The sequence below is a fragment of the Lissotriton vulgaris genome, chromosome 10 (assembly GCF_964263255.1).
Source record: "Lissotriton vulgaris chromosome 10, aLisVul1.2, whole genome shotgun sequence".
In the NCBI taxonomy this organism is placed as follows: domain Eukaryota; kingdom Metazoa; phylum Chordata; class Amphibia; order Caudata; family Salamandridae; genus Lissotriton; species Lissotriton vulgaris.
Genome location: NC_141698.1, coordinates 1,095,770,109 through 1,095,842,197, shown reverse-complemented (window position 1 = coordinate 1,095,842,197; position 72,089 = coordinate 1,095,770,109). Strand labels below are relative to the sequence as shown.

At 50.2% G+C, this 72,089-nt stretch overlaps 1 protein-coding gene across 1 annotated transcript; it reads right to left on the bottom strand.

The window, feature by feature from the left end:
• Positions 1–34,600: 34,600 nt before the first annotated feature.
• On the bottom strand, positions 34,601–64,057 carry LOC147689374 (uncharacterized). The gene is made up of 2 exons (XM_086940077.1): positions 63,496–64,057; positions 34,601–37,767 (listed from the first exon to the last, which is right to left on the bottom strand). Exon 2 carries the CDS (start codon positions 37,581–37,583, stop codon positions 36,216–36,218), a length of 1,368 nt encoding a protein of 455 aa, XP_086796203.1. The 5' UTR covers positions 37,584–37,767; positions 63,496–64,057; the 3' UTR covers positions 34,601–36,215.
• Positions 64,058–72,089: the final 8,032 nt, after the last annotated feature.

Sequence of the window (72,089 nt, the reverse complement as noted above, 5' to 3'; positions counted from 1 at the left end):
AGAAGGTCTCATTCGGGTTTTAGCAGGGCGGCCCCATACCTCTCAATGTCAGTAGGAGCAGTTCACATCAACAGCTACCAGCTCTCTTCATGCGCAGCACCAAGTGTCTACGTTCATTCCGTGTAACTCTATCTTAAACCCGCGTAGAGCCCAAAATGTTGGCATCAACATTATTTGTGTTATGTCTAATGTGGTGCGAGGATCAGGCCTCCCAGCAACCTTGTGTTAGGTTAATCTTAGAGTGTGCAGCTCTCAGTGTGCAGACAGTTGTACCAAGTGTACCAGGCAAAGCTGATAGCATAGAAATAACATATTATTCTCAAATAAACCACCTCACCGCTTCTAGGGTGAAAGCTACAACAACAAGTATGTGTCGTGTGCAAAACTAAAGCCGAAGGCAAACCGGCTGTTTAAACATGTAATACACTCATGCTAACTTAACGCAATATATGTAATGAAGTATCCATATGACAGCATAATACATGCTGCAGCCCCTGGTAGGCCCTGGGTACACCTATGCCCTGAGTTACAGGGTCTGATAAGGTGGCCCAGTACCAATTGGATATGTACCTAAGGTACATGGAATCCATTTTACAGAGAGAGCAGTAGGCCTGGCCTAAGTCGGAAAACCAGCAAAACACCAGGCAAAAAGTTTGGGGCAACCATAGTCAGGTATCCACCTCCCTACAGAGGCGAGCTGAGAGAATCAGTTTGGTCTGGCGCTCTTCCGAAGGGTAAGCCCTGCAGCAATCTGTGTCTAGGATAGCACCCAAAAATTTCGCTGTTTTGGAGGGGTGCAAAATCGATTTCTCCTTGTTGAGCCGAAGGCCCAGCTGCTTGAACAGTTGACTGCAGCTCGTGACTGCCCTGGACGCTTCTTGGAACGAAGGAGCCTTTACTAGCCAATCGTCCAGATATGGGAAGACTTCGAAAGACTGCTTCCTGAGAAAAGCTGCCATAGGAGCTAGTACTTTTGTAAAGATCCTCGGTGCGGACCGGAGACCAAAAGGCAGTACTCTGAATTGAAAATGGCTCTTGCCTACTGTGAATCGAAGATATTGCCTGTGAGCTGGATGAATGGGCACATGGAAATATACATCCTCCAAATCCAGACTGAGAAGACGGAGAATGTCCTGAAGGGTGACCATCCTGAAAGACAACTTGATGAGATAAGTGTTGAGCACCCGTGGATCTAAAATCATACGCCACTTCTCCTTCGTTTTGTGAACCAGGAAGAACCTGGAATAGAACCCTTTCCCCTTTTGGGAGTGAGGTACAGGCTCTATTGCCCCCTTGATGAAGAGTTGGTGGGCTTCGAGACGAAGAAGTCCTAGATGTTTGGGTGTAATGGCGTCTGGAGCTCTCGTTGGAGGAAGATGTCGAAACTCCAACGTGTGTCCTCCTTTGATGATGTTCAGGACCCATTGGTATGATGTTATGACCTTCCAGCTGTTTAGGCAATGGGCAATCCTGCCCCCCACTGGTGTTAACGAGGGCACAAGAACAGTAGAAAGAGCCACATGGCCGCTATTGTCTCTTAGAATTGTCTTTCCTCTGTTGCCCCTGAGGTTCTCTCGGCGGCTGGCGAGAGAAAGACCCCGACTGACTCTGCCTCTGCGAATATAGGGGTTTGTATGACTGGCCAGGTTGAAAGTAGGAAGAGTAGCGTTGCTGATTGCAGCCTCTGTAGGATGAAAATCCTCTTCCTCTTGCCCCCTTAAAAGGAACTTTGCAGTATTGTAATGTTCCCAAGGATTTAGCCGTGTCAGTATCCTTCTTTATGCCTTGAAGGGCGTCATCCACATGTTTACCAAATAACATCTCTCCGTCATAAGGTAAGTCAAGAATTTTGTTCTGTACTTCTTGTCTAAACCACGTGGCTCGCAGTCAACCCTGGCGTGTCAAAACAGCCGAGCCCGCTAGCGCTTGGAAGGCCGTCGTTGCTATATCCATAGCGCAGTCGATTACCTCCGAAGAGGCGCGCTGACCTTCCATCCAAATTTTCCTGACCTCGTCCTTAGACCCATCTTGAAGCTCTTCCACAAACGGGGATAGGTCACACCACATCTGGTGATCATATCTCCCCAGAATCGCCAGAGCATTAGCCACCCTAACGAGGAGACTGGCCATTGTGGAGAATCTCTTTACTACATTATCCATACGCCTCCCCTCTTTATCAGGTGGTGTCGTTAGCGGTGTTGAAAAATTTGGGACTTACTCTGTGCGGCCTGGGAGATAACAGAGTCTGGTTTTGGTGCACCTGTTAGACATGCGGGGCTGCCCTCCGGCGCCTTAAACTTTTTCTCCAGTCTGGGAAGCACTGGGAGTACCGTGGCTGGATTTTGCATAGCCTTTAATCCTTCCGACCAGACATGCTCAATGATGGGGATCGAACGAACTGACTTACGGAAAGGTTCCTTGAAGTCGTACAAAAAACAGTCAGACTGAACTGTGGTAATGGGAAGACCAAATCTCGTAGACGCTCGTTCCATGAGATTGTGAAAACCTCCAATATCTGCTGGAGGAGAAGTTGCGGTATTAGGCCCTGTTACATCTGGATCTTGAAGGGCATCCTGATCCCAGTCCACATTATGATCTTGGTCAGGGTTCCCCTGCTAATCTGCATCTGATGAGGCATCATCATCATCATCATCCCAAAAGGCAACCACCTCCTGAGGACGTTGCATAGGCTCTGGGTCATGCATCCTTAAGGGCAAAGAGGCGTCCGCCACTGCTTGTGGTACTGGAGATGGAGGTGTTGGAGGACGTACGTGTTGAACCTCCTGTTGAGTTGGAAACCGCCTCCAATAGTCCTGCAACATTAATTGCAGGTCTGAGATGAGTGAGGACAGCATCGCTACCATCTCCTGTTGGGACCTTCGTGGAGATCTCTGCGAACGATCATGCATGCAAGGCCCCTCTTGCTGGTCATAAGAGTCTTGCGGAGCATAGTGGTGTTGTTCCGTCTCGCCTTCCTCAGAAGTGACCTCCTGTAATTTGACGGGCTATAAGCTGGCCCACAAGTGCTGTCATTCTCCTCCTCAGAGTCATCATCAAGGAGGCAACGGCGTAACCCGCCGTGGAGATGTCATTTCTGGAGTTATACGTCTTTTCCTTTGAGAAATGCAGATTTTTCCAGTCGTCGACGACATAGTCGACGGGAACATCGTCGACGGTTGAATCTTTGTCGACTGTGTCGTCGACGGAGGCGCCGACGAAGAGACTGTGCTTGTCGTCGAAGGCCGAGTCGTCGACGGTGAGATGGCTTTCGTCCGTGAGGATTATAATGCACTTAAGAGTATATGCACTTAAGAGCATATGGTATGCGTTATCATGGAACAGCTATTAGGACTTGGTTCCGCAAGCTGTAAACGGGCTCAGCTCATGCCAGAGCACCATCTCACACGATACCAAGCACTCTGCCTTCAGGATTGTCAAGGCCTGCCATAGGAGTGACTGATAGGAATACATGTGTCCATTTTAGGGTTAGATATAGGTATACTATATCTACAGCAAAGGGTGATTACACCACTTTGCCCCAGCTGTCGTGCAGCCAGTTGTGTCAGATTTAGATGGCCAGCCAGGGGTGTCATAATACATGCTGCAGCCCCTGGTAGGCCCTGGGTACACCTATGCCCTGAGTTACAGGGTCTGATAAGGTGGCCCAGTACCAATTGGTAAATGCACCTAAGGTACATGGAATCCATTTTACAGAGAGATCCGTAGGCCTGGGGCCCTGAATAGCAGGGTCCCAGGTCAACTAAGTCGAAAAACCAGCAAAACACCAGGCAAAAAGTTGGGGGTAACCATAGTCAGGTATCCACCTTCCTACAATCGGGTCAACACGGAGGCAGCAGGACAGGAGTTACGAACAATGGTCCAGCGGAAGAAGACGGCCAGAGGACGGAGCGGGACTAACACCCCCAGGGACAGTTGAGGAGAGCTGACGCCTGGCTGAAAGTATGGGGGGAAGAGACAAGGTTCATGATACCTATTGATGCAAGACATTGAGGTTGCGTCTTAGTGTACAGGTCAAGACTAATGGGTATACACAATGTGATTTAAACGAAAGTAGACTAATAATAATTAGTGGATGGCTCAAATTCAAGATGACTGTGATGTGTACATGCGGGGATGGGAGTTGACTAACCCTGTGGATTTTCAGCATTTCAGGGGGGGGAGAGAGGCACTCGGCCATATTTGGGAGTGTGCAGTTCTGAATCCACGGGCAGGGGGCAGGGAGGGGGGAGTGAACTGAAGGGTCAGGAAGAAGGGGATGTTTAACTGTTTATTGCTTTATTGGTATAAAATGTGATTCTGTGATCCTAATGTGCAAAGTAGCAAGCTGAAGATCGGACGAACAAAGAGGAGTGGGCTAGTATATATTTTTTCTCCGTTGCATTGATTTGTATAATTGGGAATTGTGTACTGAATAGACATGGGGGGATAGGGATCGGATACTTTCTGTACTGACTTGGAATGTTAACGGGGTTGGTGATAAGATTAAGAGAGGGATAGTGCAACAGTATTTAAAGCAGAATTCAGCTGATGCGCTTTTGTTGAAGAAACGCACCTCGTGGGACTGAAGACTAAGGCCCTCACTAGGTGGTGGTATAAACTCTTGTACCCACATGAATCATTGAGAATTGCATTCGCAAACAGTGCGAATCGCAATTTTCGGCCGTTTGCAAAGCAAATTCTCAAATTTGGGATGCATCATGCTTTTCGCAATTTTAGGAATCGCAACCATTCTCCCCTCTGCACCCTTGAAAATGCATTCACAATTGCGATTCGCAAAATGCTAATCGCAATTTGTGAATGCCTTCCCACTCATTCCCAAGAGGCCCATAGGAATCAATGGGAAGGGATTCCTTAATTGTGATTCGCAAATTGTGAATCGTAATTAAGGAATTTTTAGAAATCGCAAATAAAAATGCGATTTTTTGATGCATAGCAATTTGCAATTTCTTAATTGCAATTCCTTAATTTTTGCAATTAAGAAATCGCAAATGCTAACTTTGATGCATGTGGCCGTTGGTTCATGCTAATTATATCAAGGGATCAAAGGGGACGGCAATCTTGGTAAAGAAGAGTACACCTCTTATAGTTCATAAGACATGGGCAGACCCTGGGGGACGATTCGTAGGGACGGAGGCTCAGTGGGATAGAAGAGATATAAATATACTCTCTGTGTATTTACCGCCTGCTCTATGTAATGCAGCACTGGAGGACCTTGGAACTAAGCTGACGGGACTCCGAGAGGGCTCTTTAATCATGGGAGGAGATTATAATATGACTTTGAATGACACCATTGATCACCACCATAGTAGTAAGCACAAAGTGAAAAAATAGGCCTAGGCCTCATCTCATTGTGTAGCATATCCACCTCTTTTTGAAAAGAGACCAAATTCCTGCAATAGCCAATCAGATCAGCCTCACCCCACAGAACCTTCCTGAGTGAGCCTCAGAGCCTCAGATTTTCGTAGCCGTTGTGAACAGCCACATCAATGTACAATAAGGCTGAGCTTTCCCAGGGGAGGAGGGTGGGCGCATGGGAATCTATGAAAGTTACCAATACTGGGGAACCAAAGTTACAGGTAAGTAACTTGTTTTCTTGTCCCTGTATTGGAACTTTCATAGATTCCCATGCTTAGAATCAGAGTAGCCAGCAGTAAAGAGAAAGCATATTTTGTATATCTGTAAATGTCATACATAATTCTTATAAGAAAAACAGATACACATTGGCATCACAAAGCAGAACAATCACAAGTAATACAAAATATGCAAACAGAAAGGAAAGCTCTCCGACTTATTGAAAAAGGTTCCTCAAGACCGCTTGGCCCACTGCCGCATCTTCTTTCACAGAAGAATCCAAGCAGTAGTGGCGATTGAAGGTGTGGACACTGCTCCATGTCGCCGCTCTACATATGTCCTTCATCGGGACACCTGAAAATAGAGCCACCGATGAAGCCATCGACCTCATAGAATGAGCACGAACTGTCCGCTGAAGTGGCTTGCCGGCCTCTCGATGGCAAAACTGGATTGCACTTGATATCCAGCGGGAAATACAGGGTTTAGAAATTGGACAACCCTTCCGCGGAGCACTGTATGAGACAAAAAGCTGGGAAGACTTCTTGAACAGTTTCATCCGCTCCAATTAGAATTTGAGACATCTGTGAATGTCCAAAGAATGTAACGCCCTCTCTGCTGGTGTGGAGGGCTGCGGGTAAGAAGGACTTCAAGATCACCGGCTCATTCAGATGGACCTTTGGAATTAATTTAGGATTTGTCCGCAGGATGAGAACATCATTCTTGAATTGTAGAAAGGGTTCCTCAATGGTGAATGCCTGGAGCTCACTAACTCTTTTAGCCGATGTCAGGGCCAAGAGAAGAGCCAGTTTCCATGATACAAACTTCATATCGGCCCTGTGAATAGGCTCAAACGGAGCCTTCATCAGATGTGACAGGACAAAATTAAGATGCCAGGCTGGTGGTGGAGGCCGGACTGGAGGAAAAACCCTGAACAAGCCTTTCAGGAACTGTTTCAATCCTCGCAGACCAAAGGGAAGGACCTGATGATGATCGTCTAAATCTAGAAATGGCCACCAGATGAACCTTTACAGAAGAATGAGCCAATCCAGACTTTGCAAGAGAAAGAATGTAAGGCAAGAGTTGGTGCGGTGCAGAAGTATATGGATGTAGACCTAGTCTCTGACACCAAAGGCAGAACCTTTTCCATTTCGCCCAATAGGTTTTATTCGTACTCGGCGCTCGGGCCTGGGCTAAAATGTCTCTGCATTCTCCTGGAAGATTCACACCCTGGAACTCTCTGAACTCAGGAGCCACGCTGTCAATTGGACTGAATTCAGATCCGGGTGCAGAACCTGCCTGTGAGCCATTGTTAATAGTGATGGAACAGGCCGCAGGAGAATTGGTTGATCTTGAGAGAGAAGAAGTTCTGTGTACCAAAACTGCCTGGGCCATGCTGGTGCAATCAAAATAATTCTGCACGGCTCTGCCTTGAGCTTGCGGATCAACCTCGGGATCAGCGGAATTGGTGGAAAGGCGTAAACAAATGCGCCATACCAGGCTATCAAAAGCGCATTCCCCAAGGATCCGTGATGGTGATCCCTGCTTGCGTAGCACTGGCATTTGGCGTTCTGAGGAGTCACAAATAGATCGATAGTTGGGGTCCCCCAACGTGAAAACAGTTCCTCTAGAATGGTCTGATCTAATTCCCATTCGTGGCTGATAGTCTTTTGGCGACTCAAAGCGTCCACTGTGGCATTGAGTGTGCCTGAACTATGTTCCGCTGAGGGAGTGATATTGTGTTGGATCACCCAATTCCAAACTTTCTGTGCTTCCTTCGAGAGAGTGCAGGATCTCGTCCCGCCCTGCTTGTTTATGTAGTGCATGGCCATGGTGTTGTCTGTACGAACCAGCACTGAACAGTTTCGGATCCTTGGAAGGAAAGCCTGTAAGGCTAGACGGATGGCCATAAGTTCCAGCAGATTGATGTGGAACTTGCCCTGGACTGTGCTCCAATGACCTCAGTTCTGGGAGGACCGCTCCCCACCCCTCCATGGAAGCATCTGTTGTCAACACCATGGGAGATGGTGGAAGTTGGAATGGCAAACCTCCTGAAAGATTCTCTTTCAGCAACCACCAGCTGCTTGCTTTCCGCATTCCTGGTGTAATCACGATCTTGTCGTCGAAGGAGCCTGTCACCTGACGCCATTGCTTGTCCAGCTGTTCCTGCAGTGGACGCATTCGAAGCCTGCAGTGCGGTATCAATGGTATGCAGGATGATATCGATCCGAGAAGCGATTTGTATTGGCGGACGGACAGAGACTTCCTTGTTTGCAGGAGGCTGTGAGAAGTTAGCCTGATATTCAGTGTTCACTATTCTAGTGATCACTATGTATCAGTCCAAACAACCCTTATGGTGATTGGTTGTAAGTCAACCTTATAGACCAGCTATCCTAGTAGCATGGATACGAGCAGTCTTCGGGCTAAACTCTAGAGGGCGTGTTAAGCCAGCTGTTATACCATCACATATACCCCTTGAACACCAAGTGAAAGGACACCACACAAGTGTTATGAAAATAAACAGTGTATTTATTTAGATCACAACAGCCCTGTACTCTTTATGAGGACAAGGTACTAAGCACACACAAAACTCTTGCGAAAATACTTTAAGTTGCACAATTTACACAAATGCCCGAGGGGCACGGAAAACCATATACTATGGAAGTGGAATGCGAAATTACTAGCAGGTAAGTACTGGACTAATAGGCTTTGGAATCGCTAGGACTACGTTACTGAACCTTCAGATTACTAGTAGGAGGCCTAGGGGACTCGGGTGCAGAGTGTGCACTCTCACACGGGATGGGGGACAAAGTCTATGGAGGCTAGTAAAAGCAAAGTTAGTGTTCTCGGGCGAACCCGATAAGGTAGGTTGAAAACGAAAGTGGATCTGGACCCTTGGATAGTGAGGCTATGCTGGGGCACCGAAATGCCGAAGTTACCTAGCCCAGGGGCTGCGGCTGCATAGGTCTGAAAAGACGTCGGAAACCTTCGTTGACGAACCAGGGGCCTGAAAGAAGGAGTTGCTGGCAGGCGACCAGTGAAGATTGTTCGATGGATCCAAGCCTGGATCGAAGATGGCAGACACCTGTAAGCAGAGGGGACCAAGTCCTGAATCACTAGCCAGTGATCAGATGGGCACCAGGATGGCACTGGATGGAGTCACCTCGACCAGGGGAGTGGGCGACGCTGGGCTCTGCACTCTCACGGACCAGGAGGCGTTGTCGGCGACCAGGATGGAGGTGCGAGCTGTCCCACGAACGTTGATGCTGTCGACGTCGCTGGACCCAGGATTGGGGCAACAAGTCTTGGCAAATTCAAGCCCACGCGGTGGACCTAAAATGGCGTCTGGAGTGGACCAGGAGGATCTGGGATGCTCCTCTTTTGGAAGGGAGCAAGGGCCAGTCTGGAGCAACCAGACCAGCAGTGGTGATGTCGTCGGTCGTCGTCGGGAAGGCCACAAGCCAGCTGGCTAGTAGCCAGACAACGCGGTGAGCAGCCAAAAAGCAGAAGGGCCCCACGCAGATCTCGTGGATGCTGGGGGGCTGGTCTTCGGTGCTGGAGCTGCTCAGGGTCGGGGCTTCTCGGACCCCAAAGCACTCACCAGAGGATCCCTCGGCGGTCGTGCTGGAAAGAAGTCGTGCAGTTCTGATGATGGCCGGTCCCTCGAGGTCTCGTCGCACCTACGGTTCTCAGCTTAGCTGTAGAGGTAGGTAGAGGTCAGAGGTGCCAGGGAAGCCGGGTCTCGTCGAGCTGGTCAGTCGGATTCCGGAGGAAGGACGTGCAGCAAACCGCAGTGTTCTTGATGGTGCCTGCGGGTGCAGGGTGACTACTCCTTAGCCACAAGGGAGAAATCTTGAGAAGAAGTCGAGAGTTCCTTTCGTAGAAAGTAGTTTCTTGATTCAAAGATGATCTAATTTGGAAAGGTCCCCGCTCCTGCCTTTATCCTAAAGAAAGGGGTGGGTACGCGACTAGGTCCTGCCCTAGGGGTGGGACCAGGAAGGGGGGTGGTTACACCCCTCTCCCATGCCGGACTTTCCCCAGGCCAGGGGCTGGTGTGCCCCTGGAACTGGTTCTAGCCGGCAGATGCGTAGTGAGCACCGGGGTGCCACTTGCAGTCACCTTTCTGTAAAGCCCTGCCTACCCGGGATACACAAAACACTGTCTGGGATGGTGCTAGCACCGCCCCTGACAGGAAACCCTTTGTCCAAGCTCCCCTCGCTGGAAGGACTCCCAGCTGCAGGGGGTCAGACTTGTGTCTGTGGTGGCAGCATCCATTTTGTGATGCTGAGGCTCGAGTTAACTTTAACCGGGGTTCACAGTTACATACATGTCGTGTCCCTCTAGGAGAGTGGAATGCTAACACCGTCGCCAGAATTGGCGAGGGGTTAGTATTCCAATTCGTATGACACCTTACTCGACATGTTTTGATAAAGCGATACCAAAGATAGCATTTAACCGCGAGGATTATGATGCACTTAAGAGTATATTTATTTATTTATTATTTAAGGTTTTTATAGAGCGCGTAGTCACCCATGAGTATCCCAGCGCTATACCTCGTAATCCGGAGGAGAAGGAGTGCAGACGAGTTGGAGGGGTTAGGGGAAGAGAAGAGTTTTGAGCGATTTCCTGAAGCGGAGGAGGTTCGGTTCTGTTCTTAGTTTCAGAGGAAGCGCGTTCCATTGCTTTGCTGTGTGAACCGAGAAGCGGCGACCTCCTGAGCGGGCTTTTTTCACTCTGGGAACCACTATGAGGTTTTCGTGGTCCGATCGGAGCGCTCTGGTAGGTCTATAGGGGGTAATACAGTTTTTAAGAATTGGTGGGCCTACGTTGTGGAGCACTTTGTGAGCCAGGCAGAGGGCCTTGAATACCACTCTTTCCCTGATCGGCAGCCAGTGCAGTTTCTTCAAGGCGGGTTTCGCAGAAACTCTGGCCGGGGTGTTCGTGAGCATCCGGGCAGCGGCATTCTGGATTTTCTGTAAGGTCTGGAAGGTGGCTTCAGGGGCTCCCAGATAAATGGCGTTACTGTAGTCCAACCTGGACACAATCAGGCCTTGGATCAACGGGAGTTAAAAGGGAGAAGGGGGAGCACTTTTCTACATGACCTTAGAAGGCCGAAACAGACGCCGGCCGTCTTCCTTGCCTGTGTTCTAAAGGTGAGATCTTTTTCTAACCATATTCCCAGGCTCTTGACCTCCGTTTTGGGGGCAGGAGGTTCACCAAGACAGGCGGGCCAGATGTTCGGGGGTATAGAGAGCCCTTTTTGTCCCAGGAGTAGAATCTCTGTTTTTGACCCATTAAGTTTGAGGGCTGAGTCGTTCATCCATTGGTGTATTTTGGAGAGACAGCCATGTAGGTTGGAGGGTTCTTGCTTGGGGTGAGATAGAGTTACCACCAGCTGTGTATCATCAGCATAACTGATGATAGTAACTCCAAATGGGGTGACCACGTCCTCCAGTGGGGCCATGCACACGTTAAATAACGAGGGGCTTAGTGACGAGCCCTGGGGCACACCACACCGAAGGGGGATGGTAGGGGAGCGGCTGTCACTTTCCCAGACTTGGAAGGAGCGTTGGCAGAGAAATGATGAGAGCCATTTCAGAGCTTTGTCTTTCACTCCGATGTTTCCCAGGCGTTAAGTTAAAACCTGGTGGCTGACAGTGTCGAAGGCCGCACTCAGGTCCAGGAGGATCACTGCCACTGATCCTCCTGTGTCAAGAATGTCTCTGGCCTTCTCCACTGCTGCCAGGAGTGCGGTGTCAGTGACCTGACCTGGTCGAAAGCCCGTTTGTGAGTTCTTGAGTAGGTGGTTAGTTTCCAGGAACTGTGACAGTTTTTTATTTACTAGTTTCTCCGTGACCTTACCAATCCAGGGGAGGAGGGAGATGGGTCTATAGTTTGATAGGTCCTCAGGGTCTAGAGAAGGTTTCTTGAGAAGTCCTTTAACGACCGCCTCTTTCCAGCTAGGAGGGACTTCACCTTGGGAAAATGAGGTGTTAATCAGAGCGGTCAGCGGGGGCACTATGGTGTGGGTGATTTTTTTGAGGAACCGTATGGGCACTGGGTCACTGGGGGCACCACTCTTGACTGAGGCAAATGTGGCGGCTACCTCCTCCATGGTAACCGGGCCGAAGGAAGCCAAGTAAGGGGCAGAGGGTATCAGGGGGGGATTCATCTGCAGGGGAGGGACGTCATTGTCTCCTTCAATAAAGTCGGATTCGGCAGCGGGGAGGGAGAGGCGAGGATCTTTTTGATTTTTTCATCGAAGAAGGTAGCTAGTTTGACACATTTGTCTTCCGCTGCTTTGGGGTCCATAGGTTTTTTTGGGGGGTCGGGGACATGGAGGAGATCTTTAAGGATAAGGAAGGTTTCCCTAGCAGAGCAGGAGGAATTCTCTATTTTTTCCTCATAAAAGGCACATTTGGCGTTATGGAGTGCTAGTTTATATGCTCTCAAGGATGTCTGGAAAACATCTTTTTTATTCGCGGACTTATCCTTCCTCCAAATGCGTTCCGCCTTTTTGCATTCCTTCCTTAAGGTATTCAATGCAGGGGTGTACCATGGAGCGGGATTGATCCTCTTGGTATGTTTTAGGGTACTAGTGAGCGGAATGAGACTGTCTAAGGAATGGGTGAGCCAATCATTAAAATCTCTATCCGCAGTTTTGGGATCCAGGGAGGGGAGAGGGGTGGATTCTCTTAGCTTAGCTTCCCAATCCTCCGTTGCCAGCTTGTGCCACCGTCTAACGAGGGTCCTGGCTTTGGGTGGTTGAGTCGGGGCGATTCTGAGTTGCCAGTGCATGGGAACCAGTAAGTGGTCTGTCCATGGGAAGGGAATAGGTTCCTGGGTTTTAAAATTGCGAATATTCGTGAAAATCGGATCCAGAAGCTGGCCTTTTTCATGGGTAGCTTGTGAGTTCATGAGATGCAGTTCGATTGACGCAATATCTGTTAATAGGTTGGCTGCGGAGTTGTCTGTAGGGTCAAGGAAATGGAGATTGAGATCCCCTAGGAGAAGGAAATTGGAAGCAGTGGTTGCTATTAGTGTAGCATGATCCATCAATGTACTGGAGAATTCCCCAAGTGGGCCTGGCGGCCGGTAGACTAAGAGTCCGGAAAGAGAGATCGCAGGAGAGATCTGTAGAGTGAAAGTACAACTTTCACAATCTTTGACATCGCCATTGTCAATCCTGCAGGTGAGGTGGTCTTTGTAAAGGATGGCTAGCCCACCGCCTCTACCGACAGGTCTGTTTAGGAGGCGTATTTGATAGCCTGGGGGGACGGCATTGACCATGTCAAAGTCGTTATTCGGCGACAGCCATGTTTCTGTAAGAAACAAAATATCCAGCGTAGAGTTTTGAACGAGGATATTTATCTCGTGAGCGTGTGTGGCAAGAGACCTACAATTGAGAAGGCCAAGTCGGAGGGCTTGAGCACGTTCCTGCTCCTCCGGCGGATTGCAGAGGGCACAGCCCGTGAAAGGGTTGTCTTCCATGAGGATGAACTTACAATTGGGATGTTTATTCCGATTCAATGCTCGAAGCCTGTCTTGGGTGTACGTTATACGAGTTTGAGAATTGGGCATAGTGCCTGGGCCTAAGGCCGTCTGGGCCCGGTGGGCCCAGACGGGCTTGCCTTAGGCGCGCCTGCTGCGCGTCCGATGGTTGCACATTTTTAAGAGGAAGAGAAAGGGCGTGTGGGCGTGGCCTAAGGGTAGGCCATGGTACGCGTTATCATGGAACAGCTATTAGGACTTGGTTCCGCAAGCTGCAAACGGGCTCAGCTCATGCCAGAGCACCATCTCACACGATTCAAAGCACTCTGCCTTCAGGATTGTCAAGGCCTGCCATAGGAGTGACTGATAGGAATCTCTGTGTCCATTTTAGGGTTAGATATAGGTATACTATATCTAAAGCAAAGGGTGATTACACCACCTTGCCCCAGGTGTCGTTGCAAATTTTTAAGAGGAAGAGAAAGGGCGTGTGGGCGTGGCCTAAGGGTAGGCCATGGTACGCGTTATCATGGAACAGCTATTAGGACTTGGTTTCGCAAGCTGCAAACGGGCTCAGCTCATGCCAGAGCACCATCTCACACGATTCCAAGCACTCTGCCTTCAGGATTGTCAAGGCCTGCCATAGGAGTGACTGATAGGAATCTGTGTGTCCATTTTAGGGTTAGATATAGGTATACTATATCTAAAGCAAAGGGTGATTACACCACCTTGCCCCAGCTGTCGTGCAGCCAGTTGTGTCAGATTTAGATGGCCAGCCAGGGGTGGCATAATACATGCTGCAGCCCCTGGTAGGCCCTGGGTACACCTATGCCCTGAGTTACAGGGTCTGATAAGGTGGCCCAGTACCAATTGGATATGTACCTAAGGTACATGGAATCCATTTTACAGAGAGAGCAGTAGGCCTGGGGTCCTGATTGGCAGGGCCCCAGGCCAACTAAGTCGGAAAACCAGCAAAACACCAGGCAAAAAGTTGGGGGCAACCATAGTCAGGTATCCACCTTCCTACACAACCCCCCCCCCCCAAACGAAAGAAGATAAGGCTATCCTTGACCAGGTAAGCCTATATTGCCTGAGTGGCCATATGAGGTGGTACATGCACTGGCATGGTTACCCCCTGTATCATGGTCCACTAAGCAATCCCTCACCCTAAGGGTATCTGAGGGTCTCCACCATAGGGAATCACTACCTGTGGGGTGCTTTGGCAAAGAAAAAGGCTGGTGCTGGGATGGAGTACTGAAGTGAGGCTCCACTACTTTTGGGCTCAACTTCCTCCAATCACTACTCACCAAATCTGCCTTTCTTTCCATGACTGAGTTGCTATGTGCTCTCAGGGTCAACCTCTGGCTACCTAAAGCTGGAGGCTGAGTTCCTCTGTTTGGCTTACTGGAGGGACAGGTCAGGTTTGGGGTTTTTAGGCCCCAGGTTTGGCTGTGCCCAACAGTGTCCAGCTGTGGGAGGTCCCTAACTACTTTTAAGGGGGATCCCTCAGGAGTCTGTTTTATTTTCACTTGGCTAGGTCTACTAGCTTCAGTGATCCTAATCTGTGTATTGGGGAGTTCTTTTGGACAGGGGGGCCCTTTGGGGTCCACCACTGGCCTCCCTGACCTTTACAGCCCTGGGCTGACTGAGGCAGGGTAGAGAGGGGCAGGTTACCTGATCCAGACTGGGTCCCACCTTGGAAGGGTCCACTGACATCAGGGGTTCTGCCAGGCTAGGCCTGACTACCTCTGGGGCAGTTCCTTCACAAGGGGTCAGATCAGTTCCCTGAGGAGGCTGATCCTTTCCTAAAGTCTGGTAGGAGGGAGATTTATCTTCCTCCTCAATGCTCTCTGTCTGAGTGGAGTGATCCATAGTTTCAGGCTTCACAACACTACTATCTGTCTGAGTTTGAGCTGTGGCCATCACAACTGCACCATCCTTTTCAGGAAGGGACTCAGTTTGGGTTTGGGCTGTGACCATCACAGCCTTGCCAACCTGTTCAGGAAAGGCATCTTTCTGGGATAGGGCTGTGACTGGCACAGCCCTCCTGACCTGTTCAGGGAGGACATCTTGGACTGGGGCTGTGGCTATCACTGCCCCACTAACCTTACCATGGAGGTTTACCATTTTCAAATGGGTTTCTTGCTCTACCCCAGCCCAGGCTGAGATCTCTAAATCATTCCCCAGTAGGCAATCTACAGGCAAGTTTGGTGACACTGCCACTCTCTTGTGACCAGTGACACCTCCCCAGCTGAGATTTACCACTGCTATGGGATGATCTCTCTGCCCTCAATCAATGTTCACTACCTGGTATGTGGCATCAGGTATAAGTTGCCTTGAGGGGACTAGGCTCTCAGCCACCATGGTGATGCTAGCCCCTGTGTCTCTGTAGGCCTCAACTTTTGAACCATTGATGAGGGGCTCCTGTCTGTACCTGTCCAAAGTGTTGGGACAGGCTGTGAAGTTGGCAAACCCCATGCCAGTCTCACAGACAAGAGTATCTAAGTCAGGGGACCTGGTTAGGCCAGAGTCCCCAGGCACTCCCAAAGAAAATGCACCCAGATTCTTGGGGGCACTCCCACCACCTGGGGGATTACTACTAGTAGTAACAGGAGGCTGGGAAGCTTTATTTGGGGGTATGTTCTCCTTATTGTTGTTGGCCTTGGGACAACTGCTGTCACTTTGGTAATGGCCTACCTGTTTGCAGGTATGACAATAAGGTTTCTTTTGGGTTTTGGGAGAAGATTGGGACCCACCCTTTTCAGAGGAATTGTGGGGCCCTGTGGTTTGATCAGAAGATTTATTCCCACCCTTCTCTTGAGGCCTGGTTGATTCCTTCTTTTGGTCACCACCCTGGTTCTTAGGCCTGACCCTGGTTCTGACTCATTTGTCTGCCCTCTTACCCAATTCTTGTGGAGAGGTCAGATCAGAGTCTACCAGGTGCTGGTATAATAACTGGTTCTGACTATTACTTAAGATTTGCTCTCTCATAATTAGATTGTACAATCCTTTAAAATCAGTAACCTTACTTCCCAGTAGCCAGCCTTCAAAAGCCTTAGTGGCACAATCAACAAAGTCAGCCCAATCCTGAGACTTAGTTTTCTCGGTGTCTCTGAACATCAACCTGTACTGTTCAGTGGTTAAACCAAACCCTTCAACCAGTGTATTCTTCAGGACTTGGTAATTGTTAGCATCCTGAACTCTAGTAGTGAGGAGCTTATCTCTACCTTTGCCTTCAAAGGAGAGCCACAAGATAGCTGCCCACTGACTCTGGGGGACACACTGTACAGTGCAGGCCCTCTCCAAAGCAGTCATCCATTTGTGGATGTCATCCCCTTGTTTAAAGGGGGGCACTATCTTACTCAGGTGTCTAGTGTCTAAACTCCTGTCTTTTTCTCTTGGGAGAATGCTGCCACCAGTGAGATCCAACCCACTTAACTTTTGCTCTCTAGCAAAGGCAAGCCTCTCTTTGGCCAGGGCAAGTTCTTCCCTTTCAATCCTCAGATTGGCTTCCCTCATCTTAGCTTCATGCTCTTGTGGAGAAGCGTGGCTCAGGGGTTAGAGGCGGCAGACCTGGAGCCTGAGTTCGGTCCGGGACCAGGGTTCGATTCCCCGCCTCGGCGGGTCTTGGGCTCAAAATTCCGCGGACTCGTTAATTCTCGCTCCGGTGCCTTCTCAGCTCACGGGTTCACACTCTGCGACTCTGGGCAATAGCTTGCTTAATCTCCACAACGGCCCCTCGCGGCGGGATGCCTGGCTTTCACCTTGTGGATACCCTGCCAGGGCTATCTCACAGGGGAATACCAGGACGGGTTCCCTAGGCAAGCGCCGAGATGCCTCCGGGTAGTCGTGCGCTATATAAGTGAGTAATTTACATTTACATTTAGGGGATGACATCCCTCTATGAGAAGAGGTCTGAGAGCCATTGGTTTGAATGGATCTGTTAGAGCCTCTTGATAGAGATCTATCTCGTCCATTCCCAATGTTAAGTCTGCCTGAGAGTGGCCCTGAGGGTCCCCCAAAACCATTCTCATGCCTACTTAAGTTGGTCCTAGTGAGTCTACTGACTTCTACCTGACCTTTATCTGCCTCGTCCCCTGATAACTCATCTTCCTCTTCCTCCTCAGCATCATCTGCTGCCTGGAGGTGTCGGTCAGGGTCACCAAGGGTTCCCTCTAGGGGGGGGGCATATTCCCATCTGGATGAGAAGGATCTGTGTTAGCAGACCTCCTGGCATCATAAGTCTCTAAGAGACCAATCAGAAAGGGAATGGTAGGGTTAGAACCCTGTTTTAGCTTCCTGGATGTACAGATTTGTCTCATCTCCTGGAAGCTAAGAGCAGCATATCTGAAAGTGACCTGTGGAGGGTCCACAACCACAAGAGGGGTCTCTGAAGACTCTCCGTGGTTAGACATGCTTCTAGTGTGGTCTAAGTGATGCACCTACCTACACTATTTAATTGCCTACTGATCCCTTGCTAAGAGTTGTAGTCAAGGTGTGCTAAGCCTTGTTGAACTACAACAGCTGGTTCAGTGGAACTCAGAGTATTCTAAGCTAAGTTATATGTACCTTATACTTATGTGATCTTTCACAAAGATATTCTTAGGATACGTGTGGTAAAACAACAGCAAGTTCAAATCCCAACCGCTGCTCACCAATGTGAGAAGTTGGCCTGATATTCAGTGTTCACTATTCTAGTGATCACTATGTATCAGTCCAAACAACCCTTATGGTGATTGGTTGTAAGTCAACCTTATAGACCAGCTATCCTAGTAGCATGGATACGAGCAGTCTTCGGGCTAAACTCTAGAGGGCGTGTTAAGCCAGCTGTTATACCATCACATATACCCCTTGAACACCATGTGAAAGGACACCACACAAGTGTTATGAAAATAAACAGTGTATTTATTTAGATCACAACAGCCCTGTACTCTTTATGAGGACAGGGTACTAAGCACACACAAAACTCTTGCGAAAATACTTTAAGTTGCACAATTTACACAAATGCCCGAGGGGCACGGAAAACCATATACTATGGAAGTGGAATGCAAAATTTCTAGCAGGTAAGTACTGGACTAATAGGCTTTGGAATCGCTAGGACTACGTTACTGAACCTTCAGATTACTAGTAGGAGGCCTAGGGGACTCGGGTGCAGAGTGTGCACTCTCACGAGGGATGCGGGACAAAGTCTATGGAGGCTAGTAAAAGCAAAGTTAGTGTTCTCGGGCGAACCCGATAAGGTAGGTTGAAAACGAAAGTGGATCTGGACCCTTGGATAGTGAGGCTATGCTGGGGCACCGAAATGCCGAAGTTACCTAGCCCAGGGGCTGCGGCTGCATAGGTCTGAAAAGACGTCGGAAACCTTCGTTGACGAACCAGGAACCTGAAAGAAGGAGTTGCTGGCAGGCGACCAGTGAAGATTGTTCGATGGCTCCAAGCCTGGATCGAAGATGGCAGACACCTGTAAGCAGAGGGGACCAAGTCCTGAATCACTAGCCAGTGATCAGATGGGCACCAGGATGGCACCGGATGGAGTCACCTCGACCAGGTGAGTGGGCGACGCTGGGCTCTGCAGTCTCACGGACCAGGAGGCGTTGTCGGCGACCAGGATGGAGGTGCGAGCTGTCCCACGATGGTTGATGCTGTCGACGTCGCTGGACCCAGGATTGGGGCAACAAGTCTTGGCTAATTCAAGCCCACGCGGTGGAACTAAAATGGCGTCTGGAGTGGACCAGGAGGGTCCGGGATGCTCCTCTTTTGGAAGGGAGCAAGCGCCAGTCTGGAGCAACCAGACCAGCAGTGGTGATGTCGTCGGTCGTCGTCGGGAAGGCCACAAGCCAGCGGGCTAGTAGCCAGACAACACGGTGCGCAGCCAAAAAGCAGAAGGGCCCCACGCAGATCTCGTGGATGCTGGGGGGCTGGTCTTCGGTGCTGGAGCTGCTCAGGGTCGGGGCTTCTCGGACCCCAAAGCACTCACCAGAGGATCCCTCGGCGGTCGTGCTGGAAAGAAGTTGTGCAGTTCTGATGACGGCCGGTCCTTCGAGGTCTCGTCGCACCTACGGTTCTCAGCTTAGCTGTAGAGGTAGGTAGAGGTCAGAGGTGCCAGGGAAGCCGGGTCTCGTCGAGCTGGTCAGTCGGATTCCGGAGGAAGGACGTGCAGCAAACCGCAGTGTTCTTGATGGTGCCTGCGGGTGCAGGGTGACTACTCCTTAGCCACATGGGAGAAATCTTGAGAAGAAGTCGACACTTCCTTTCGTAGAAAGTAGTTTCTTGATTCAAAGATGATCTAATTTGGAAGGGTCCCTGCTCCTGCCTTTATCCTAAAGAAAGGGGTGGGTACGCGACTAGGTCCTGCCCTAGGGGTGGGACCAGGAAGGGGGGTGGTTACACCCCTCTCCCATGCCAGACTTTCCCCAGGCCAGGGGCTGGTGTGCCCCTGGAACTGGTTCTAGCCGGCAGATGCGTAGTGAGCACCGGGGTGCCACTTGCAGTCACCTTCCTGTAAAGCCCTGCCTACCCGGGATACACAAAACCCTGTCTGGGATGGTGCTAGCACCGCCCCTGACAGGAAACCCTTTGTCCAAGCTCCCCTCGCTGGAAGAACTCCCAGGTGCAGGGGGTCAGACTTGTGTCTGTGGTGGCAGCATCCATTTTGTGATGCTGAGGCTCGAGTTAACTTTAACCGGGGTTCACAGTTACATACATGTCGTGTCCCTCTAGGAGGGTGGAATGCTAACCCCGTCGCCAGAATTGGCGAGGGGTTAGTATTCCAATTCGTATGACACCTTACTCGACATGTTTTGATAAAGCGATACCAAAGATAGCATTTAACCGCGAGGATTATAATGCACTTAAGAGTATATGGTACGCGTTATCATGGAACAGCTATTAGGACTTGGTTCCGCAAGCTGCAAACGGGCTCAGCTCATGCCAGAGCACCATCTCACACGATTCCAAGCACTCTGCCTTCAGGATTGTCAAGGCCTGCCATAGAAGTGACTGATAGGAATCTGTGTGTCCATTTTAGGGTTAGATATAGGTATACTATATCTAAAGCAAAGGGTGATTACACCACCTTGCCCCAGCAGTCGTGCAGCCAGTTGTGTCAGATTTAGATGGCCAGCCAGGGGTGGCATAATACATGCTGCAGCCCCTGGTAGGCCCTGGGTACACCTATGCCCTGAGTTACAGGGTCTGATAAGGTGGCCCAGTACCAATTGGATATGTACCTAAGGTACATGGAATCCATTTTACAGAGAGAGCAGTAGGCCTGGGGTCCTGATTGGCAGGGCCCAGGCCAACTAAGTCGGAAAACCAGCAAAACACCAGGCAAAAAGTTTGGGGCAACCATAGTCAGGTATCCACCTCCCTACAGAGGCGAGCTGAGAGAATCAGTTTGGTCTGGCGCTCTTCCGAAGGGTAAGCCCTGCAGCAATCTGTGTCTAGGATAGCACCCAAAAATTTCGCTGTTTTGGAGGGGTGCAAAATCGATTTCTCCTTGTTGAGCCGAAGGCCCAGCTGCTTGAACAGTTGACTGCAGCTCGTGACTGCCCTGGACGCTTCTTGGAACGAAGAAGCCTTTACTAGCCAATCGTCCAGATATGGGAAGACTTCGAAAGACTGCTTCCTGAGAAAAGCTGCCATAGGAGCTAGTACTTTTGTAAAGATCCTCGGTGCGGACCGGAGACCAAAAGGCAGTACTCTGAATTGAAAATGGCTCTTGCCTACTGTGAATCGAAGATATTGCCTGTGAGCTGGATGAATGGGCACATGGAAATATGCATCCTCCAAATCCAGACTGAGAAGACGGAGAATGTCCTGAAGGGTGACCATCCTGAAAGACAACTTGATGAGATAAGTGTTGAGCACCCGTGGATCTAAAATCATACGCCACTTCTCCTTTGTTTTGTGAACCAGGAAGAACCTGGAATAGAACCCTTTCCCCTTTTGGGAGTGAGGTACAGGCTCTATTGCCCCCTTGATGAAGAGTTGGTGGGCTTCGAGACGAAGAAGTCCTAGATGTTTGGGTGTAATGGCGTCTGGAGCTCTCGTTGGAGGAAGATGTCGAAACTCCAACATGTGTCCTCCTTTGATGATGTTCAGGACCCATTGGTATGATGTTATGACCTTCCAGCTGTTTAGGCAATGGGCAATCCTGCCCCCCACTGGTGTTAACGAGGGCACAAGAACAGTAGAAAGAGCCACATGGCCGCAATTGTCTCTTAGAATTGTCTTTCCTCTGTTGCCCCTGACGTTCTCTCGGCGGCTGGCGAGAGAAGGACCCCGACTGACTCTGCCTCTGCGAATATAGGGGTTTGTATGACTGGCCAGGTTGAAAGTAGGAAGAGTAGCGTTGCTGATTGCAGCCTCTGTAGGATGAAAATCCTCTTCCTCTTGCCCCCTTAAAAGGAACTTTGCAGTATTGTAATGTTCCCAAGGATTTAGCCGTGTCAGTATCCTTCTTTATGCCTTGAAGGGCGTCATCCACATGTTTACCAAATAACATCTCTCCGTCATAAGGTAAGTCAAGAATTTTGTTCTGTACTTCTTGTCTAAACCACGTGGCTCGCAGTCAACCCTGGCGTCTCAAAATCAGGTGGTGTCGTTAGCGGTGTTGAAAGATTTTTGGACTTACTCTGTGCGGCCTGGGAGATAACAGAGTCTGGTTTTGGTGCACCTGTTAGACATGCGGGGCTGCCCTCCGGCGCCTTAAACTTTTTCTCCAGTCTGGGAAGCACTGGGAGTACCGTGGCTGGATTTTGCATAGCCTTTAATCCTTCCGACCAGACATGCTCAATGATGGGGATCGAACGAACTGACTTACGGAAAGGTTCCTTGAAGTCGTACAAAAAACAGTCAGACTGAACTGTGGTAATGGGAAGACCAAATCTCGTAGACGCTCGTTCCATGAGATTGTGAAAACCTCCAATATCTGCTGGAGGAGAAGTTGCGGTATTAGGCCCTGTTACATCTGGATCTTGAAGGGCATCCTGATCCCAGTCCACATTATGATCTTGGTCAGGGTTCCCCTGCTGATCTGCATCTGATGAGGCATCATCATCATCATCATCCCAAACGGCAACCACCTCCTGAGGACGTTGCATAGGCTCTGGGTCATGCATCCTTAAGGGCAAAGAGGCGTCCGCCACTGCTTGTGGTACTGGAGATGGAGGTGTTGGAGGACGTACGTGTTGAACCTCCTGTTGAGTTGGAAACCGCCTCCGATAGTCCTGCAACATTAATTGCAGGTCTGAGATGAGTGAGGACGGCATCGCTACCATCTCCTGTTGGGACCTTCGTGGAGATCTCTGCGAACGATCATGCATGCAAGGCCCCTCTTGCTGGTCATAAGAGTCTTGCGGAGCATAGTGGTGTTGTTCCGTCTCGCCTTCCTCAGAAGTGACCTCCTGTAATTTGACGGGCTATAAGCTGGCCCACAAGTGCTGTCATTCTCCTCCTCAGAGTCATCATCAAGGAGGCAACGGCGTAACCCGCCGTGGAGATGTCATTTCTGGAGTTATACGTCTTTTCCTTTGAGAAATGCAGATTTTTCCAGTCGTCGACGACATAGTCGACGGGAACATCGTCGACGGTTGAATCTTTGTCGACTGTGTCGTCGACGGAGGCGCCGACGAAGAGACTGTGCTCGTCGTCGAAGGCCGAGTCGTCGACGGTGAGATGGCTTTCGTCGTCGACGGTTGGATCGTCGATGGTGCCGTCGACGAGCTCGTCGTCAGAATCATGGCAGCTGTCGTCGTCGTCGTCGACGTTGTTCTCGTCGTCGTCATTGCCGTCGACACTACTCTTGTCGTCATCGTCGTTGACGTGGAAAATGTCAGCTTCGTCAACGACGAACAGGAATCAGGCACCTTAAACATCAACGACGGTGTAGATGCCGTCGACGTAGCCATTTTTAGAGACAAGTCTTTCTTGACAGGAATCATCGACGTACCTGCAGTTTTCACCATCGACGGACGCTGTTTCTTGTCTAAAGCAATGTCCTGAGGCGTAGACTAAGGCTTTTCACCCCTCTTTCTTTCTCTGAGGTTGGTGAAGTCACAGAGACGATTTTCTTAGCCTTCTTTGTAGGTTGCAATTCCTCAGGCTGTCCCTGCCTCTCCTTTTCACCGTGGTGAGGAGATTTTAGGGAAGCAGGCCTATCAGACCTATCAGAGGTCCCGGGCAAGGCCTTGACATGGGGCTCATTAGATGTTGATGGGGAAGACCTACCCCTCTTCTTTGATCTTCTGGATGACACAGCAGAAGAAGAGCCCTCACTGTTTGAAGACAGAACCTCCTTGCGATCCTTCATCTTTTGCAACCAAGTCAGCAGGCGGCCTTCTCTGTCCCTCAAGGTCTTAGTGGAGAAGATCCTGCAAATCTTGCACTCAGTGGCCTTATGGTCCGGGTACAAGCAGTATATGCAGTCTTCGTGTTTGTCTTCAACAAACAACCTCTTTTTTGAGCAGGTAGCACAGGCTCTAAAATGTGATTTTTTTTCTTTGTCAGACATGACGAAAAAACAGGCAAAAAATTATAGATATTTACTCAGAAGTGAAGAAACTTGAGCAGAGCTCAACGGAGACTCCCTTGCACAACGTGCGGTAGAAAATCTGAGGCTCTCTCAGGAAGGTTCTGTGGGGTGAGGCTGATCTGATTGGCCATTGCAGGAATTTGGTCTCTTTTACAAAAAGAGGTGTATAGGCTACAAAATGAGATGAGGTCTAGGCCTATTTTTTCACTTTGTGCTCACTACTATGGTATTTTTTATTTACTGAGGCTCCCATTTCGATGACGGGGAATGATTCTAAGCATGGGAATCTATGAAAGTTCCAATACTGGGGCAACAGAAGCTCTTGGTCCAGCTGGAGAAGGACCTGCTTGAACTGGAGCGGACTCCCAGACTCGTATTTTAGAGCAGTTGAGGGTGAAATCCGCACACTGTTTTGGGATGGGAAGGCCCCAGGGTGGCACTGAAGAAATTGACAAAAGGCTGGTACCATGGAGGTATAGCGCTGCCTGACCTGCAACTCTATTACTGGGTGGCGCAATTGTTGACTGTCAACCACTGGATATATCAACCCCCCCCCCCAACGACCCAGCATGTGCCCTTGACCGGTATCAAAATGATCGCTCAAGTTACCTAGGGGCCCTGTACACTAATGATAGGAAGAACAAGAGGAAATTCTTTGGACCTACCCAACACACATAAGAAATATGGTGTATAGTCAATGCCCGTTTGGGGTGGGCAGGTGTCCTCTCACAGGTAACGCCGTTATGGTATACAAAAAAGCTGGGCATGCTGTGCTATCAGCCTGGGGTTCACAAGTGGGACCTCATAGGTATCTCTGCAGTGAAGGACCTGGTTAAGAAGGGAGCTATCTCACATTATCGCACCCCCAAGAATCTCTCCCAGCGCTTCACTCCCTGCTGCAGACTTTTGAGCGGGTCTCGGGCCTCAAAATCAATCATAGTAAATCCTGGGCCCTCAACCTTACAATCCCACAGGAGGAGATACCAATTTTGGAGAAGCTCGCCCTTCTATCAATGGGCTACCTACCACATCCGGTAACTAGGCTTACAGCTAACTCCCACCTTAGATACGTGGACCTAGGCGAACTGGCGAGAATGTAAGAGGGCGGTCCTAGAGGAACTGAGGGAGTTGAAACCCTTGATGATGTCATGGCTGGGCAAAATTAATGCCATCAAGATGTCGATTCTCCCCAAATGTTATATAGTTATAATGTTATATTTATTTCAATGCCTAGGACCTCCAGAGCGAACTCACTACATTTATCTGGGGCGGGCGTAGACGATTTTCATTTGGGATCTCACATGGCTCCACCGAGCGGCACGCTCCAGAAGTGCCTACTAAAACGGTCCTGGATATCTGGGACAAGGTGGCTGTGCCCAGAGGTCTCACAACATTACCCTCCTCGCATACTCCTATCGAAGGGAATCCATTATTCCCTCCGACCTATCGCACACAAGCCTTTACTAAATGGGCGCAAGGGGGATGCAGAGTAATCGGTGAGCTGTACGAGGGGGGGTACGCTCAAGACATTTGCCCAGTGCAGGGAAGAGTTTCGACTCCCAGTGGGGCCGGGACTGCAGTACGCGCAACTGCGGCATTGGGTTTCCTCGTGGGAGATGCAACAGGTGGCTACCCGCCCATTCACCCCCTTTGAGTGGCTGGTCCGCTCCTTGGATGAATCAAAGGGCCTCATATCTCGGATTGACCTGACCCCAGGTCACTCCCCACGCCGCTCGACCCTCTGGGACCCGAGGGCTGACGAGAATTTGCCGCTGGTGTGCCCTGGGTCTTTGCATTCCGGTAGATTGTTGTTGCTCCTGTACTGTCTTTATTTTTTACTGTTTTCCTATTTTTGGTTTCTTGCGCTCCCTGTGTGCCCCTGCCCCTCTGTGCCCCACCGCTCCCCGCTTCCCGCCGCTATTCCCCCGCGGCCTCGCCCCCTTTTTCCTTCGATACCCCTGCCTGCCCATTGGCCGCCCGCTTCCGCCTCCCCACTGCCCCTCCCTCCCACTGGGCCTCTTAAGGAGGTCGCGCGGCGCAGGTGAGCATGATCTGACCCCAGGCCACTCCCCATGCCGCTCGACCGTTTGGGACCCGAGGGCTGACGAGGGTTCGCCGCTGGTGTGCCCCGAGTCTTTGCATTCAGTTGGGTAAATTGTTGTTGCTCCTGTACTGTCTTTATTTTTTACTGTTTTCCTATTTTTGGTTTCTTGGCGCTCCCTGTGTGCCCCTGCCCCTCTGAGCCCCACCGCTCCCCGCTTCCCGCCGCTGTTCCCCCGCGGCCTCGCCCCCTTTTTCCTTCGATACCCCTGCCCGCCCATTGGCCGCCCCGCTCCCGCCTCCCAGCTGCCCCTCCCTCCCACTTCGCCTCTTATGGAGGCTGCGCAGCGACCGCACAGCGGACGCGCAAAGCAGGCGAGCCGCTGGTGCGCCGAAGGCGAGCCAAAGGCAAGCCCGTCTGTGCCCGTCCGCGCCTGGACCGCGCACAGCGCCGGAATCCCTGGCCCCAGCCGATGCCTGGGCACCTGACTGAGGTACGACACCGCCACCCTTATCGCACTCAACACTGGACGAACTGCCGCCTGCCACCGAGCCACCCCGAGGCGCACCCACGGACCCTTCACCTGCCAAGCCTGCAAATTCACCTGCCTCCGAACCTGCACCCCGCCCACCGAACACAGCAACGATAACAACAACCACCTCAAGTGCATCCTCCAACACCCGCTCCGTCCACAAACACGCCATCGAACTCTGGGAACTCCTCGATACAACAGCACCAGACGTCGCCTTCCTCACGGAAACCTGGATGAACGCCTCCTCGGCCCCCGACATCGCCATAGCCATCCCGGACGGCTACAAAATCACCCGGAAGGACCGTGTCTACAAAACTGGAGGAGGAATCGCCATAGTCTACAGGAACACCATCAGCGTCACGACCAACGCCGAAGACACACTCATCGCCACCGAACACCTACAATTTCAGATCCACACCAACCCCCAGACCACCCTCAGAGGAACGCTCATCTACAGACCCCCGGGCCCACAGACACAATTCAGCTAAACCTTCGCCGACTTCATCAGCCCGCACGCCCTAGCCTCACCAGAGTACATCCTCCTAGGGGACCTGAACTTCCACCTGGAGAAAAACAGCGACAACAACACCTCCACCCTGCTCGGCAACCTCGCCAACCTCGGACTCAAGCAACTGGTGGACACGCCCACCCACCTCGCTGGCCACACACTCGACCCCATCTTCTCCGCCAGCAACCACGTCTCCTTCAGCCACTCCACCAGACTACACTGGACCGACCACAGCTGCATCCACTTCACCTTCAAGAAAACCACATCCCCCCACAACACTCTACAGATCCCCCGCAGATGCTGGAGCAAAGTCACCACAGACCAGCTGACCGTATCGCTGAGCCAGAACCCTCCTGTCGACACTCCTGACACCAACAACACAGCACAAAATCTCGCACAGTGGATCACCAACTGCGCCGACGACCTCGCTCCACTTAAGAAACCCCCAGGCAAGACTAGCAACAGAAAAACCTCATGGTTAACAGACGCCCTCAAAATCGCAAAGAAATTATGCCGAACCCTCAAAAAAGCTTGGCGCCACAAACGGACATCAGAAAACATGACAGCCCTCAAGAGTGCCACCCGCGAATACCACCAGATGATCCGCACCACCAAAAGGACATCGTTCAAAGAGCGGCTGGACAACAACACCCACAACAACAAGGAACTCTTCAGCATCGTCAAAGAGCTCTCCAACCCCAACGCCAGCAACGACTTCACACCGTCGCAAGACCTCTGCAACTCCCTCGCCACTTTCTTCCACTGCAAGATTGCAGCTATACACAACAGCTTTGGGCCCCAGACTCCACATCCAGCCACCAAATCCACGACCCCCACCACCAGCCTCAGCGCTTGGAACCCCATCAGCACTGGAGACACCACCCACGTCATGAACACCATCCACTCGGGCTCCCTTTCCGACCCATGCCCTCATCATATCTTCAACAAAGCCGACACCATCATCGCACCCCACCTCCAGAACGTCATCAACAGCTCCTTCACGTCAGCCACATTCCCTGAAAGCTGGAAACACTCAGAAATCAACGCCCTTCTGAAGAAACCAACAGCGGACCCTAAAGACCTCAAGAACTTCCGCCCCATCTCTCTTCTCCCCTTCCCAGCTAAAGTCATTGAGAAAACCGTCAATAAACAGCTGACTGCATTCCTCGAAGCAAACAACTCGCTCGACCCATCCCAGTCCGGATTTCGAGCCAATTACAGCACCAAGACCGCCCTCATCGCAGCCACCGATGACATCAGGACCCTGATGGACAACGGAGAGACAGACGCTCTCATCCTCCCTGACCTCTCGGCAGCCTTTGATACCATCTGCCACCACACCCTAATAACCCACCTCTACAACACTGGGATCCAAGGAAAGGCCCTGGACTGGATCACATCGTTCCTCTCCGACAGAACACAGAGAGTCCGCCTCCCTCCCTTCCGCTCCGAGGCCACCAAGATCATCTGCAGCGTACCCCAAGGCTCCTCACTCAGCCCAACCCTCTTCAATATCTACATGAGCCCCCTCGCCCGCAAACATTAACATCATCTCCTACGCCGACGACACCCAACTTATACTCTCCTTCACCAAAGACCCATTCACCGCCAAAACCAACTTCCAGGACGGAATGAAAGATCTCGCAGAATGTCTGAAGCACAGCCGTCTGAAGCTCAACTCGGACAAGACGGAGGTCCTCATCCTCGGACAATCCTCATCTGCCTGGCACGAATCCTGGTGGCCGGCGACGCTGGGCACTGCACCAACACCCACGGACCACGCACGCAACCTGGGTTTCATCCTGGACTCCTCCCTCACGATGACCAAGCAAGTCAACGCAGTCTCGTCCGCTTGTTTCAACACCCTGCGCATGCTTCGAAAGATCTTCCGGTGGATCCCCACCGAAACCAGAAAGACGGTCACCCAGGCCCTCGTCACCAGCCGACTGGACTACGGGAACGCCCTTCACGCAGGAACCACAGCCAAACTGCAAAAACGCCTTCAGCGCATACAGAACTCCTTCGCACGACTCATCCTCGACATCCCTCGCCACAGCCACATATCCGCCCACCTGAGAAACCTGCACTGGCTCCCTGTTAGCATGAGGATCACGTTCAGGCTGCTCACCCACGCACAGAAAGCGCTCCACAACATGGGCCCCGAATACCTCAACAACCGCCTCTCGTTCTACACCCCTACGCGCCAGCTCCGGTCCACCAGCCTCGCCCTCGCCACCGTCCCACGGATTCGCAGAACCACCACCGGAGGAAGATCGTTCTCCTACCTGGCAGCCAAGACATGGAACTCCCTCCCCGCACACCTACGACTGACCCAGGACAATCTCACCTTCAGGAAACACCTCAAGACCTGGCTCTTCGAGCAATAGCAGCATCCCTCCCCCCTCCCCACAGTGCCTTGAGACCCTAACAGGTGAGTAGCGCGCTCTACAAATGTATTGATTGATTGATTGATTGATTTACCAGATCCTACAACACCCCCTGGAAACGCCTTCCCATCCATACCAAAGTCAATGGCAGTTGACGTCTACCGCGGAAATCACGCCTCTGCAGTGGAACCACCTATGGCAAGATATCCCCAAGGTATATCGCAGTATTCCGTAGCAAGAAAATGCATACAAAATCATGACACAATGGTACTATATGCCCACTCGATTGCACAAGATGTTTCCTGCCTCTTCTCCCTTGTGCTGGAGGTGTTCAACTGCATCTGGAGATTTCCTACACCTTTGGTAGGCCTGCCCAGTCCTGTCTCTGTTCTGGAAGGAGGTCCTGAGCCATATTAAAATGGTGTTGGGGTTCCCCCTCCCTGAGCCACAAGCACGATCCTTTTGGGTGTCAAACCTGCCAGCTTAAAGGCGCTCACCCGCAATGATTGGATTTTAGCACTTCACATGCTTGGGGCTGCTAAGCAGCTTATTTTTTTATTTTTAAAAAAATATATTTTTATTAAGATTTTCTTTGCACACACAGCGAAACACAGAAGCACAAAAAGCAAACTACAACACTAATAATCAGAAACCATAATCATAATACATTGCAGGCCAGAGACAATACACCTGAGAGAAAGAAAAAAAACAAAATACCAAAAAGCACCTGCAGGAAGTACAAATACATAGTCATCTTTGCACCATACGAACAATTGTTACTTACCTGTAAACAGGTGGTTCTCCAGTATTGGTGACTTTCATAGATTCACATGCTTGAATATTCCCCGTCGTCGAAGTGGGAGTCCCACGGTACATAAAATAGCAATAATGCTAATATATATATATATATATGTAATATCATAATACATAATAAAACAGATAAAATATACACTGAAAAACCTCAACAATGGTTCCTACATAGGAATGCATTAGAGAGAGAAAACTCATTTGCAACATATCAGTGTCATTATGTTAGTCCAAACTGCAGCCAATGAGGCTCAAGCACCCTCTAGAACCTTCTCCTCAGAAGCTCAAGCCCTCAGATTTTCGTAGCACAAGTAATAAAAGAGTATGAGAAAAGAGCCTCTGAGGGGAGGAGGGAGGGTCGCATGTGAATCTATGAAAGACACCAATACTGGAGAACCACCTGTTTACAGGTAAGTAACAATTGTTCTTCTCCAGTATTAGGGGTGTCTTTCATAGATTCACATGCTTGAATAGAATAGATGCAAAAACAACAAGTGATGGACTGAATGTGGATCAATGTCACACACTCCCCCAGTCAAAAGATCTGGGCCAAAATCCATCGTTTTTTTTGCACTCCACACCACCCTGGGTTAGACAATGGCGATATGCAAATCAGCTCTGACCCTGTTGCCCCATGGGAACAGTCCAGTCCGAACTACAAAAGCCATGTCCTTCCCAGAACGGAATCAAGCATCCGAGGACCGGACCGGTTTCGAGGTAACACCTCTCATCAGCCCGGCTAGCTTGACTCCAAGTGGTGTGGAGTGCCTGGGACCCACGTCTGGGCATCCTCAGCGCACTTAGGGCGGCAATTGCAAAAACAACAAGTGATGGACTGAATGTGGATCAATGTCACACACTCCCCCAGTCAAAAGATCTGGGCCAAAATCCATCGTTTTTTTGCACTCCACACCACCCTGGGTTAGACAATGGCGATATGCAAATCAGCTCTGACCCTGTTGCCCCATGGGAACAGTCCAGTCCGAACTACAAAAGCCATGTCCTTCCCAGAACGGAATCAAGCATCCGAGGACCGGACCGGTTTCGAGGTAACACCTCTCATCAGCCCGGCTAGCTTGACTCCAAGTGGTGTGGAGTGCCTGGGACCCACGTCTGGGCATCCCCAGCGCACTTAGGGCGGTAATTGCAAAAACAATTGCAAAAACAACAAGTGATGGACTGAATGTGGATCAATGTCACACACTCCCCCAGTCAAAAGATCTGGGCCAAAATCCATCTTTTTAAACCCAGATCTTTTGACTGGGTGTGAGTGTTTGATTGGTTCAGATGCTCAGTCCATACCACCCCATTTTGTACCGCTTTTGGCCACCATAAGTGTGGCAGGGTATGCTCAGACGTGAGTCCCTTGCTCACTTTGCCACTGGATTCAAGCAAGCCGGGCTGAAGACGGCTGGAATGCCAGAAACCGGTCCTCGGAAGCTTGTTTCCGGTCCAGGGAAGGCATGGCTTGGCAGTTCGGGCTGGACTGTTCCCATGAGGCACAGGGTCAGACTGATTTGCATATAGCCATGTCTGAACTGGGGTGGCAGAGTGGGCTAAAGAACGGTGATGGATTAAACCCAGATCTTTTGACTGGGTGTGAGTGTTTGATTGGTTCAGATGCTCCGTCCATACCACCCCCTTTTGTACCGCTTTTGGCCACCATAAGTGTGGCAGGGTATGCTCAGACGTGAGTCCCTTGCTCACTTTGCCACTGGATTCAAGCAAGCCAGGCTGAAGACGGCTGGAATGCCAGAAACCGGTCCTCAGAAGCTTGTTTCCGGTCCAGGGAAGGCATGGCTTGGCAGTTCGGACTGGACTGTTCCCATGAGGCACAGGGTCAGACTGATTTGCATATAGCCTTGTCTGAACTGGGGTGGCAGAGTGGGCTAAAGAACGGTGATGGATTAAACCCAGATCTTTTGACTGGGTGTGAGTGTTTGATTGGTTCAGATGCTCCGTCCATACCACCCCCTTTTGTACCGCTTTTGGCCACCATAAGTGTGGCAGGGTATGCTCAGACGTGAGTCCCTTGCTCACTTTGCCACTGGATTCAAGCAAGCCGGGCTGAAGACGGCTGGAATGCCAGAAACCGGTCCTCGGAAGCTTGTTTCCGGTCCAGGGAAGGCATGGCTTGGCAGTTCGGGCTGGACTGTTCCCATGAGGCACAGGGTCAGACTGATTTGCATATAGCCATGTCTGAACTGGGGTGGCAGAGTGGGCTAAAGAACGGTGATGGATTAAACCCAGATCTTTTGACTGGGTGTGAGTGTTTGATTGGTTCAGATGCTCCGTCCATACCACCCCCTTTTGAATAGAATAGATAGCAGTAACCTCCTTAGAAGCTGAGATTGCAATATATTCTTAACACTTGAAAAGAACAACATATAGCTTAAAAGCATTAGAAATCTCAAAAGAAATGGAGGAGGGAACAGAGGCTCACCTTATTTGAAAAGATGACGAAGCACTACTTGCCCCAGTGCGGTATCCGCTTCGTTGATAGCTTCCAAACAATAATGTCTGGTAAAGGTGTGCCTGCTGGACTATGTCGCTGCCCGACAAATCTGGTGTAGAGGCACCCCAGCAAACAACGCGGTGGATGACGCCATCGCTCTCGTTGAATGTGCCTTCACTGGACGCTGTAGAGGCCTGCCAGCCTGCTGGTGACAAAAGGATATGGCTGAAGAGAGCCATCTTGCAACTGTTTGTTTAGTCACTGAATGCCCCTTCCGCAGCTGTTCATATGCTATAAATAGCTGATCGGATTTACGGAAAGGGGTGGTCCTTGAAATGTAGAATTTTAGACAACGCTTGATGTCTAAAGAATGTAGTCGTTGTTCTGCCGGAGATTTAGGATCCGGGAAAAAAGTTTAAGAAGACAGGTTCGTTCAAATGGAAGTCAGTAGGTACTTTCGGCAAAAACGAAGGATTGGTACGAAGTGACACTCCATCTGGCTTAAACTGTAAATACGGAGGCTTGATCGTGAAAGCGTGAAGGTCACTTACACAACGAGACGATGTTAAAGCCAAAAGTAAAGCAACCTTCCAGGTAAGATACTTAATGTGTGCTCGGTGAATCGGCTCAAATGGAGGCTTCATAAGTTGTGACAATACCACGTTGAGGTGCCATGCCGGAGGAGGGCGCCTTATCGGAGGAAACTTCCTGAAAAGTCTTTTAAAGAACTGTCGGATGATTCTGGATGAACAGAGAGACGTTGAGCCATCATGGCGTTAGCGTGAGATAGCCGCCAGAAAAACTCTCAAGGTGGCATGAGAGAGACCAGACTGAGCGAGGCTCAGAAAGAAAGGCAAAAGTTGCTCTGGAGTGGAGTCAATTGGGTGAACATTGGATGCAGCGCACCAATGACAGAAACGCTTCCACTTTAGCTTATATGTCTTGATGGTTGATGGAGCTCTAGCAGACGCTAGAATGTCTCTGCATTCTTGGGGCATACTTAAGGAGGCAAATTCAACGTACTCAGGTTCCATGCCGACAATTGAAGCGTCGATGGGTCTGGATGGCAAATTTGACCGTCGTCCATCGTCAGGAGGTCCGGACGTGGATACAGATGAATGGACGTGCATTGTGACAGTAGAAGGAGTTCCGAAAACCAAGCCTGTCTGGGCCAACGTGGAGCGATCAGAATCAAGCGGCAGGGTTGCCTGCGCATCTTCCACAACGTTCTTGGCACCAACGGGATCGGTGGAAATGCATAAGCAAACAGTCCGCTCCAATCCATGAGTAGGGCATTTCCGCTGGACTCTGGATGAGGATGCCAACTTGCGAAAGATTGGCACTTCCGATTCACTGGGGTTGCAAAGAGGTCTATCCTGGGATGACCCCATCGGCGGAACACCAGGTCTAGAGTTGGTTGATGCAACTCCCATTCGTGAGTGGATGACACGGACCTGCTCAGGGAATCTGCCAGTATGTTGGATACCCCCGGCAGATGGACTGCCATCAAAGAAATGTTGTGACGAAGTGCCCATTCCCAAATTTTTTGAGCTAGACGAGACAGTGGCTGAGATCGTGTGCCGCCCTGTTTGTTCATGTAGTGCATGCTGGTGGTGTTGTCTGTTTGAACCAGCACCGACTCCCCCTGCACTACGGGCAAGAATGCTTTGAGCGCTAGGAAGATTGCCATCAACTCCAGCCGATTGATATGCCAGGTTCGCTGAATCGCCGTCCATTTGCCCTTGATGGAAAGGTCCAGGAGATGAGCACCCCAACCTTCCATGGACGCATGCGTGGTCAATGTCAGATCCGGAGACTGGGCAAGGAAATAAATCCCTTCGTCTAGATTAGCTGGTTGTTCCCACCAGAGCAGACTGGTCTTCATGCGGGGTGTGACCGTCACTTGATCGTTGAACGACCCCGACACTTGACGCCATTGCAGGTCCAATTCCTCCTGTACAGGACGGGTACGTAACCTGCAATTTGGGATCAGTGCGATACAAGATGATGCCATCCCCAGAAACGATTTTAACATTCGCACAGAAACTGACTGCTTTGACTTGACGATTGAGACCAGATGAACTATCTTCTGGCGCCGTTCGATGGAGACGAAGGCTTTTGACAAGTTTGTGTCTAGGATTGCTCCGAGGAAGTTCCTTTTCCGCAGAGGTGTGAAGTGTGACTTCTCCACATTGATGGTCAACCCTAGAGACTTGAACAGGTGTTGGCATAAATGTGTGTCGTGAGCCAACTGTTGCGAGGATTGGGATTTTAGAAGACAATCGTCCAGGTAAGGAAATATCTGAACTCCCTGAAGACGCAGATGAGCCATGACCGGAGCCAGAACCTTCGTGAAGACACGAGGAGCTGATCGGAGGCCAAAAGGTAGGACTCTGAACTGATAGTGAATGTGACCCACCTTGAATCTCAAGTATTGCCGATGTTGATGGATAATTGGCACATGAAAATAGTCTATTGTCGTTAAGAAATCTCCGCTGCAGAGAAGTCATAAGACTTCCGATAACGTCAACATGCGGAAAGATTGTTGTTTGAGGAATAGATTGAGAGCTCTCAAGTCCATAATGGGTCGCCACTCGCCCGTCTTTTTTAGAATGAGGAAAAACCTTGAGTAGAAACCTTTCCCTCGCTGAGATACAGGAACCACTTCGACTGCACCCTTTGTTAATAAAAGAAGAACTTGATGTTGCAGTTCCTCTAGATGGGGAGGTGGCGGGCCCGAAGGCGGAGAATGTGGAGGAAACTCTGTGAACGCCAAGGCATGACCCTTGCGCACAATGTCCAAAACCCATTGGTCTGATGTTATCAAAGACCACTGGGAGTAAAACTGCGAGATTCGCCCTCCAACTTTCTGCTGAACTTGAAAGTCATTGACGTTTGTTGTTGTTGTTGGATCCTCTATAGTTAGTCTTTCCTCTATTGGGCTTGGAGTGTTGCTGACGAGAAGATTGCTGGTTTGAGTAACGCTGATTCCCCTGATTGTACTGGCGGTACTGTGATTGTCCTCCTCGTGAAAAATTGGACAGGTGCCCCGTCCACGTGCTCCACGAAAAGGCTGCTTCTTGAACTGTAAGGACCAAGCAACTTTGCCGTGTCGGTATCTTTCTTTATGGACTCCAACGACTCATCGATGTGAGAACCAAACAAAGACTCTCCGTCATCCGGCATGTCAAGTATTTTTGACTGGACCTCTTGTCGGAACGACGTGGATTTCAGCCAACCCTGGCGTCGGAGCGCCGCAGCACTGGCAAGGATACGGAAGGCAGTACCCGCAACGTCCACAGCATAGTCAATTATTTCCTCTGAAGCCCTTTGCCCTTCTTGAAGGATCTGGTGCGCTTCCGCTCTGGATGTTTCCGGAATTAACGCAATCAGCACGGAAATGTCTGACCACATTTGTCGGTTGAAACGACCTAAAATGGCCAAAGCATTAGCGGCACGGGCTGAAGTAGATGCCATGGACGAAAACTTTTTCCCAATTGCATCCAAACGTCGACCCTCTCTATCAGGAGGGGAAGTGATAGGAGCTGCCGGGTTACGCGCCCGACGCTGCGCTGCCTGAGTCACTACGGAATCTGGCTTAGGATGCGAGAGCAAACAGGCAGGCGAGCCCGCTGGGGCCTTATATTTCTTTTCCTATCGAGGAATTTGAGCAGGCAAGGAGTTAGGAGCCTGCATGATCTTCATTCCCTCCTTCCAAACAAACTCGATAATTGGTATGGTATGGACCTGCTTATAAGGCTGGTTCTTAAAATCATAAAGAAAGCAGTCTTCCTTTTCGCTGCACTCTAGGTAATTTGAAGCGGTCTGCCGCTTTATCCATCAATTTATGGAAACTAGCGATGTCAACCGGAGGTTAATCACTGGAATCGCCCTGTTGTGGCGAGGGTGTCTGTATTCGATAGTCATCGAATTCTGCCATATCTGGATCCTGTTCATCATCTGTATCTTGATTAACTTCCCCTTCCTCTCTTTCCGGCTCTGACTCATCATCCACATCTCGTTGTGAATTAGTGGGGATAGCTGGACATGGCTCTTCTGATGGAGTAGCCTGCCTCGGAGGAGTTTGCTGAGGCTGAAAAGATATTGTGGTCTCAGAGGTAACATGTCCCGGAGTACCCTGGGGGGTAGGAGGAAATCTCTTATTGTAATCATCCAACATATGTTGGAGGTTGGAAAATAGCGATACTGGAAAAGTCGCCATACGAACCTGCACATATTGTTCTTCTTGCTGGGCTACAGCCTCATCCTCATCCTCTTCAGAACTAGTGTCCTGACACTTGATAATCAAATCCGATGGACTTTGAGCATCACCATAAACAGTGTCGTCCGCAACGGATTCCGTTTCATGGTCTGTTATGAACAATGGAGAAGGTGGCTGAAGAGTAGGAGTTGGCAATTGGAGAGCAGAATCCTCAACATTGCTGACAGAAGACTCCGTAATGACTGTAGGGGCTGAAATGTCCAAAGGCACTAAGGGCATATTGGCGAAGGACAGTGATCCTGTAGTGGATGCTGCGTCCTCTTGCTGTGTCCCTGAAGGTAAAGGTAAAGCTGTCGTCGACACAGCCGTTGACGTAGATATTTGAACTGGAGCAGTCATCGACGACGATGATTTAGAAACAGTCGTCGGAGACGGTGATGTCTTGGATGAATTCGTCGACGTCGAATGCTTTGATACAACCGTCGACGGTGTTTTCGTGGACGGGATCGTCGTCGAATCCTTGGATGATATCTTCGCCGTCGACGAAGCTGTCGTCGACGAGCTGGTCCACGGGGTCTTCGACGTCGATGGGGTCTTCGCCGTCGACGGAGTCTTCGCCGTCGACGGAGTCTTCGCCGTCGACGGAGTCTTCGACGTCGACGGAGTCTTCAACGTCGACGGAGACTTCGCCGTCGACGGGAACTTTGCAGTCGACGGGATCTTCGACGTCGACGGAATCGTCGACGTTGGCTTCTTCGTCGACGATAAAATAAGAATCGTCAATGAGACTGAAGAGGTAGAGGCTTTCGTAGTCGTGAAAGCCGTCGACGATAACCTCGTCGACGACGACGACGTCGTTGTGACAGTAGTCGTCGACGAAGCCACAGCAGCCAATCTCGTCGATGGAATGGTCGTCGACGAGCCCGTCGACGACCGCGCTGTCATAAGTGTAACAACACTTATAGAGGCTGGAAAAGACGCCTGAGAGCCAGGTCTCGTGGGCGTAGACACAGCAGTCATAGTAGCAGTAGGTTTTACTGGAGCTACAGTTAAGGCCAGATTTTTCTTCTTTAGAAAAGGAGATGGTAACTCCTGAACACTGCCACGCTTGGAAGCCACAGTAGAGGGACCTGACTGGAAACTTTCTGCGTCTGACAAAACTGCGTCCTTATCCTGAAGGCGCTTCAGCCATAACAGAAGACGACTGTGGAACGGAAGCGGCACATACCTCTCTACAGCGATGTCCGAGCGCGGGGGTCCTGTCCCCCGCGCCCGGTCGATTAACATCTCGGTCACCCAGGACTCCTTCTCTTTCTCGTCCCCTGCAGGTACCGACACCCGAGCTTGAAGGACCGGAAACACTCGCCAGCGATCCCGGAAGCGGAAACAGGACGACCCCGAACGACCCGGAAGCACCCGCCCCTGACCCCGGAAGTGGTCGGACAGACAACAAGCCGGAAGATAGAAAAAGCCCCGAGGACGAAGGAGAGGCGTTCGGAGCAACCGACTCGTGGCAGGAGGCAGCAGAGAGCGACGAACCCCCGACAGAGAGCGGCGCAGCACGGCTAGACCGAAGCGAGGACGAGGACGTCTGGACGGAGGACTGGTGGCGTCCTCAGGAGGTGGCTGGAGAGCGGCCGCAACTCGGACGAGAGTTGCGGCGGGGCACGTGAGTACACGTCACCCTTTCTCAGTGCCCCCTCCTGTATATAGAGTTGTATATAGAGTTGTATATAGCGTAGGATTCACGCGCACAGAGACACTGTATATTTATCCCCTTTTTCACGCGCACTGTATAAAGCCCGAGCACTGCCCAGCACCTGGCACCTCTCTTCCCTCCCCTCTCTTCCTTGCCTCTTCCACCTCCCCTTACCATCCCTCCCTCACCGGCACTCTTTCGTAAACCTCTCACTCCCGGGTGTAGGTGGAAGTATTCCGACTGTTTTGCTCGGACTAAAGCCCTTACGCTTCTCTCCTTTTCCAAGCCTCCGAGGAGTCCCAGTACCATACCGAGGAGACTACTGGTGAAAAAGGAGAAGCAGGACTTGATCCACAAACCACCTCGTCGAGCCTGGTCATCAGCCAAGTCAACCAACCCTACCTTCATTGTGACTTTGTGCATCTGTTCATCTGTTGAATAAAAACCTCAGACATAGCTCACTATATTCGGCCTCCCCACCTGTTATTCCGGTCCGCCCGTTCCCCAAGTCCACAAGTGGTGTCAGAAGTGGGATATCCCGGAGGCATGGAGGCCGCAGTCAAACAACTGGCAGAATGCCAGGAGCAACTGGGGAAGATGATGGAGAGGTTCCTCAAGACGGCTGAAGACGATCGGGACAGCTACATGACGTACTGAAGGGCCAGGGTACCGCGCAGGACCAAGCCCTCGAGAAACTCACAACTGTTATGGGGCAACAAAGACCCGTCACCTCCCTGCCCTCAGTCGTATTACAGAAGTACGTTCCCGGAGAGGACCCCGATTACTTCTTCACGAACTTTGAGCGCCTAGCCCAGGCGGCTGCCTGGCCCGAAAACCGGTGGGCCACTACCTAGGTCCCCTATTTTTTTTAATTTTTTTTTTGAAAACCTTTATTTATCGTAAACATAGTACACAGCGTCTGCCTAAAACCACTGCGGGCCGGCCGCTATGACACTGTAAAACATTCCAAGTGACCTTGCGCTGCAATAGATGACTGAAGTAACAACACTACGATATACTGGCAAGGAACCACAGGAAAAGGATAAAGAGGGTTTCATTTTGTAATTTTGGCGAATCGTCCTAAAGTCAGACCGGGTAGCTGAGAGGGCGAGCAACATAGCAGGATATCCACAAGTGAAACAGCGTTATCAAGATACTGGCGTAAGTCATTACAAGCAAGACACACAAGCGTGGAAGTGCATGTCGCCCCAGTTAGCGCCCGCCCAATCAATATATCACCTCAGGAGTTGCAATCTAGCTTGTCTATGGTATTATAGGATGTAAGAGGGTTCATTCTATAGCATCAATGAAAGGATCAGACGACCTACAAAAAAGCACATATTACGTGAAACAATTCGTAGACAGGATATGCGCCCTCCGATAGAAGTATAGGAGGGAAGGAAAAGCAGGATATGTAATCATTCAGTGACTATGCAGTAAAATCGATATCTTAGCCATAGAATCAATAAACTATGCGATAAAGACATAAACGCAAGGCGCAAAAATCATCCCGGAAAGAACCAACCCCTGACCCCCCGTCCGACCCAAGATATATAAGAAAGAAGAAGAGAAACAAGAGAAAGAACAAGAAGAAGAGGCCATAGAAACAAAAAGAAACGAAAATCAAGCCCCAACCCCCCCACCCTGCACGTCGAAGAGGCTACGGCCCTCCCCCCCAACTAACGTGCCTGTCGCCCCAGGAATACCCACATAAGGGAAAAGACGGGGGAAAGTCAACACAACCAGACTCCCGCCCCTCCCGACTCGCACAAAGCAGCTCAGGCTCGATCACAAACAGACCAACAGTTCAACAAGCAATGGCGGCGTCGTAGTATAGGTCAGCAAAGCGTCCACATCATAATGGGTGACCGGGCATCCGTCCTGTGATATATAGAGGAAGAGTTCACCCCTGTCCCAACTTGACCCTTCCGTCAATACGTAGCCACTGGAAGTTTGCAATGGAGTACAGCCTCAGACGAACAGGGTAGCCAGGCAGGTGGAACAAAGTCAATTCCGTGAGAGACCCCAGAAGCAAGGGGCGGAGAAGAGATCTCTTCCAGATATGTAGGCACAAAAACAGGGCTCCGGGCCAATCTCTCAGATTGCGACACATTAGGGGCAGCGCAAGATGGCTGGGTGGTAGAACAGGCCCATGGAGGCAATCCGCATGCGTTGCAGCACCAGGCCCCGACATCACATTCATGCGGTCGGTCGAGGTGGACCTGTGACCAACACTAGCCAGGGCCCTCCACGGAACCACCTGTAGACACGTAGCAGTTGCGCTCAGTGGCGGTAGAGATCCGCTTACGACATCACTTCTCCCCGGATCACCGGAGCCCTCATCCCTCGGCTGGATGATAATAAAGTCTAGCCGCCGTCCAAGGTCCCTGGCCCCGTCCACCCAGGCAAGACGAAGGGAGCTCAGAGCAGCAATGAGGTCTCGAACCGTAGGCTCCATACTGCTCAGCCAATATAAACGCTCTCGCACTCTGTATATCTTCTCCCCCAGCCAGTGTCATTAGCCCCCACAGCACCACCTAGCCAGAAGGCTGGTATGAAATCCACCAAACAGGGGCCGGAGCCACATCCAGCCGCTACGAGCAGTCCGCCAGTTCACCTCGCCAGTACACCGATCACTCAGTCACAGGATGCCCCATGAGAAGCGCGGGCTGTATTAGCGCTGTGTGGCACAGAGTCTTAGTAGCAGGAACAGACCCACAAACTGTGCGCAGGAGTGACGACCTCAACATCTCCGAGGTCCGAAAACGATGTACAGGTCTGCCCCAGATCCGCAAGTTCCAGCAGCGTTGCGCCCGTTCCAAAATGGCGACCCCAGCCCGTCCAGTCGACCCACACACAGCATAGAGAACAAAGGGACAGTCTTACTAGGCGGTGGAATCGAGTCTCCAGTGTGTGTGTCCGTATCTGGGGCAGCGCTTATTCACCATGTCCGTCTGGGTGGGTGCAGTGTATCTCCCGCAGCTCCAAGCTATGGGCTTCGTGGCCCGCAAAGCCGCGTCCTCGAGTGGCATCTGCGGCCGGCAGCAACATCCGGTCCCTCAGCCAGCAGTCGGACGCCGCCACGGCACCAGGCAAAAAGGATGAAAGAAAGGGCTGCCGGTCACGGCCAAACACCGGAGTAGCCGCCCGCTAATCCCCACGACTTCCGATGCCGTGTCAGCTCGGCCTGAGCTTGTGCATTCCGGGGAAGGCAGGATATGGACAGGATTAATGCCGTGGCGAGCGGAGCTCGCGGACTAGGCGGCCATCTTGCTCCGCGCTCGGCCACGCCCCCCCCCCAGGTCCCCTATTGGCTGGTGAGCTGCAGGCCGCCTACCAGCAAGCCAACATCCAGGGACAAACACCCTACGCCGACATCAAGACATGCATCCTGGAACGTCTAGGGATAGACGACGAGGCGTATAGGGTTCAGCTGCGTCAAGCAAGGGAAGGGCCTGAGGTAATTGAAATTTTTATGGTCAAGTATGTCCCCTAACGTGTACCCCATCGTCTCCATGTACGAGTTCAAAGTGCATGTAACTTCCCTCCGCAACCGAATTTGAAGACGCAAATACATTTGCGTCCAACGTTAACATGTCCTCTATCAGATCCACCATGAATGGATTGATAATTCCGTTCCTAACTATGCCTTGCCAACGTCTTTACATGGTGCACTTTCACGTTTTTCCTGGCTCTGCAGAGCTAGGCCCTGATTCCGGCCCTCGAACCACTTTTCGTCTCTGTCTCCGAAAGCTACAGCGTGAAGATGCATCCCTGACCTCTGCCTTACTTCCTGCCAAGCGAAGCGGTGCCTGGCTCGACCTGGCCTGCCTGCCAAACGGTATTTTGCCTTCAAGTTATCAGTATAGCCGGCTCAGCCTCCTCGAAAACACATTCCTGTCTAGTGAAATAGGTAAACAGCTCCTCGGCTGCAGAGCAAAGGGCCAAGCCTCCCTGTCTCCCTCATGTAATTCATAGCTCCCGTTACCATGGTAGGCCCATGGCCCCGCGCATTGCACTTAGACACATATGCATCCAGTATAGAATAGCCTCTGCCCGAGAGACCTTTCACTTCAGATTATACCTACCTCAAATACCAGATATCAGACACGTTATAGGAACAGGTCGGTCTGACATGCCAGACGTCTGTCTCTTCTACTAGTGCTAAAAGTCAGACCCTTAGCTTTCTCCAGATACACGTCAATCACACCTCATGCCAGCTGCGCGCGCACCCAGGTGACAGGTCTTAGCTGACTCTGCAGAATTTTCTATGTAACCACCCACTTATGACACTTTTCTGTGACGTTTCCAGTACGTTTCCAGCACACACCTTCGTGCACGCCTTTGTACATGCCCTTTTGCTACGCACATTCACTTGTCACGCCTACTGTATTCATTGCTATTGTACCGTTATACTATATATGTCATGTACTGTTAATAAATCGTGGACATCTTTTTGCCATCATTGCATATACCCCCGAACCCTTGTATTGATGGACTTGATTTCCATGGCTCGAGCCATTCTGAATTAAAGCCCTTATGACTCAGACACCCCGGACTCTGCCTCTCATTTAATTGAGCTATTCTTTTACTTGTCATTATACGGAAAAATAGTATACGGTAAATTATATTTACCACATAATTTGGCGCCCGAATAGGGACCCCTCCCCCACCCCACGCGCCGGCGATGCGTCGCAGGCCTTGCCCCCTGCCACAGCCGTGACGGACATCTATGCGCATCTGCAGGATTTCCTGTATCTCCCTCAGGCCTCGGAGGTGACGGAGACTGCGATCGACATCCAGACGAGGCGGTGAGGAGTGCGGAGGATCCCGACCAGAGCCCAGCCGAGAGAACAGTGTCCGAGGTGTCCAGAGGCCCACCTGTCCGAAGCGTCGAGGCGCATGCGTAGTGCGCGGCAGCAGTGACGTCATAGTGGTGCAGTCCAGTCGAGTTTCCGAGGCCTTCCGTTCCGTGCTTCCCGGTGAGTACCGTTGCTGGGGACGCATCAAGACGGGTGCATTAATTTGTATCCGGTCAAGACGGGTTTGGGTACACAGATCCGGTCTGCACTGTTTTAGCAGTGTATCTGTGCTGTTTAGCAGTACATCTAGTAATTCAGTTATTCAACGATTCAGTCTTGTTTTCGTTATAGAACTTGTGGGTAGTCAATATCTGTTCGAAATGTTTCAATGTGTTTAATGTAGTGGTATGAGTGATTGTTTGCATAAGTTACTGTGTTCAATGTGTTTGCGTTCAACATAGAGGTAGCAATGCCTTTGTTCTCGAAATTACGACAGATAGGAACTAGGAAAGGGATACTTGAAGAAGCAGTTCCCATCCCACCTAGGGACACTCCAGGACATTTTATGTACCACAAGCATGGCTTAGATGCCATACTGTACTTAGACTTATGGGTGGATTATACCAAAGATTTGGCAGAGACTCAGAGATGGCCCGTTACAGGGACATGGGATGCCGAGTGCATCATGAGAGTAGAAGAAGCGTTATGGAAAAAGAAAGCCAGACAGTCACAGAAGGATGCCATTGAATTGTGGCGCAAAGAATCACATAGACGGACAGAGAAAGCACTCAGAAAAGCAGAAAAGAGTAGAGAAGATTCCGAAAAAGCTAAAGAAAAAGAACTACTAGAACAGGGACAGCGAGTCAAAATCGAACAACATGAAAGACAGAGTAATGCTCTTATAACAGGACTGTATCCAGTTCTGGCCGAGGGCCGAGGGCCCAAAGCAACTCCGGAAATACCGAATGATCTGCCCCCTCCATTGGTTCCGACCAAAGTACGTCATAAACAGACCGCAGCAGATAGTTTCCTTTCTTCCTATTTAGATGATGAAGCCACCGCATATGTCAATGTACCCCGACAGCTACCACTGCTGATTCCTGCTGATCAATCCACGACCCCTCCACGTCATCAACTTCCTGCACCTGTTGTCACTTCCCCTGCTGGTCCCCTTACTCTTGGCCCTAACAACCCTTTTGGTACAGATGCGACTCGGAGTCAGTCGTCCCCGATAAACATACCTTACCCACACCCATTAACGACAAGTCAGGCTCACGGTTCTGCCTCAGGAGGTGCTTCAGGAAGTTCCTTTCATACCCCGCCACCCTTACACCGAGTGACAATGAGAGAAATAGCCATGTCGCGTACACCTAAAGCAAGCCCAGCCGAAAAACTTAAAGAGTACCTGACAGATTGCAGATACGATCCAGTACCTGGCAAGACAAAACCCATGATGTTAGCCTCACTACGTCTACGCCGTGTTACAGACTATCTACTATTATTACCAGACATGCCAGAACATCTAGACAACATATATCATTTTGTTAGAACAGGAGAAAGGCCAAAATGTGTTCGCGAAGCCATGGCACACGAGAAAGTTGAGACACAGGGTATGATATTGCGATTTCTGATTAATAGTTTGATAAGGGTACTGGACAAGCCAGGCTTTTCGCAGGAAGAGATGGAAGGTTTGTCGAGGTGGAGTCAGAATATTGCCGAATGTAAGCATGATAAAGAGAAATGTATAGCGGCCATGACTAGAAAGATCCGTAAAGAAATAATAGCAATACATGCCAGACAAGCGACTGACAGGCCTCTCGAGTCAGACGATAAAGACTCCACAGAGGAGGAAGAACCAGACGATTCAGCAGCGACCCAAGTGCCTCCAGGCACGATAGCTTACGTAGGTAGGGCAAAACTTCCTAAACAGTATTCTCTTGATAGGCCCTTTGACAGACCCATCCGTCATCTTTTCCCGATTCCAGAGAAATGTTCTCTTGAACATGTTTTCCAAGTTACTGATAGAACCCTGAAAGAAAGAGTAGGTTATCATGAACTCACTACCTTGCGTGATCAGGAACTAGCCCGGTCCGCAGTTCAATGGGCCGGGGATGACAGTATATATAAAGATGACTTAGTAGTGCAAACATTTTTAAGTCTAACTCCAGAAGAACAGCGATTAGCTGGTATATACATGACCCAACATCTTATTGTACAGTACGAAAATCAACAATCTGATCCAGGTCCGTTGTATAATTTATTGCAAGACTTACTCCTGCATAGATGGAGAGGCCTAGGTACTGATTTGATTAATGTAATTCTCGAACAACGCCATAAATACAGAACGTTCTTGACCCCACGTTTTGTGCCTGTTCCACCCCCAGTAAACAATCCTTTTCACCTAGACAGACAGAACCCTTTACGAGAAGTACACCCCATCCGGAAACCAGACAATACATTTGAACGCGTGTATGTATATACGCCCATAACTAAAATGGAATTATTGGAAATGAAGAAAATAGTGATAAAGATCTAGCAGATTTTCACCGTGAAATAAAAGATATGCTACTCATGGGAGATTACACATATTCTGATATTATGAAAATACTGAAAGTGTTATTGCCTGCCGGTATTTACGAGAAACTCAAAGAAAAAGAATGGGAGGTGGGAGACAAAAAGATTAATTGGACTGAATTGGAAGACGAAGACAAGGGTCGGACCCCAGGTTTAGGTCTTGGGGATAAGACTAAAGCGTTACCAGGATTATTAATACAGATTTTGCCAAGATTGTTGACAACTAAAAAGGAGGACTGGGATGCAATCTCAGCCTGTAAACAGAAACACGATGAAGACACTAGCGATTTTTATTCCAGATTCGAGAAATGTTTTATCATTAATAGTGGCCTGAAAACAAGTAGCGAGTCATACCCACACCTATTTGTAACCAAATTGGTTGAGAATTCATTGCCCCAGGTTAAGAACCGTGTATTGAAAGTCGAGAGCACATGGCAAGCAAATACGCCATCCCAAATGTTACAAATGTTACAGTATCACCAGAACAGAATTAGGGAGGAACATGATCACGAACAAAGACGAATGAAAGACACGAAAATGAAGATGCTAGTTGCTCAGTCAGTTCCAGCTGATGGTCAGAAAAAGGGTACGACACAGTCCAATAATTTGGCGGCTCCCGTTAAAGGGACATGCAACTATTGTAAACAGCCAGGCCATTATGTAAACGAGTGTGCAGTTCTGAAACACAATATCGCCACAGGTAAAACTAAAGAGAGACCACGTCCACCAAGACAGGACCAGGTCCAACAACATGTTCCACAGAACGTACAACCTATGCATGTTCCACAACAGACCGTAGCGGTACCACAGCCCCAACCCATTGCCGCAACTCAGCATGTCACACAACAGATGTACTAGTATGCCCAATCTGATTACCCCGATTATCAGCAGTACACATGAAACAGCCTAGAGAGGGAGGTTGGCTTGCCTCTTATTGAAGTTCCTGTAGATCAAGAGGGTCCTTATGTACATAGTCAGGTATTAGGAAAGGATAGAAAGTTTTTGATTGACACAGGGGCAAGCAGAACTACCATCAGTCATGACGATGTTCCAGGGGCTCCCCTCTCAGGCTCACAGAATGTTTCCCTTGGATTTTCAGGAAAGCCTATTGTTAACGAAGTATCGAAACCTGTTCCCCTTGCAGTTGGTCCATTATCCCGTACTACTGATTTATTGCTTACGAAATCATGTCCAGAAAACTTGCTTGGTATAAAAACTCTGAAAGCTCTAGGAGCTGTAATTTGTTGTTCTCCGGAAGGAGTAAGGCTGTTTCTTCGTGATTTCAAGGGCCATTATGTGTTGAGAGATTTTGATCCCAGGTTACAGAATGTTCCTGCACATTTATGGGCACAAGGCCCCACTGATGTAGGTTGTATGCACATTACACCATACCGTGTTACACTCAAGCCAGGAGTAGTACTGCCCTGAATCCGACAATACAAGTTACCACCTGATGCTGTAGTGGCTTTACTGAAAATCATTGACGAGCTCATTGCACAAGGAGTGGTTGTAGAAACCGACTCCAATGTTTGTAATTCCCCTATCATTCCGATTCTTAAACGCACTGATCCAAATGCACCTCCAGTTTATCGACTGGTGATTGATTTACGAGAATTGAATAAATGCATTGTACCACAGTATCCTGTGGTCCCGGATATCTCTTCATTATTGACAGCTATTGATTCAGAGACGACGTTCTTTACTGTAATCGATCTCAAGAACGCCTTCTTTAGTGTCCCCATCGATCCGGAAAGCCAGTATCTTTTCGGATTCTGTTTAAATGGCCGTAGCTTCAAATTTGCACGCGCCCCTCAAGGAATCACAGAAAGCCCCAGCATCTACAGCCAAGCATTGAAACGGCAACTTGACAATATACACATGCCTCCTAATACTGCCCTGCTCCAATACGTCGATGATCTATTGATCACCGCCCGCAGTGAATCAGAATGTGAACAAGCATCACTGACAGTTTTGTTTTTCCTGGCGGACAAGGGACACAAGGTGTCTCCTTCGAAGCTACAATTCTGTGCCCAGCAAGTGGTGTACCTTGGGCACTTGCTATCCAAAGAGGGGAGACAGTTGACACCAGATCGTATACAGTTAATAGCACATCTTACACAACCCAAGACACAGAAAGAAGTACGAGCCTTTATTGGACTCACTTCTTATTGCAGACAATGGATCCCCCAATACGCATTTCTGGCTAAACCACTTATACAGTTGACAACACAAGAGGCAGCGTCTTCGGCTGTCCTCCCATGGACTCAAGAACATACACAAGCTTTTAACGAATTAAAGAAAGCCTTATGTCAAGCACCTGTTTTAGCGACACCATGTTACAGCAAACCTTTTACACTTTTTGTCACAGAACGCGATGGCACAGCATTGTCGGTTCTCACCCAGGTTCAAGCAGACAAATACAGACCGTGTGCTTATTTTTCGAGCACATTAGATCCAGTAGCCCAGGCCTTGCCTGCGTGCTTGAAATCAGTTGCAGCAACAGCTCTAGCAATCAGACAAAGTGATTCCATTGTATTGGGACATCCATTGACAGTACAGGTTCCACATGCTGTGGAAGTCCTCCTAAACAGAACACAGACTCAGCACTTGACTATAGCACGACTGACAGGTTATGAATTGACGTTATTCCAACCACACATAGAAATCAGACGTTGCAATACACTGAATCCTGCTACACTTTTACCATCGAGTAATACAGATCCTACTCCACATGACTGCGTGGAGGTCATTGATACTATCACGAAGCCCAGACAAGACTTGACAGATGTGGCCTTACCCGATCCAGACCTGACACTTTATGTGGATGGTTCATGTATGAGAACAAGTACAGGAGAACTAGTGGCCGCATATGCAGTGACCACTGAAACTGAAGTTTTAGAAACACATCGCATTGACACCCTGTCAGCCCAAGCAGCAGAGCTCATTGCTCTGACCCAAGCCTGTATACGAGCCAAGAACCTTAAAGTAAACATATACACAGATTCACGTTATGCATTTGGAGTCGTACACGACTTCGGTGTCCTCTGGCAAGAAAGAGGTTTTCTGACCTCTCACGGAGCCAAAATCCAGCATGGTCCCCTCATTCGAGCACTGCTGGAAGCAATACATTTGCCTACAGCCATAGCCATCATGAAGTGCAAGGCACATACAAAGGTCACAGACACAATTTCCCAGGGTAACGACTTTGCAGATCGAACAGCGAAACATACAGCCCAGACTCATACTCATACGATTGATATGACAAAGACTGACGTATCATCACTGACACATTGTATGACAGTCAGGGACCCCACACAAGATGTCATTGACATACAGGCACATGCTACTCCAGACGAAATCAAGAAATGGGCTGAACAAGGAGGGGTCCAGACTGAACAGGGATGGATGACGAAGGGAAAGACCACATGGTTTCTCCCCGACTCCATGGTCCAAGTAATTATCAACACTGCACACAGTCCAGCACATTTAGGTGAAAAAGCCATGCTAGATAGTTTACAGAACCTCTGGTTTAACAAACATTTACGAGCAGCAGCTAAACAGAAAGTGCGTACCTGCATGATCTGTTGTCAGTTCAATCCAGGAAAAGGTATTCCCGTGGAACGAGGTGGATTTCATCCTCCCGACCATCCTTTTGAAGTCCTCCAGATGGATTATATCCAGATGGACAGATGCAGAGGTTTTAAATATGTAGTTGTATGTGCCCTATCCCGATGGACAGAAGCATATCCCGTCCCAGATTACACTGCTCCGACCACTGTCAAGCAGTTGGTTCGTGAATTCTTCCCGCGGTACGGTTTGCCCCGTGTCGTGTATTCGGACAATGGTCAGCCATTCTCGTCCGAACTCATGAAGCAGGTTTCCCTTCTGTTAGGTTATCAGTGGAAATTCCACTGTGTCCGACATCCCGAGGCGGCAGGTCTCGTGGAGCGACATAATCAGACTCTGAAAACTCGTCTTGCCAAGGTGTGTAAAGAGAAAGGAGTAGATTGGATAGTAGCTTTGCCAGTTGCCCTCTTTTACATGAGAATGGTAGCCCATTCAAGGACAGGGCTATCCCCGTATGAGGTGGTCTTCGGTAGACCTCCTAATATGTGGGGGACGCCTATGCCGAGAAAGATTACTGATGTTGAAAGTACTATGCTGACAGATTACCTTGCTTCCTTGATGTCTGCACTACAATCATGTCGTTCACAGGTTGCAGCAGCTTTTCCAGACAACACCGAGGTGAAACCGCATGAGCTGGTCCCAGGCGATGTAGTTGTCGTGCGCAACTTCGACAGGTCAAGCCCTTTGGAGCCCCGTTGGAAGGATCCGAAGATCGTCTTGTTAACCACCAGGACTGCGGTGAAACTCGAAGGCAGAAAAACCTGGCTCCACTCGAGTCATGTGAAACGCTTTTATGGACTTCCGCCAAAGACTGATTCCCAGCCCTGCCACATTCCAGAGACTGATACTAAACTCCCCCTGGTAGAGAAAACTCCTCAGCAGGAGTTCCGCATGAAGTTGAGGTCTAGCAAGCCAGACAGTTTAATTGTTTAAGTCCCCCTCGGGTGAAGCGGTTAGACAGTTTCTTGACATGTACAAGTTAGACCCCAATAGAGAGAGAGATAGACAGGAGATCCAGAAAAGAAATCATTATTGTAAAAATCTCCGTAGTCGGTGCATCTGCACCCTGATTATTATGTTTTTTCTGAGTCTTACGTTAATTTGCATCAGTTGGATGTTATATATGTATTTTCCGATCGTACATTCTTCTAATGACACTGCAGAGCACACGTTTAGTGAACTACCCCCACACGAATTGTCTTATCGACTTGCGCTGCGCAACAATACATTTATTCGTATGTTACACCATTCACACCAGATCAACAATGCTACTAACCTGGCTGGTTGGATATGTGGCCGACTCCCTCCCTATCAGAATTTCAAGGGAGCTCTGCCCCTCTTTCCTTACCCGTTTACACATAATGGTTCCTGTGGTGCATGGTTTAGTTTAATATCCTCTTTAGACACTGAATCAAGGGTTTCCCAAGGCAAATGGATATGGGGGAACCTGAACACAGTCATGAACAAAGCATGTTTCCCAGATGAAGAAGGTCTTCCACAAATGACAGGGACCGATCTAGAAAATGAAGTGTATGGATTAGGCAATTTTACACTTAACCTCATGATCTTAAATGTTCAGTCAGAAACTAGTCCAGACTTGCCATCTATATCAGTTTTACCAGCAAAAGGTGTATTATGCGTCAGAAAGAATGGTTCAGTACATCTAGGCCATAGTGACTGTACTACTGTAGTCGAATTTAGTGATGAAGGCAAGTCTACATTCAAAGCTACCCGACATTCCTATTTCATTTGTGACCATACAGCTTATGTACGTTTACCTCTAGACTGGGATGGTACTTGTTTCATTGCATTCCTATTGCCACCAGTATTTCTAGCCCCATCTGACTATCACAGGAATTCCCGCCTCAATCTTGTTAGGCACAAGAGAGACCTTCCATTAGTTGATCAGACTGAAACCGCATGGGAACAATATACAGATTTCAATAAAGGATTCTTTCCTTATTTAGGCACTGTCTCCAATAGTAAACTGATACGCAAATCAACCAGAATTCTCAAAGCAGTAGTGAATGAGACTACTTCAGCTTTGGGCAACTTAACAGAGGAGCAGTCCGCTATGAGACTTGTTGTTCTTCAGAACCGCCTTGTCCTTGACGTCATCCTGGCCGATAGGGGCGGAGCTTGTAGAGTCATCGGATCCAGTTGTTGCGTGTTTATTCCTAATAACGCGCCATCAGTCTATAAGGCCATCACCAGACTTCACGAAATTGCCCATCAGATACACCAGAATCCAGGCTCCTGGACTTGGTCCGGTTGGCTCTGGAGTATAATAACAGCCTGGGGATGGAAGCTATTGTCATTTCTAGGGATTATATTGGCCATAGTATTCAGTTGTTGTTTATGTCTTCAATGTGGGCCAGCGATTTGCGGTTTGTGCGCCACAGCTTGTATTCCCCGCTCAAGTTCACGTTCCCATTCCCGATTAAAGAAAGAAGAACAAATGATGCTATATGAACAGATAGATGGTCTCATGAAAATAGATATATCCCAATGGGTCCGTAGGGGACAAGGAGGGAATGAGGTAATTGAAATTTTTATGGTCAAGTATGTCCCCTAACGTGTACCCCATCGTCTCCATGTATGAGTTCAAAGTGCATGTAACTTCCCTCCGCAACCGAATTTGAAGACGCAAATACATTTGCGTCCAACGTTAACATGTCCTCTATCAGATCCACCATGAATGGATTGATAATTCCGTTCCTAACTATGCCTTGCCAACGTCTTTACATGGTGCACTTTCACGTTTTTCCTGGCTCTGCAGAGCTAGGCCCTGATTCCGGCCCTCAAACCACTTTTCGTCTCTGTCTCCGAAAGCTGCAGCGTGAAGATGCATCCCTGACCTCTGCCTTACTTCCTGCCAAGCGAAGCGGTGCCTGGCTCGACCTGGCCTGCCTGCCAAACGGTATTTTGCCTTCAAGTTATCAGTATAGCCGGCTCAGCCTCCTCGAAAACACATTCCTGTCTAGTGAAATAGGTAAACAGCTCCTCGGCTGCAGAGCAAAGGGCCAAGCCTCCCTGTCTCCCTCATGTAATTCATAGCTCCCGTTACCATGGTAGGCCCATGGCCCCGCGCATTGCACTTAGACACATATGCATCCAGTATAGAATAGCCTCTGCCCGAGAGACCTTTGACTTCAGATTATACCTACCCCAAATACCAGATATCAGACACGTTATAGGAACAGGTCGGTCTGACATGCCAGACGTCTGTCTCTTCTACTAGTGCTAAAAGTCAGACCCTTAGCTTTCTCCAGATACATGTCAATCACACGTCATGCCAGCTGCGCGCGCACCCAGGTGACAGGTCTTAGCTGACTCTGCAGAATTGTCTATGTGACCACCCACTTATGACACTTTTCTGTGACGTTTCCAGTACGTTTCCAGCACACACCTTCGTGCACGCCTTTGTACACGCCTTTTTGCTACGCACATTCACTTGTCACGCCTACTGTATTCATTGCTATTGTACCGTTATACTATATATGTCATGTACTGTTAATAAATCGTGGACATCTTTTTGCCATCATTGCATATACCCCCGAACCCTTGTATTGATGGACTTGATTTCCATGGCTCGAGCCATTCTGAATTAAAGCCCTTATGACTCAGACACCCCGGACTCTGCCTCTCATTTAATTGAGCTATTCTTTTACTTGTCATTATACGGAAAAATAGTATACGGAAAATTATATTTACCACAGGCCCCAAGAAACGCCTAGGGCTTTATCCTTCCGTATTCAAGATCTGGCCAATCGGTGGTTAAAACCTGCTACAGCCACTAAGGAAGATATTCTGTCCAAAATATATCTGGAGCAGTATCTGGCTTCCCTGCATCCTGCCACCCAGAAGTGGGTACACCAACATGCTCGTCTAACGCTCGACAGTGCTGTGGAAATAGCCAGCGCCTATAGCAGAGCCCAGGAAACCCAGAGACCCAAGGAGGAACATCATTCCCGTATACCTCCAGGGAACCATACCCGGGTCCCACGACCCCCTCAGGCGGTCAGGAAACCGGAGCCCGCTCCCCTTATGCCCTATCCTGTCTTGCCTCGCCCCAACCCACCTGGACCTCAATGTTTTCATTGTGGTGGGTACGGACATATTGCTCGCGTCTGTCCCCAAAAGGAGGAGCCCATGGACATAGGGATGGCTAGAAACTATGTATGTCTCACCGCTGAAACCACCCCTCCTCCATTTCGATGCCCAGTGCGGATAGAAGGACACAGAATGATGGCACTGGCCGACACTGGATGCAGGCAAAGTGTCCTAAGACCCCAAGAGCTACCTCACCCTGTCGGTCCAGTGACAGGCACCGTGGCTATCAAATGTGTCCATGGCGACACCAAGCACTATCCGACCACACGGGTCCATGTCCAACACCCCACGGATACGGGTAGTCTGCTAACGGTGGGCCTCATACCTAATCTCCCCGAACAAGCGATATTGGGAAGTGATTATAGTGGGCTACCCCATCTCCTTCAAGACACCACAGAATCTCTGAAGAAATGGTGGGCCGATGAACAAGTTACTTACCTTCGGTAACGATATATCTGTAAGAAACATTAGTTAGTGTTAGATTCCTTACCTTAGAATATCCCCAGGCGTCAGTCTGGATCCGGAAACTTTTGCGTAGCAGTACCCCTGCGCGTCGGTAGGCGTCGTCTGCAGGCGTCCCCTGCGGCTCCGCGTCCGTCGTCGGCGTCGTGCGCCGTGATGACGTCGCTGGAGTACATAGACGCCGCCTCCGCGCGCTGACGTCAGTTCTTTGCACACAGCATTTCCGCGCCAGGAGACGCAGAGCCATGAGAGAACCAACACTGGTGCCATGTAAAAACTAGGGCCCTGAAAGGGATGACCCTAACCCTAGGTATCAGTTCGCAGAACGGGGAGGATGGGTGGGTTCGGTAAGGAATCTAACACTAACTAATGTTTCTTACAGATATATCGTTACCGAAGGTAAGTAACTTGTTCATCTGAAAGAAACACGTTAGTGTTAGATTCCTTACCTTAGAATACATACCCCAGCAATACCAACCCCGGTGGTGGGTCTGCGAACCAATACAACTACACCAGAAAGTCCTGGAGGACAGAACGGCCAAAGAAGCCATCCCTCCGGACTTGGCTGTCCAGGCAGTAGTGCCTCGCAAAGGTGTGTAGCGAGGCCCACGTAGCCGCTTGGCAAATGTCCTGCAAGGGGACTCCCCGGCCCAGGGCAGTGGTAGCTGCCGTGGCCCGAGTGGAATGGGCCCTCAGCCCAACAGGAGGCTCCTTCCGAGCCAAAGAGTAGCACGCTTTGATGCAGAGGACGACCCATCGAGAGATGGTTCGTTTACAGACCGCCCGTCCCTTCTTCGCACCCACGTAGCCAACAAACAGTTGGTCATCCACCCGGAACTGGCGTGTGCGATCCATGTAAAATGAAAGCGCACGTTTTGGGTCCAGACGATGGAGCCGCTCTTCATCCTTTGAAGGATGCGGAGGCGGGAAGAAGGAAGGGAGGGTGATGGACTGCCCGATGTGAAAGGCCGAAACAACCTTGGGCAGGAAAGAAGGTCTAGTCCTCAGAACCACCTTATCAGGATGAATGGACAGGAAAGGAGGTTGGACAGAAAGAGCCTGGAGCTCACTCACTCTCCTGGCAGAGGTGATGGCAACCAGGAAAGCCGTCTTTAAAGTCAGGAGACGGAGAGGACAAGAATGAAGGGGCTCAAAGGGAGCACACATTAGAAAGGTCAGAACCAGGTTCAAATCCCACTGAGGCATCACAAACGGAACAGGTGGAAACATGTGAGTGATGCCTTTCAAGAATCGAGTTACAATCGGGGATTTGAACAAAGAAGGCTGATCAGGAAGCCTCAAAAAAGCTGAAAGGGCAGAAAGGTAGCCCTTGATAGTGCCCAGAGCAGAGCCCTGCTGGGCAAGAGAAAGAAGAAACAGAAGAACCTCCGAAAGAGGGGCAGAAAGAGGATCCACAGCCTTTGCTGTGCACCATGCCACAAATCTGTTCCACCGACAGGCGTATACCGACTTAGTGGAGGGACGCCTGGCTGCCAGAATAACATCACAGACTTCAGGAGGCAAGTCAAATGGCCTCAACTGCCGCCGCTCAATCTCCAAGCATGGAGGTGGAGACTGGACAGGTTCGGGTGGAGGACCGTCCCCTGCTGCTGCGACAGAAGGTCCTCCTGAAGGGGCAGGCGGATCGGGGGACCGACTGACATGCTGAGTAGCTCGGGATACCAGTATCTTCGAGCCCAGTCCGGAGCCACAAGGATAACTTGGGCCCAGTCGCGCCTGATCTTCTTCAGCACTCTGGGCAGAAGTGGTATAGGCAGAAAGGCGTATAACAGACCGCAACTCCACTCGCGCCGAAAGGCGTCGCCGTGCGAGTGCCGTCTTGGAAACTCCAACGCGCAGAACTGATGACATTGCGCGTTCTCTTCGGTGGCGAATAGATCTAACCAAGGCTCTCCCCATTGCAGAAAGATGCCTTGCGCCACGTCCGAGTTCAGACGCCATTCGTGATCCATCGAGCACCGACGGCTGAGTTCGTCCGCCCTGGCGTTCAGAGAACCTGCCAGGTGTTGAACCGTCAGAGTCACGCCCTGACGTTCCAGCCATTGCCAGAGGCGCAGAGCCTCCTGGCAAAGGGTCCACGACCCCACACCGCCCTGTTTGTTGCAGTACCACATGGCGGTGGTGTTGTCGGTGAACACCTGCACCACACTCCCGTTGACAAAGGGGAGGAATGCCTTCAGTGCCAGACGAATCGCCCGCAGCTCCAACAGGTTGATATGGAGCCGGGACTCCGCCGGAGACCAGATGCCTCTGATCTCTGCCTCTCCCAAGTGGCCACCCCAGCCCTGGAGGGACGCGTCCGTCACGACAACGTGCTCCGGTTGGGGAAGGGAGAGGGACTTGCCCCTGACCCAATCGCGGTCCGTAAGCCACCACTGCAGTTGTCTCGCAGTGCCCTCCGAGATCAAGACGTGGTCGGACAAGTTGCCCTGATGCTGGGCCCACTGAAACTTCAGGTCCCACTGCAGAGCCCGCATCCGCCACCCAGCGTGATGCACCAGAAGGATGCAGGAAGCCATCAGTCCCAGCAGCCGCAGCGTCAACCTGACCGAAACCCGGGATAGCGGCTGAAAGATGGGAATCAAAGCCTGAATATCCGAACCCGCCGTTCCGGAGGATAAACCCGAAACTGCGCCGAGTCCAAAACCGCTCCGATGAAAAGGAGCTTTTGAGAGGGACACAGGTGTGATTTCGGCACATTGATGGAGAACCCCAGGTCGTGCAAGAGGTCTGCCGTCATCTGAAGGTGGTGGACGACTGTCTGGGGCGAGCCCGCCTTCAACAACCAGTCGTCTAGGTAGGGGAAGACTGAAACCCCCAACCTGCGCAGATGGGCTGCGACCACCGCCATCACCTTTGTGAACACCCGTGGGGCGCTGGTAAGGCCGAAGGGGAGCACGATAAACTGAAAATGCTCCTGGCCTACCGTGAACCGCAGGTAACGCCGGTGGGCCGGCAGGACGGGGATGTGAAAATAGGCGTCCTGCAAGTCCAACGCTACCATCCAGTCTTGTGGGTCTAGAGCAGCCAAGACCTGAGCTAACGTCAACATCTTGAACTTCTCCTTCCGGAGGAAGCCGTTGACGTTCCTTAGATCCAAGATAGGACGTAGGCCCCCCTTGTCCTTCTTGGGCACCAGAAAGTAGTGGGAATAACAACCACGCCCTACTTCTGGCCCAGGAACGCGCTCGATGGCCCCCTTGGCCAAGAGGGCCGTAACTTCCTCCTGCAGAAGTGTCAAGTGGTCCCCCGACACACGGTGGTTCTGCGGTGGCATGGCTGGAGGAGAGGTCTCGAAGGGGAGGGAGTAGCCCCTTCGGACGATTTGCAGCACCCACCTGTCCGAAGTGATCGTGCGCCAGTGAGCGTGGTGATGGCGAACCCTGCCACCCACTGGCGACACATGGGGCCGAAAGCACGGACTAGGAGGATTTTGGGGTAGATGCTGCGGGGGAGGGTGTGGTCTGACCCCGCCGTTGTCCCCGACCGCCACCACGGCGGTTTCCACGGCCGCCACCGCGTTGGAAAGACTGTTGCGGCGCGTGGCTGGCAGCACGTGTGGGGGCGCCCCTTCCTTGGCCACGAAAGGGACGAAACGAACCCGGTTGCTGACGCTGGGTCGAGAGACCCAAGGACTTGGCCGTGACCCTGGAGTCCTTGAAGCGTTCCAGCGCGTGGTCCGCTTTGTCACCGAACAGGTGACAGCCATCAAACGGCATGTCCATCAGGGTATTCTGGACATCAGCCGAAAAATTGGCGGATCTCAGCCAGGCGTGGCGACGAATCGCCACCGTCGTAGACATAGCTCTGCCCAGCGAGTCGGTCGTATCAAGACCACACCGAATTGAATATTTCGCTGCATCTCGGCCTTCAGCCACAGCCTGACCGAGCTTTGCCCGCACCTCCATGGGGCATTCTGGCAGCAGCTCCGCGACCGTATCCCACACAGAGTGGGTGTAGCGGCCCAAGAGGCAGGCGGTGTTGCAAGACCGCAGGCCCAAACTAATGGACGAGAAGACCTTTTTGCCAAACTGGTCATACCTCTTGGATTCCCGGTCGGGCGGGGCCGACGGGAATGCGGACTGGGAGGTCGAGGCCTGGATCACCAGACTCTCAGGAGTGGGGTGGGTAGACAGGTACTTGGGGTCGTCCGGACAAGGACGGTGGCGCCTGGCCACGTTCCGATCAACAGGCGCACCTGAAGCGGGCCTGGACCACGTGCCCAACAGAACGTCAGACAAGGCTTCATTAAACGGCAGCAGTGGCTCCAGTGGGCATGACTGCGGTTTGAAGACCTCGGTGAGGATGTTAGGCCTCACGGCCGCGACGGGGAGCTCAAGGTGTAAGGCCTTGGCAGCCCTCATCAGCACTACAGAATAGGCAGCTCCCTCCACCGATGCCACGGTTGGAGGAGAGATCAAACCAGGGTTAGGAGAGTCGTCCAAACCACTGGCATCCCCCAAGTCACCTGTCCAGTCCGGGTCATACTGGCACTCGCGAGCCAGAGGGTCCTCGGACCCCTCCCAACCTTCACCGTACTCCTCATCCTCTCCGTATTCGGAGTCAATGATGAAGACCGGCTCCTCGGGGTTCATGGGCCCCATCGGCGCCGGGACCGGCGTCGTGCGACGCCCGTCCGGCGCCGCGTCCGGCGTCGGAGAAGGTAAGGGGACGGCGCCACCCGGAGCCGGCGTCGGAACCCCACCGCCGGCCGGAACCGGCAGTGGAGAACCGGCGCCGCGCGGGGGCGGCGTCGGGGGTAACCCCGATGGCAACGGCGCCGGGGAGGCCGGAAGACCAGCCGGCGCCGATCCCGAAGGCCCCTGCGGCGCCGGGGTCGGAGCCGTCGGCGGCGCCGGGGCCGGAGCACCCGACGGCGCCGAGGCAGGGACACCCGAACCGCTAGGGCCCCCAGACGGTAGCACTGGGCCCGAAGGCGCCGTAGGCCCCGTCGGAGAAGCGAGCGCCCTCATGGCCATGAGGAACGCCTCGATCTCCTCAGGCGTCGCGCCATGCCCAGGGACCGGAGGGTATGAGGCAGGCCGCGCCGGCGACTCTCGCGGAGCCGCGGGGTTGGGGTCACCCGAGCCCCCGGCCGCATCGCGCGAGCGTCGGGGGGAGTCGGGGGTACGATGACGACGCCCCGACTTCTTGTGCTTCTTACCTGACGAGCCTGACGAGTGGTGTCGACTTCCGGAGCGCCCGGCGCGGCTCCGCGACCGCTCCCTCGAACGCTCTCTCGACCTCCGGCCGGACCGGGACCGCTCCCGGTCCCGACGTGGGGCCGACACCCGGAGCTCCAGCAGCTTGCGGGACCGCTCCCGCCTAGCCTTGTTGGTAAGGGCCCGGCAGTCGACGCAGGAGTCCACGTCGTGGTCAGGGCCCAGACACCGGAGGCAGAGGCGGTGATGGTCTGTGACCGACATCGTGCGCTCACAGTCATCGCAATTCTTAAACCCAGGCATCCTATCAGGCACCGTAGAGGAAAAAACAATTGAAAAACTTGGTCAAAGACCGGAGTACTGCTCTTCAGATCTGCGTCCACTGGCGCGGAAAAAAGAAGAACTGACGTCAGCGCGCGGAGGCGGCGTCTATGTACTCCAGCGACGTCATCACGGCGCACGACGCCGACGACGGACGCGGAGCCGCAGGGGACGCCTGCAGACGACGCCTACCGACGCGCAGGGGTACTGCTACGCAAAAGTTTCCGGATCCAGACTGACGCCTGGGGATATTCTAAGGTAAGGAATCTAACACTAACGTGTTTCTTTCAGATGCCCCGTTTTCCCGTGAACCCCCTCCTGGGAATCCAGCGGTCAAACCGACCAAGACCAAAAGACAGAAAAGGAACGAAAAAAGGGACTTTGCTATGGCCTTTCCTGCCCAAGTCGATATCCATCCATGGGAAACCAACCAGGAATTTCGCGCCACGCAACAGGAAGGCCCGGTGTTGCAGGAGGCTAGGGCCCATGCTCTGGATGCTGAGGACCCACTGCATGTAGGTCCTTATTTCTTCCGAAAAAACGGGCTCCTCTACAGAAAGGGAGGACCCCAACAGCCTCCCCAGCTGGTTATCCCCGGATTGTTTCGAGATAAAGTTCTGTTCCTAGCCCATAGCCATTTGCTGGGAGGTCATTTCAGTGATGAGAAAACCGGACACACGATCCTAGATAAGTTTTATTGGCCAGGGGTACACGGACAGATCAAACAGTATTGCCGGGAATGCCCGGTCTGCCAACGGAACAGCCGATACCGTCCCCCCAGGGTTCCTCTCCAACCCCTCCCCATCATTGATGTCCCTTTCACAAGAGTGGGCATGGACATTATAGGACCATTGCTACCCTCGAGATCTGGGTGTAGATATGCTCTTGTACTGGTGGACTATGCCACCCGCTTCCCTGAAGCAGTACCCCTACGCCAACCCACCACTCAAAACATAGCCAAGGCCCTCATATCCATCTTCTCGAGGGTGGGTTTTCCCCGCGAGATATTAACTGACCAGGGGACATCCTTTGTATCCTCCCTTATGCGCCAAGTCTGCTCCCACCTAGGCATCAAACAAATAAGGACATCTGCCTACCACCCCCAGACAGACGGGTTGGTAGAGCGTTACAATGCCACCCTCAAAACGACCCTTAAGAAGCTTTTAGGCCTCGAAAGTAAGAGATGGGAGGAGATGCTTCCCCTGGCGCTGTTTGCCATCAGGTGTAAGCCTCAAAGCAGCACAGGTTACTCACCGTACGAGTTGTTGTATGGACGAGCCCCACGGACACTCTTGGATATGGCTAGGGAAGCTTGGGAAGCCGAACCCGACAGAACCCGACCCCTACCCGAATATGTGGACAATCTAAAGACCCACTTAGAACACATAAGGGTCATTGTGAGACAGAACCTGGTGGCCACTCAAGACACACAAAAACACCAGTACGACAAGGGAACCAAAGCCCGGAAGTTCAATCCTGGTGATCTAGTATTGTTACTATTGCCTTCTTCCGACCATAAGTTGCTAGGGCAGTGGCAGGGCCCCTTCCCTGTTCTAAGAGCCGTGACCCCTGTTACCTATGAAGTGGAAAAAGAACCCACCCGAGGTGTCACGCAAATCTATCACGTGAACCTCTTAGAGAAGTGGGAGGGACCCCGTCCTGTCATGTCCAATGCAATAGCCCCTCCCTTCGAAGGATGCCTTGACCCTGACCTCCCAGAACCTAACAAACAGGATCTCAGGCGAGCCTTGTCCTCAGTGCAAACAGTATTTTCCTCCCTACCAGGACACTCCACCGTGGTTGAACATGCCATCCACACGGAACCAGGAAAAACATTGAGACAAAGGCCTTACCGCATCCCCGAAGCTCGTAGAGCCATCATCAAAGAGGAGACAAATCAAATGCTGAAAATAGGCATCATAGAACCCTCCAACAGCAGCTGGAATTCCCCTATTGTTCTAGTCCCCAAGCCAGATGGCTCCACCAGATTTTGCATAGATTTTAGAGAAGTGAACAAAATATCGGCCTTCGACACCTACCCCTTACCCCGCGTAGATGAAATGGTGGAACGCATAGGCAAAGCCAAGTACATAAGCACCCTTGATCTCTGCAAGGGTTACTGGCAGATCCCTCTCAAAGAAGCAGACAAACCCAAGACCGCCTTTTCCACCCCTGAGGGTTTGTTTCAGTTTAAGGTGATGCCCTTTGCGCTTCACGGTGCCCCAGCTACGTTTCAAAGAGCCATGAACTTGGTACTACAGCCGCATATAAGGTACGCCGGGGCATACCTGGACGACATCGTCATTTATAGTGACAGTTGGGAGCAGCACTTACAACATTTACGAGCCGTAGTTACCTCTCTAGGGAACAATGGCTTTACCATCAACCCCTCCAAGACCACCCTAGCTGCCCAGAGTGTGAAATACCTCGGATACCTGTTGGGGGAAGGGCTCATCCGGCCTCAGAACAATAAGATCAAGGCCATTCAGGCCATCCCCTTCCCTCAAACCCGGAAGGAACTTCGTGCCTTTCTTGGATTATTAGGGTACTATAGGAGGTTTATCCCGAATTTCTCCCAAACCGCGGCCCCTTTGATCGACTTGTTGAAGAAAACCACGAAAACTGAAGAACTACTCAGACATCCTTCAACCCTGGTGGTACACGCCTTTGAACGACTGAAACAGTCCCTGATTTCAGAGCCGGTGTTAGTCAGCCCAGACTATACCCAAACATTCATACTGCAGACCGATGCCTCTGATCAGGGCTTGGGGGCTGTTCTCTCACAGAAGGACTCGACAGGGGTCGAACGGCTAATACTATACCTCAGCAGGAAACTTTTTCCCCGAGAAGTAAATTATGCAGTGGTAGAGAAAGAGGTCCTAGCAATCAAGTGGGCGGTGGAAAGCCTTCGGTACTACGTGGAGGGGTGTGAATTTATACTTTACACCGACCATGCCCCTCTGGAATGGATGGCCCGCAATAGGGGCCACAATGACCGAGTCCTTCGGTGGTTTCTCTCCCTACAGCCCTTTAGGTTTAAAACCTTACACAGGAAAGGACTGCAACAGGGCAACGCTGATTATCTGTCCCGGTATCCGCCTCCCAACCCCCCTACAAGAAAGACAGCTAGGGAAAGGGGATGTGGAACGGAAGCGGCACATACCTCTCTACAGCGATGTCCGAGCGCGGGGGTCCTGTCCCCCGCGCCCGGTCGATTAACGTCCCGGTCACCCAGGACTCCTTCTCTTTCTCGTCCCCTGCAGGTACCGACACCCGAGCTTGGAGGACCGGAAACACTCGCCAGCGATCCCGGAAGCGGAAACAGGACGACCCCGAACGACCCAGAAGCATCCGCCCCTGACCCCGGAAGTGTTCGGACAGACAACAAGCCGGAAGATAGAAAAAGCCCGAGGACGAAGGAGAGGCGTTCGGAGCAACCGACTCGTGGCAGGAGGCAGCGGAGAGCGACGAACCCCCGACAGAGAGCGGCGCAGCACGGCTAGACCGAAGCGAGGACGTGGACGAGGACGTCTGGACGGAGGACTGGTGGCGTCCTCAGGAGGTGGCTGGAGAGCGGCCGCAACTCGGACGAGAGTTGCGGCGGGGCACGTGAGTACACGTCACCCTTTCTCAGTGCCCCCTCCTGTATATAGAGTTGTATATAGAGTTGTATATAGCGTAGGATTCACGCGCACAGAGACACTGTATATTTATCCCCTTTTTCACGAGCACTGTATAAAGCCCGAGCACTGCCCAGCACCTGGCACCTCTCTTCCCTCCCCTCTCTTCCTTGCCTCTTCCACCTCCCCTTACCGTCCCTCCCTCACCGGCACTCTTTCGTAAACCTCTCACTCCCGGGTGTAGGTGGAAGTATTCCGACTGTTTTGCTCGGACTAAAGCCCTTACGCTTCTCTCCTTTTCCAAGCCTCCGAGGAGTCCCAGTACCAAACCGAGGAGACTACTGGTGAAAAAGGAGAAGCAGGACTTGATCCACAAACCACCTCGTCGAGCCTGGTCATCAGCCAAGTCAACCAACCCTACCTTCATTGTGACTTTGTGCATCTGTTGAATAAAAACCTCAGACATAGCTCACTATATTCGGCCTCCCTGCCTATTATTCCGGTCCGCCCGTTCCCCAAGTCCACAAGGACCCTCCCTGTCTCTGAGGGTTTTAGCAGGGAAAATTCTACAGAACTTACAGTCAGCCACCTTGTGTTCTGGATATAAGCAGTAAATACACTTTTGGTGGGGGTCCTTCTCAAATAAACGCAGTTTCCCACAGGAAGAGCAAGGTCTAAACAAAGACTTCTTACTTGACATCTTGAGAAAACACTGAGTAAAAGAGTAGATATGAAGAAAACTGAGCAGAGCTCAGGGAGACTCCCTTCACACGACGTGCGGTAGAAAATCTGAGGGCTTGAGCTTCTGAGGAGAAGGTTCTAGAGGGTGCTTGAGCCTGATTGGCTGCAGTTTGGACTAACATAATGACACTGATATGTTGCAAATGAGTTTTCTCTCTCTAATGCATTCCTATGTAGGAACCATTGTTGAGGTTTTTCAGTGTATATTTTATCTGTTTTATTATGTATTATGATATTACATTTATATATATATTAGCATTATTGCTATTTTATGTACCGTGGGACTCCCACTTCGACGACGGGGAATATTCAAGCATGTGAATCTATGAAAGACACCCCTAATACTGGAGAATCTCCTTCCACCCATGTATTGGCTCCCAAATTTTCCTCCCTAGCCCCCTTGCTCTTCTGCCCTTCCTAGCATAAATACCTTTTTCTAAATTAAATACCCCCAGAAGAGTAGCCAACCACTGCTGCAGCACCGGGGGGACTTTATCCAACCAAGCCCTGGCAATCACCAGTCTGTAAACTGCCATAGCCACAAAAAAAAATTCCCCATGCTCCCTGTCCCCTCCCCCCCCGACCCCCAATATTACCAAGGGAGGCGTTAGAGTAACTTTCAGCCCCAGTGATCGTATCTCAAAGTCCTCTATACCTTTGAGAAGAGTATGAAGTTGAGGACAGGTAGCAAAGATATGTATACTATCAGCCTCTAACATATTACAGCGGGGACAGGTGATTCCGACGGGCCCACCCCACTGAGCAATTCGAGCCGGAGTATAGTAAAGTGAGTATAGTGTTTTAAAATGCTGGGATTGTAAAGGAGCTGAGTAAAGAACCGAGCATCCTAGCTCTATAGACTCAAGAAAATAACTTGTGTCAATTTCAAGCTTAGTAGCCCATTTGCTTGCATGTTTTTCCAAATCATCCGATTTAGCCCCTGCCAAGACTGCATAGAAACTACGAATAGAACCCTCCCTGCCCCTTTCTATTACTTCTAATATGGTATTTTTAGCAAATCCTGCAGCTCCCCCTTTCTTATTGCCTAGGAAGCCCAGAACCTGCAGATACTTAAAGAAACTCCTTCTACTGATCAGAAATCTTGCCTCTAACGAGGAGAATTGCGCAATTCCCCCGTCCGGACTCAGTAGATCCCCTATCTTGACAATCCCCTTTCTTGCCCAGTCTGCCATGGTTGCATCAGCAAATATCGAAGGGGGTAACATATGATTTTTGTACTGCCGGGTATATCTGTTGAACCTCCCCAGCCCAAATTTCTTTAAAAAAGTCAACCAGATGTTATGGCTGCCCTGACAGTTTTAAACCTTATTTGTTTAAAATAGGAGGAATCCGTGCAACTAAGAAATGCATTCTCAGTCCCAGGGCCAAGAATAGTTGCATATACCGTAGTCGAGGATGCCGTAATTTTAGGGTCTAATCCCCCGCGCAAATTAAACCCTGCATATACTGTAGAGCAGAAGCCCAGTAGTAATATCTGAAATCAGGTACCCCCCACCCTCCCCTTGCCCTGGGTAATGTCATAAACTTCATGGCCCTCCTGGTTTTCCCATGCGCCCAAATAAATTAATTCAAAATTGCCTCTATCTTATTAAACCAGTGAGCCTCAAATAACAAGGGAATAGCCCTAAAAAAATAGAGAAACTTAGGGAGTATTAACATCTTAATAACATGTGTGCGTCCTACCAATGAAAGCAGAAGGTTGTTCATCCTAACGAGGTCCAGGCTTACTTTCGACACTAGCGGGGACTTATTTCGCTCTACCACCGTACTTAGTTCAGCAGCTATCTCCACCCCCAAATAAACTGCTGCGGGAACCACCCGTGGATCATTACAAAAAACATGGGAATTCTTAACTATTTGCGTTTTATTACTGTTAAGCCTATATCCTGATATCCTACCAAAACTAAGAGCCTCACGCTCTACTTCACCTATTGCCAAGGAAGGGTTAGGAGTGACGATAGCGACGTTGTCCGCATATGCCAGAACTTTGAACTGTTTATACTAAGAGCAGGAATCCTGGGGTTACCAATCAGTTTGCGCAGGAAAGGGTCCATATATAGCGCGAACAAGAGTGGAGATGATGGACATCCTTGTCTTGTTTCCCTCATTATCTGGACAGCAGAGGTAAGCCCCCTGTTTATTCTGATCCTAGCGGTTGGAGCTCTATACAGTGCCTGAACCGCTTTGATGTAGCCATCCCCGATGCCAAACCATCTCATCACCTCCCATAGATACTCCCAGGAGACCCTATCAAACGCCTTCTCTGCATCGAGAAAGAGGGCAGCGATAGGGTCTCCTGGGATCTCCGTGGCATCAAATAAGCTAATAATCTGCCTGATATGCTCGGTAGTACCCTTTCCCGGAATAAAACCGTGCTGCACCGGACAAACCATGCTCTCAATTATCTTGGCTAGCCTCATTGCCAAAATTTTCGAGAACAGTTTGGCATCTGAATTCATTAACTTATTATGCCTATAAGACCCGGGGGATGTAGGTGGCTTTCCTTTCTTAAGTATCACTATCACTTCCGCCCCTCCCCATGAATCTGGAATTGAGAGCCCACTCTGTGCTTGAATAAATTTATCGAGCAACTCAACCCCAAGAGTTTCCTGGAATGCCTTATAAAATTCCAACGGGATCTGATCTGGTCCTGCAGCTTTTGCTGATGGGACATCCGCAACAGCAAGTGCTAATTCTTCAAGAATAATTATGGATACTAGTCTTACTCTCTCCTCCTCGGGTAGTTCTGTGGGTTCAAAATGTTCTAGATACTCCCTAGTTTCATTACTCCCCCCCTCCCCCTCTGAATGGTACAATTCCGAGTAGAACTTACTAAAAACTTCCCTGACTCCGTCCGGCTCCGATATCAAGTCCCCTTGCCCATCCATAATATTCTTGATGTCGCCAGCCGCTCCCTTCTGTCTTGTCCGAACTGCCAAAATATGGCCAACCATCTCACTCAGCTCAAACGCTTGCTCCTTCTTAGCTAGGTAATTGGCCGCCGTCTTACTGGCTATATTTTCTATTACTGCAGCCTTTAGTGCAACAATTTTTAGCAGTTGCTGTTCCAGAGGACTACCGAGTTGGATTAGTCAGCGCAATTCTACCTCCGCCTCCATTAGGGTACTGACTAGTTCCTCCACTCTTGCCCTCTCTACTTTCTGCTTATATAATGAATAACTGAGTGTCTCTCCGCGAACTCCTGCTTTGAACGCATCCCAGGCATTGCCTGAGGATGTGCTTCCCCTATTAATACTCCAAAATTTCTCTAATCCAATTGCCCATATACCTACAATAGGCACTATCCTTAAGGAGGGTCCTCTCAAACGTCCAACAGTATGGATTAGCGGTTACCCCCACTAGATTAATTGACAAAATTAAGGGGTTGTGCTCCGAAATTATACGGGGTAATTTCTTAATTTGTGACCTTGAGAGTAGAGAGTTAGTTATCAAAAAATAATCCAGCCTTGCAGTGACTCTATGTGGAGCTGAGAAAAAAGTAGTGCCATCCAGCTGGGGATAGAGGTTGGCCCAGGGATCTATCAATGCATTATGCTGTGCCATGTTGGACACAGCTCTATGCGTTCTCCTTTTCCTCCCCGTGTACCCTTGCCTATTCTGGACCTCCACCCCAGAAAGACTGTTCATGTTAAAATCCCCACAGCATATCAACGGTTCGGGCCACCTTGCTAATTCTAAATCCAAAAATTCTAATACATCCGGGTCATCCCCTGTCGAGCCGTATACTGAAACTAACGTAAACTTCTCCCCGTTAAATCCTACTTCAATTATAACCCACCTCCCCCATTCGTCCTCCGCCTTCCTATGTACCGTATAATCCCTTCCTCTCCCAAGTATCGCAACTCCTCGTGTCTTTAACCCTTGTTTGGTATAGGCTAGAAATGCCTAATCATCCATACCAAAGTCAATGGCAGTTGACGTCTACCGCGGAAATCACGCCTCCGCAGTGGAACCACCTTTGGCAAGATATCCCCAAGGTATATCGCAGTATTCCGCAGCAAGAAAATGCATACAAAATCATGACACAATGGTACTATACGCCCACTCGATTGCACAATATGTTTCCTGCCTCTTCTCCCTTGTGCTGGAGGTGTTCAACTGCATCTGGAGATTTCATACACCTTTGGTGGGCCTGCCCACTCCTGGCTCTGTTCTGGAAGGAGGTCCTGAGCCACATTAAAATGGTGTTGGGGTTCCCCCTCCCTGAGCCACAAGCACGATCCTTTTGGGTGTCAAACCTGCCAGCTTAAAGGCGCTCACCCGCAATGATTGGATTTTAGCACTTCACATTCTTGGGGCTGCTAAGCAGCTTATAGCGTTATACTGGAAGAAAGCAGAGACTCCTCCAACTGCTGCTTGGTATGTGCGCTTATGGCATGTCATAACTATGGAACTCTTTACAGCGCAGCTGCAAGCACGTTACACCCGCTTTAAAGCTGTCTGGCAACCTCTGATTAAATGTATTTATTTATTTATTTATAAAGTCACCTTTGCGCGATAGAGCCTGCGCGTTACATGCCCGCCAAGCTTAGGACGCTGCGACTCTTTGAAGATGCTTTAATTCGACCTGATCCTGGCAGATTACTCCAATAACCAGATTATATAGATGCGTAACCATAGGACTTTCAATAGGATGCACCGCTATATTCTCCCGTCCTGCCCGCACACACCACTCTTACTCTTACTGCAACTTACCTGTCTTTTCTCCAATTCCCTCTTCCTTCGCCGTCTCTCTGTCTTTGTCTTCCTTGGGCCTCTTGCCCGTGATCTCCAGTTACAGTTCTTCAAGAGGTCTTGTACAATCATCCATCAAGTCGAGATAGCGCTATATAATGTGCCACGAGGCCGGCCCCACAGGGGTTGTAGGCGACATGCTGTGTTCATATTTGACCCTTGTGTTGCCTCTCTATGTGTCCAGAGAAATGCCTGCAAACGTGGCCGGCCCTATATAGGGTTGAGGCTTAACGCTGTGTACATCTAGACCTGTACTATGGTTTTTTTCTTATAAGTTGAAAATAAAACAGAATTTCAACAAAAAGAGGGGAAAAAAGAAGGGAGCTTTACTTACGTTTGGGGACCTTCAGGGTCAATACCAGCTGGCTCAGGGAGAGATATACAGATATTTACAGATCAGACACGCGATTCTGGTGGCTTTTCCGTCCCTTAAGGACATACCAGAGTCGTCAGCACTGGAGGACAGGCTGTTAGATGGGCCCCTAAGCTCAAAGGCGATATCTCTCACATATAAAAAGTTATGTCACAACCTGCCAGACACTTTTCTAAAGCTTAGGGAGCGGTGGCAAGATGACTTAGGCCCAATAAGCGAAGAGGATTGGCAATCGTTTCTTATATCCGCTCTGGAAGCGGCCATCCCACTTAAATTCAGGCTAATACAGCTTAGGATACTTCACCGTTCATACATGACAGGGAAAACTTTGGCGAGAATAGGGTCCAGACCTGACGACCGATGCTTGAGGGGTTGCCGACAACAGGCCACCTTTTATCACCTTGCCCGAAGATATGTGCCCTCTGGGAGGGAGCTTCGGATCACATGCAGGCGGCCTTGCAAAAGGGGATAGTGTTGACGCCACGACTGGGACTATTGAAAGTATGGGAGGCGACTGATCTCGCAGAAGTCGAACAACAATTCGCAACACTGGGGTATATGTTAATTAAACGGGAACTGGCGAGAAGGTGGGGGAACGACTCCGCAGTCCATAACTCTGTGGGCAAGGGAGCTGGACCGAAGTTTTTGTTGCCCGGGGATGCCCCAAAAAATGGGATAGGAAATGGTCGCGGTGGAATAAATATCGCGGGGTTCCCTCTGTGTCACCTATGGTGGAAATGGAGATGCGTAGACGTGCAGATCAGGAGAGTAATGATTGATACGCAATTTAAATTACTGTTTGCTCAAATACTGTATTGACTGAATTAAAAATGCCGTTCAAATATGTATGTATGGCTATCATAAAAAACAATAAACACTTTAAAAAAAAATAATAAATTGCACCCTCTGCACCAGTCAATCCAGAAGAAAATGTATCAGGTGCTTAGGTAGAATGTTGAAATGGGTAATCCTATGTTACCTACTGTCTATTCTGTAAAATACCTAGCATCCAACTTTCATGCCAATACCCGTCCATGCCAAAAACAAAAGGAGGGGCTAAGGAAAGGCTAGGTGGAATTTTAAGGAGGACAGACACCCACCCGCAAAACAGTTAGAACACTTCTATTACAAATTGCCCTACAACAGTGACTACAAGCAAACAAGTCTCACATCAGTCATAAATGTACTCCAGCTTAGAATGAGCGTAAATCCAGCACCACATATGGCCAACCACACCTTCCCATAGAAAATAATGGCAATAATAACATACTAAACCCCATATTCTTTTTAAACATTTTAAGTTAAGATAATGCAATGAAATAATAATTCTAGCTTTCTTATTGTTAAACTAAATACATTTTATATATGATCATCATCATAAATCTTTATATATATATATATATATATATATATATATATGTTTTATACACAATAAATAAATATAAACGTTTGACTTTAAATGGGTTTAATTTAAAAACAATTCCCAAAAAAAAAGAAATGTAATTCAGTATAATACACTTACACCCATCAGTGGTCCAAAGCGCTGCTTTACAAAATACTCCATAGAGCATCACAGATCAGGGTCATAAAAACCAGGGACAACTTTAAAACGTACTTCTCTCTAGCCAGAATGTTGGTGGCTCTGCTTTGTTTATCTGAAAAGGGAAATAAAGGATACAATCTTATACTCACAGTTGAGATTATTACAGAATCTGCAGGTTGATTCCCCCTGAAAAACAAAGGTCCCTGATCAGATTAGAATTGTATATTTTGTATAGAGAATAACAGGTGCAAGGACATTTGTGATAGAAGTGCAGAGAGTAACTATTTTTGCTGCCAGTTATCCGAGCCTGCATAACTCGGGGGGGGGGGGGGGGTAACTTGCCACTCCTTGAAATAAGTCTTGCATCATGGTGTTTACTGAAATCACAGGGACCAGATATAACTGAAAGGTTAATTTGTTTCTACTTATCTCCAATTTAGGCTTAAAGGAAGTACGATTAAAAAGCAAGGCTTACTCTTGGTAGGTGGTGCAAAACAGTACCACAAGGATCACACACAATAATGGTTTTAGAAAGTTAATATTTAATGTTTTTTAAATAGAAAAACAGACAACACTTGTATTTCTGTTAGGTTTAATATAAGAACGTACAGTCCATGTGCTAATACTTCTTGAAAATGGTCCTTCCTTTTTAGCGGGTTGTGTAGCAGCATCATTTGGGCTATTCCCCACAAGGCATTTGTATAGCAATGGGCATTTAAAACTTTTAAGACAATACTTCCAGCCAAAAAGGACTTCCTGCCCCAAACTTCTAGATATTTAGACTCCAAGTCTGAAGGGACTGTAGGGAAGGCACCACCCAACTGGGTTCCTCAACAAGAAGCTTGGAGAACCAGGCTCTCTGGCAAAGAATGTGTGGAGAGGAATGGTAGGTCACCTGGTGCTGAATGTTAATGACGGGCTACAAGACGATCTACCGGGGGAGTAAATTATGATTTCTCGCAAGCCTCCTGGACGGGTGTCAACAGAGACTCATTGGGCAATAGCTAAGAGGTAGCCGACGAGAGCAAGAGATCCTCAGTTAGAGCATTGGTTTTAGCCTCCACTGAGCATAGTTGTAAATCCAAACTCTCTGCGGCCTTCAGCATACTTTTATGCAGACACTACCTCGGGGTTCATGGGGATTTCCATATCTAATTCTGGGAAACTATCCAGGTCACTTGCAGAAGGGAGGTTCTGAAATTCCAGTAGCGAGTCCTGTTTTGGCTGACATAAGGAAGATATTCCACCGGGTCTGAATCTGTGCCAAATATTTTGTGGAGGTGTGTTCTGTAAGCCTCCTCTTCCAATAATATTTGGGCATTCCAGGGGAATGGACAAGTGTCTTGACATTGGTCTGTGGCATCTGCGATGCCATATCTGGAACCAAAGGTGGAGGCAGTGGTGGTGATAGAGCTGGTGGAGGTGGCGCCGACATTGAGGTCAGTAGCAGGGCTGAAAAGCAAAGCACTGGATCAAAACAGGGAGGCGTAGGGACCCACCACACGGTGCAGAGTCCAATAGCGTCAGCTGAAATGTCAGGAACATTGGAAGTTGTTAATCAATCAATCAAATCAGGGGGGTATAAAGCACGCTACTCACCCGTGAAGGTCTCAAGGCACTGGGGGACAGGGGTGCAGATCCGGTTCAGCTGATGAGCCGGGTCTTGAGGCTCTTCCTGAAGGTGTACAGAGT

What these genes read in the sequence shown, in the direction of transcription:
- LOC147689374 (XM_086940077.1), bottom strand. Translation starts at nt 37,583, where the DNA reads ATGACTGCTGTGTCTACGCCCACGAGACCTGGCTCTCAGGCGTCTTTT.